This window comes from Elaeis guineensis, chromosome 1 (genome assembly GCF_000442705.2).
Source record: "Elaeis guineensis isolate ETL-2024a chromosome 1, EG11, whole genome shotgun sequence".
Taxonomy (NCBI): Eukaryota; Viridiplantae; Streptophyta; class Magnoliopsida; order Arecales; family Arecaceae; genus Elaeis; species Elaeis guineensis.
This window is the reverse complement of record NC_025993.2, coordinates 88,297,028-88,369,116: the sequence shown is the minus strand read 5'-3', so window position 1 is coordinate 88,369,116 and position 72,089 is coordinate 88,297,028. Positions and strand designations below refer to the sequence as shown.

The following is a 72,089-nucleotide window of genomic DNA, read 5'->3' as shown; positions in this document are numbered from 1 at the left end:
TATCTCATCCCTGAGCTGAATGCATTATTCGGTATCATGACTGTGATCATGATGGAACCGACAATACTTCTTCCGATCATGGTTCCTCGGCAATGCCTTCATCAGTGGGGGGTGTCGTAGATATTTCGCTCCTTCGATCTCTATAAGGATCTGCGCACGAGGAGCGGAAAGAGGAGTATAGGAGTCATACCTGCCGTAACTCGATCTTGGACTCTATTGTCAGGGTGAAGCCTGCTTATTGGATGGTAGCCGACTTGATTCGGCTGGAGCTCCTTCTTTTGTTTCTTTTTCTTCTGACTTTTACCTTCTGTCTGGCGCCGTTCAGAAGCTCCTTCATCTACATGCATATATTTGTATGCGCATTCCAAAAGTTTAGCATAAGTCTGAGGGAGAGTTTTGTCCAACGAATATGTGAATCGAGATCCTCTCAGACCTCTTTTCATGATCGAGATAGCCATATTTTCATTGAGATCTTTGACCTTAAGCGTGGTCACATTAAAGCGAGCCACGAAATCCCGAAGTATTTCAGTCTCTCTTTGTTTAATCGAGAAGAGACTATCAGAAGTTCGCGACGGCCTTCGGCTGGTACTGAAGTGAGCCACAAAAGAATGTTCTAGCTGTCTGAAAGAATATATGCTTTCCGACTAAAGCCTGAAGTACCAGGCTCAAGCAGCTTTTCGAAGAGTTGTCGGAAAGTCGATGCATAAGAGGACGTCGGTGGCCTCTTGAATCGTCATGAGAGCCTTGTAGCTTTCAAGATGATCGATCGGATCGATAGATCTGTCATATAGCTCCACCTGAGACATCTTGAATCGAGATGGGATCGGTTGGTCCAAGATATACTGAGAAAGTGGCTGGGCGGTGTGGAAGTCATAGTCATTAGAGGACTTCCGACCGACCTTCCACTTGAAGCTAAGCATGTTGGCGATTGATTTATTGAAATTTACGTTCATAATTATCAAGTCACCATTGGAAAACTCTGGGGATAGAACCTCTCGATGAGTTGGAGGGGGAAGCAGACGGTGTTCACGATTGCTTTTCCTTCCTTGCTCGATCCAACTGAGAAGGAGAGGGACACCGTGAATTATGGATGATGCATCGAGAGTGCCACGAGTGCCGCTGCTCATCCCGATGAGAGAGCTGAGATGATCGCTCTGGTGAAGGAGACTGTGATCACTGTAGATGATGGCGATTGTGCTTGGATGGCACCGACTGCACCATCGGTTGCTCCGTTGGTGGCTGTGGTTGCTGAGTCTGCTGCTACTGGAGGCTTCTGACTACCTCCATAAGAACAGTCATCTGCTGCATGAGTGCAGTGATCTAGACATCCATGGTGACCACAGGACGTGAGGAACTAGGTTCTGCTATTGGTGGAGGGGGAGGAACCTCTTCCCGACGGGAAGAGTGTCTCACCGATCCGGTTGCAGTTGAATGTTGGGCTCTAATTTTTGCCATCATGAATATTGTCTCTCTTCTCTCCTTCCTAGCATGCCAATCTGTTACGGCCAACTCTTCATCGTCTGTCGTCGGGAACGAACACCTACAAGACAACGTCCGCACTGACCAGATTTATGTCCGGTGGGGATTCTCCAATGCTTAAGTTAGAGAGAAAAGTTGGTGAACAGTAGATGTCAATATTCAGAGTAGCAGAGTTTTGACCAGAAGTGGCTTACCAGTCCTATTTTTTTATCTCCTTTTATAGATGAGGTTCTTGTAACCGTCGGATGTGGTTTCATATTTTATGGTGCTAAATCATCAGACCATAATCACGTAGTAGGTCATTAATTTTTCAATTATGGCACCATAATGTGCGGTCGGTAACCGTTCGTGACGGTTATGGCATATTGAGCAGATTAGCCGACTGTATGTCGGTAGTAGGCACGATCATCAGTTGATGATTCTACTGTATCATCGGTCACTGATCATAAGTCAGTAACATTTGTTCAATCGGTTGATGAAGAGTCAGAGTCGTCAATTCGGCCGATGCTCCGTCGAAGTTGTGCGTTCGATCAATCAGCTATATTCGGATTGGAGTCGATCAGTCGGAGTCATACGTTCGGTCGGTCGGCTATTGCCAAGTCGGAGTCATGGAGATCAAAGTCGGGGTTGGTGGGTTTACCCTAACAATATGTTACTTTAAATCATATTAAAAAAATTATAAAGTCATCCTAAATGCCACAGACCCAAACACACCCAAAATCATGGTGGAGGAGGCTGTCTTTTATCACAGTAATTCCACATGCATGCTTCTAAACGAACATGATAGATGAAAAAATGAAAAGGATATGTCGGAACCTATAGGCTAGGGTTGGTTCTCTTTGCTCAAGTGCAAAGCAAATGCCCCCCACCGCCCAAGAAATAGGTGAAAAAGATGGACATCGAAGGATGCTTCCTTTAAGAATGGATCCATGGATGTGATCCTACCATGCCCTTCTGACATTTGCCATTATAATAGAAGGGTAGGGGTTCTATGAAAGTTTTGATTTTTTCGGTTCTTTTCCATATAATGAATGATATGTATATAGAAGAAATACCTAAATATACCTACACACAATATCTGTTCTTGCATCATTGAATAAGATTTTGTCACATTTTTTTTAGATGTATAGTCAAATATCCTAAAGATTGGATGGGAAGCATGCCCAGCTTAGTGCATTCTCTGTTCTAGCACTTGGTCATGTCCAAAGGAAAGAAAAAGAATTTTTTTAATCTTTCAAATCCAACTAAGAAAAGACATGCGATAGCTAACTTTTATTCTTTTTTTTTCTTCTAATTTAATCTAGTTCCAAATGGGATCCCACCATCATCCATCACATTAACAGAAAGACATGCTTTTTTTTCTTTACCCAACAATAATCAAGATCGCAACATATGTCATTTTTTTCTTCTTTTTTTTTTTTTGATTTCCATCGAAAGACTACTTTACACCTACATGCTCTTTGAAGCATCACATTATTTGCAAACTTCTAAGAAACGGACACACATCACACTTGGGAACCCCTGAGTTGTCCTTTGAGCAACAAACATGTATAGCACTCAGGAACCCTCTAGGTTGCCCTTTAATGTATAGAGTATATTACTACTATACCATAATTCAACAGTTCATTTTGAAAAGAAAATACTTGATGTGCGACTTAAAATCACTTTTTCTTGGTGACGGCCACTTCTACTTGATTTCATATTAATTATATGAAAAAAAAACCCAAGTACGCCATATAAATAATATGAAACTAGTAGGTTAATCCTTAAAAATCAAGATTAACACTAATAAGCACTTGATCGGATGGTATTATGCCTTGCTACTTGGGCAAGAGGATGGGGTTTGATTTCACTTGCATTAGCTCTCAAAGATAGGATATATATAAGGTAGAAGATGGAATTAGCTCCTCTTAACTACTCAAAAAAAAAAAAAAGCAAAAGAAAATCAAGACCGTCGACTGTCTACATAAGTTTGTCCATAAATTTACAGTCATCTAATATGTGGGATGCACATGCCAAGATCTACTACTTATAAAGAAGTAGCAATGTATTGGCGTAATGAAATAATAAATAATATATTGGTTGTTGCCCCATATTTGGATTCATAAAATGATTTCTTATTGGCAGTGCAAAAAAAGATTGCATCCTGCAAAATTCAATCCATGAAATAGTCCAGCAGCAGTGCTCATAAATTATTTTTTGGCATCAAATCTCTTAATTGTTTTAAGTGATACGTGTTTGTATCATTTTAAGTATCACCTGCTAATCAGACACATAAGTGACTTGAATTATGAGACTCAGCCTTGACAGTGACCTTATAGCTTATATCACACCTGAAACTCGAATTCTGCATGATCTACATGTTTGTCTTTACATAAAATGTGTTCAATGTTTTTTCTCATTCAATTATCTCAGCTATAAATAAGTTTTCATCTCTCTTTCTTATTTGAGAATGTTCAGATGCTCATTTTTCTTTTCTTCTATAGTGAGAGTGGTAATGATATGGTACCAATTAGCATTAGGATGAATAAGACAACTAATGAATTTTTTTCCCTCTCTTCATTTGTATCTCTCCATTGCTTCACCCTTAGCCTTGCCCATTCACCTAACAACATAACTGAAATAGATCCAAAAGACCACTAAATTATCCCGTAACAACATGAAATCCAATTAATACTTCCAATTCAAAAAAAAAAAGAATTTTTTCTGTGAAAATTTAGGTCAACTATTATGTACGGATGGAGGGTTGTGAATTTAGTTGATATTTGGTTTTGGATGTCGCTCATTTGATATAAAAATGAATTTAGTCCAAAATCTTTGGAAATTTTTAAAAAATAAAAAGCAACATGATTTCATTTATAGGTCCCATCTTGTACATTTTTTCTTTAACTTTTGAAAATAAAAATAAATTTATTTGATACTTTAATGGTAGTATTTTAGATAGAAGTGAGTCTGATGGAGCAAGATTTATTATAATGGTGTGATAATGGTAGCAAGAGGTGGCAAATTATCGGATACTATATTTTTCATGATAGAATTCCATGCTGCATAAGAACGTAAGTCATATAAAATTAAAACTTTGAAGGCATCTCATATTATCCTAGAGCAGGACTTTTTGATAGTTGTTAGGTAACTTTTAGGTTCTATATCTTTACAGGTCGATATTTATTTATCTGAGATAGGATTGTTTGAGAATGGGAGCAACTCTTTAGTTTTATGAAGTCAAACATATTGGTTGAGAGCCTAACAATGCTATAAATTGTATCGTAAAATTTGTTGCTGATCACATGAGATCTACTTTATGAACGACGGTGGCGAATATTAATTTATTCTAAATTGTTAGATATTTTATCTTTTAATTTTCATGAATACATTTACTCTATAATGGTTTAATAAATCTAATTTGCCAAAAAAATTATAAATAGAAAATAAAAATATTATTAAATGGTCTTGGCCAAAAATGATCAAGAATGATGTGGGCACTCTTTTCCTTATCATGTTTGCATAAGAAGTCAAGCATAATATTTGATATTAGAACATTCTGTAACTTTATTAATTGAACTAGTAGACATCTAATTTGAGAAAAAAATACCTCGTGATCAAAATAGGAAGGATGTTTATTGGCTCTTTAATTAAGATAGTTGGATGGTTGAATATTTTTTGTTGGTTTTTTTCAAGAAGCTCAATTATCTGTCTTTTTATCTAAACTTCAGATTACAATCCTTTGACTACTAGTATTTAATTTTTAATGCATTCATAGTTATAGCTATGCACATATAGAGATAGATGTGTGTGTAGCTGAGGGATTGAAAATTACAAAAATTTTGAAACTTGGGCGGTGCTCATCCCATGTTGGAATTTTCTATTGGTGCTAGTGCATGTGGATTTTAAAATTTTTTAAATCTAAAATATAGCAAAAAAATTAAATTAAAATATTTTTAATCTAAGCATGCATCCATCATATGAGAGCATCTAAGAATCTAGTTCATATGCTGAAATTAACGTAAACTGATTTTAGAAATAACAAACAAATGCCTGTAATCAATTCACATATTTTAATCGCTTTCTCTTTTGCTTCCAACCTGTAACTGAGGTTGAATCCAATTTAATCCCTAGATCTGGGTCTGAATAGATTCTGAATCAGCAGTACAAGCATCCTGCCTTTACAGGTATCCACAGGACCGATCTAGATTATTTTCTCTTGGATCCTGCTTGTTTGAACTAAAGCCTAAATAGGCTTGAACCAAATTTGGATCGAAACAAAACCCTTTGATGATCCTTTTAATCTTTCTTTCTTGATTCTTGAAGAAACTAAGAACCCTTTCTTGATCCTTCAACTAATCAAGAAGAACAATAATCAAGAAGTGGTTATAATTAACTCTCAACAAACTTGAGAGTAAAGAGAACAAGAACCAAACAAGTGGCGTCAAGTAATTGACACCACCCCTATGTGCCGCCTACTCCCTTTTTGGCTCCAAGAGAGGACGCCAAGAGAGAGAAGAGGTGTGGGCTAGAGAAAGGAAGAGGAGGGAGGTAAGGGCCTAGTGAAGGTGGCAGCAAGGAGGGAGGAGAGAGATTTTGTGTCACAACTAAAGGGCTAGGGGTCTTTATATAGACAACTTAAGTATGTCCTAATCAAATTAGGATCCTTCATTCTAATCACATTAGAATTCCTAACCATAATATAATTGGACCAATTAAATGGGGCGCAACCCAAAACACACCCAAAGGCACACCCTATTCTAGATGTCCTATCATATGATATCCAATTAGATGCACAAATCAGCTCACATGGTTCCATAAATTCTCTTCAAAGATTCTTAACTAAGAAACTCTTTCTCAATTTAATCCAAGCTATAAATTAATTATCCAATAATTGAATCTTATTGAATCAAATTTAATTAAGTTCAAATCAAATGTAGGAATTGGTTAAAACTCATCATATAAGTAAATCAAGTACAAAAGAAATTGGGTTCACCCAAGTGCTAGCAAGGTTAACATGAACCCAATAAGATTTCTCTAAATCCATATTAATTGGTACTTTATAAGTCAAATTATAACCAATCCAAATCTTCTCTCTTTATGTGTGACCTTATAAGTTCAATTCTATTTGGTACTAAAAAATATCATGATCTCTATCATAGGTATCACTGAAACCTCTTTCAGTGGGTCAGAATAGTTTCACTCTAATTCGATAAGGATCATTGATTCAAAATGATCCTATTGAGCTCTCATAATCCATCAGTGATATCTAGCAATATATAGTGACAACTCAGTAAAATCGAAATAGAACCTCTAGGTGTAGTTAATGTATGATACAGTCCCTCTATCATGAGTCCCGACTAGATGACAGATTATGGATAAATCATCAAACCCCATCATCAGTCATATGATAGATCCGATCAGCTCAAATCCAATAGTGATTCTTAATAAAAAAAATTTTTCATTAATCACACTGCTATGGTCATAGACTTATGGACTCAGTTTCTCAAATCTCATAGGACTACTCCTCTCTATCAAGGTCGATAGATCTTATTTAGATGTACACATCGCTTGCACAGCTCAACCAACTGAAGTCAATATCCACTACAAAAATTCATAATCGAATTAATATTTATGTGTAGTCAAACTACAGCAGTCTTACTATGAGCAACTGTGATACTGCAGATCAAAAGATCAGTCACACAACTACAGCATCAAGATGATCACTAACGATCGAATAGAAATCCATGTAATCTCTCATATGGTCACGCTCAGTACTAGTTATTCTCTAACAACTACCCTATTTTCTATTCAGTGTCTCTATACCATAGATTAAAAACTCATCTATTTTGAAGAAAGCGAACCGTGCGTGATTTATCTGGACAAATCACCATTTCCATGATTGTCCTATAATCGAAAGTAATTTAGGAATCAATCATACATGTCTTTAATTCTCAACATTTGAGAATATGTATCGTAACATCAATTCCAAAGACAATTCAAGGACACATAACACTTGAATGAAAAAAAAAAATCTTTTATTGATTAAATTAATAGTTTAAATATAAATTTATATCATAGAATAAAAATATGTCAGTCAATAATTGATTTTTAGGACATACATCTAACATCCTAATCATCCCAAATTGCCAATGGAGAGATCGGCTACTAAATGCATATTATTTTTCAATGATGAGGGTTGAAATTTGGCTATTGGAAGCTGAACAGCTGATCTCATACTATAAATGAACAAAGAGAATTCACACCATCTACGTGCCATTTTCTTTTTGAAAGTAGTCCACCCCACGCTACTTGACTGACTTTCCAAAATTCCTTGCCTCGGCCTAATAAAACCTCTATCTTCGATCCCTGAAACCCTAATCCCTCTTCTTCTTCCCTTTATTCCCTACTCTCCTCCCTCTGATGGAGGGATGTGCTTAAGAGTTTCTTGACTCATGCTTAGAGAGTTAAGTTGATACCAGCCATGGAACCTAGAAGTGGTTGGGAGTATGATGACATCATGTCCAACAAGATTATTCATCTTCTTTATGTGGTTAAATGATCAGCAATCAACAACCAAGAGAGCTATAGGTTTCTCAGTTTTTAATTTTATTATGTGGTACATCAATTTCGCTTTCCTACTCAAAGAACAACTAGCAACAAAAGCCATGCCATGCTATGATTTTTTGATAGATTCTTTTTTATAAAAAAATGAGATATTCAGCAGTTAGATAATGTAAAGAATGCATGCATATATCCGATATATAGAAATGGAAAAAACAACATCCAAAATAGGTAGATGATAGGGCTTAGGAGCGCTCGGCATGGGACTCACATCTCAATCTCCAAAGATGCATGACCTAGGATCTCAACCTTGGCACTCTGCATCCAGGGATTTATGCTCTGATCTCTACAGATGCACAATCTGGGACCTCGGAATAGCTCTAATCTACTTGCAGCGACTCGTATCCTGATCTCTAAGGATGTGTGGCCTGAGAGCTTAGCATGGGAGCTTGGCCTTTAAGGACATACTTATATCTCAATCTCTAGGGATGCATGACCTGAGAGCTTAGAATGGCTTTGATCGGCCTCCAATGACTCGCATCTCAATCTCCAAGGATGTGCGGCCTAGGAGCTTGCCTTGTGAGCACGAGATAGGAGTTCAACCTTCAAGGCATCTCCATATGTTTTTCAATAGTGGCCATATGGCGGGAACTAGTTGCCCAATATGAGGACTTCATGACTAGTTCATGGTAGGTTCTACTTGGTTGGTTTTGCCATGCTGTTTGAAATTGGTTTTAGAGTGTATTACTTGCCCCACTTCTAAGGGAAGCTTGGCATAGCTCTAATTGGTGTTTTAATGACTCACATCTTGTGCAGATGGTACTTCCATCTCGAATGACATGAAAGGTTGGCCTCCACGAACTCGCATTCGGATCATCATTAATGTGCGACTTGGGAACTCTGTCAAGGAGCTCGAAATGGCTTTGGTCGGTTTTCATAGACTCGCATCCTGATCTCTAGTAATGCATGGTCTGGAGCTTTGCTTAAGATCTGAGAATGGCTCTAGTTAGCTTCTAGGGACTCACATCTCAATCTCTAGGATGCGGGCTTGAGAGCTCGATATGGTTTTGGTCGGTGCTCCAGGGACTCGCACTCTGAGTGGACGGTGCTCCCATCTAAGATGGATGGAAGGGTGGCCTCCACATCTTGATCTTTAATAATGCACAGCCTGAGAGCTCGACTAGGGAGTTTAGAATGGCTTTGGTCAGCCTCCAAATACTTGCATCCTGATCTCTAGGGATGCATGCCTGAGAATTTGGTATGGAAGCTCAGCTTCATCAGGGACTCATGTTCCTATCTCTAGGGATGCAAGACTTGGGAGTGCTCTACATGGGACTTATGTCCCAATCTTTGGGGATGTGAGACATGGGAGCTTGACCTAGGAGCTTGGCATCACCAGACTCGCATCCGGCTTTACAGGGATGCCTAACCCGATTGAGAACTTGGAATGGCTCTGGTTGGCCTTCAGGGACTCGTGTCTCGATTTCCAAGGATATGCTGCTTGGGAGCTCAATTTCATAGATTGGCATGGGAGCTCAGTCTTTGAGGACTTGCATCCTAATCTCTAAGTATGCACAACTTGGTAGCTCTGCGTCTTGGCCGTATGTAACCCTAAATCACATAAAAAAATTCTAATCCCACCTAAATGCTTGGCTGCATGTCGCTCTAAATCATATTTAAAAAAAAAAAAACTAAAATCACCCTAAATGTTGTGCATCCAAACACACCCAAAACAATGGTAGAGGAGGCTGTCTTTTCTCATAGTAATTCCACATGCACGGTTCTAAACAAAAAGGATAGGTGGAAAAATGAAAAGGATAGGTGGGAACCTATGGCCTAGGGTCGATGCTCCTTGCTCAAGTGTAAAGTGAGCACCCCCCATCGCTTAAGAAATAGATAAAAAGGATGGACATCGAAAGACAATTCCTTTAAGATTGGATCCATAGATCCTATCACGCCCTTCTAACATTTGCCATCATAACAAATGGATAGGGGCCTATGAAGATTTTGACTTTTTTTGTTCTTATCTAGACAACAAATGATATGTGTACAGAAAAAGTACCTAATAAACGAACACAAAATATCTAACCTTACATCATCGAATAAGATTTGCCACATTTTTTTTAGATGATATCCCAAAGATTGGATGGGAAGCACGCCAAGCTTAGTGTATTCCCTATTCTAGCACTTGGTCACATCCAAAGAAAGGAAAAAGAATTTTTTTTCAATCCTTAAGTTCAACTAAAAAAAGACGTACGATAATTAATTTTTTATTTATTTTCTTTTTTTCTTCTGATTTGATCCAGTCTCAAATGAGATCTGACCACCATCCATCACATCAACAGAAAGACTTGCTTTTTTTCTTTATCCAACAATAGTCAAGATCGCAATATGTCATTTTTTCTCCTTTTTTTTTTTTTGATTTTCATCGGAAGACTCTTTCATACCCACACGCTTCTCAAAGCATGCATGGCCTACAAACTTCTGAGGAGCAGACATGCATCACACTTGGGAACCCCCTGAGTTGCCCTTTGAGGAATGGACACATGTTGCACTCAGAAACCGTCTAGATTGTCCTTTAATGTATAGAGTATATTACTACTATACCATAGTCCGACCTTTTATTTTGAAAAGAAAAGACTTGAAGTGTGACTTAAAATCACTTTTACTTGGTGACGGCCACTACTACTTGATTTCATATTAACCGTATGAAGAAAACAAAAGCCAAGTATGCCATATAAGTAATATGAAACCAGAAGGTTAATCCTTAAAAATCAAGATTAACATGAATAAGCACTAGATCAGATGGTATTATGCCTTGCCATTTGGGCAAGAGGATGAGGTTTGATTTTGCTTACATTAGCTCTCAAAGATGGGATACTTTCTGCATGGGGTAGAAGATGGAATTAGCTCCTCTTAACCACTAGCTCAAAAAGAAAAAAAAAATCAAGATCAGCAGCTGTCTACATGGGTTTATCCATAAATTTACAGTCATCTAACATAGTAAGGCACGTGCCAAGAAATACTTCTTAAAGAAGTAGCAACACATTGTTTGTTGCCCCATATTTTGTTTCATAAAATGATTTCTTATTGGCAGCATGAAAAAGGAATGCATCCTGCCAATCTTAGTCCACGAAATAGTCCAAGTAGCAGTGTTCATAAATTATTTTTTGGCATCAAATCTCTTAATTGTTTTAAGTGATACAAGTTTGTATCATTTTAAGCCAATGATAACCTACTAATCAGACATACAAGTGACTTGAATTATAGAAATCGGCCTTGAAAGTAACCTAATAGCTTATATCACACCTAAAACTTGAACTTCACATGATCTACATGTCTGTCTTTACACAAAATGTGTTCATTGTTTTTTCTCATTCAATTATCCCAGCTAAAAATAAGTTTTCATCTCCCTTTCTTATTTGAGAATGTTCAGAGGCCCATTTTTCTTTTCTTCTACAATAAGAGTGGTGACAATGGTGCCAATTAGCATTATGATGAAGAAGACAACTAATGAATTTTTTTCTCTTTCTTCATCTGTGTCTCTCCATTGCTTCATCCTTAGCCTCACCTATTGACCTAACATCATAACTGAAATAGATCCAGAAGAGCACTAAATTATCCCACAACAACATGAAATCCAATTAACACTTCCAATTCAAAAAAAACTTGATTTTTTTATTGAAAATTTAAGTCAACTATTATGTACTGATGAAGGGTTGTGAATTTAGTTGATATTTAGTTTTGGATGTAGCTCATTTGATATGAAAATGAATTTAGTCCAAAATCTTTGGAAATTTTCGAAAAATAGAAAGCAACATGATTTCATTTATAGGTCCCATCTTGTACATTTCTCCTTCAACTTTTAAAAATAATAATGGTAGTATTTTAGGGAGGTGTCTGATGGAGCAATATCAATTATAATGGTGTTGTAGTGGCAGCAAGAGGTATCAAATTATTGGATACTATATTTTCTATGGTGGAATATGCTGCATGAGAAGGCAAGTCATATACAATTAAAACTTTGAAGGCATTTCATATTATCCTAGAGTAGGACTCTTTGATGGTTGCTAGGAAATTTTTGGGTTCTATATCTTTAGAGGTCGATATTTATCTTTCGAGACTAGATTATTTGAGAATAGAAGTAACTTTTTAATCTTAGGAAGTAAAACATATTGATCGAGAGCCTAACAATACTGTAAATTATATGATAAAATTTGTTGCTGATCACATAAGATCTACTTTATGAATGATCACGATAGATATTTATTTTAAATTGTTAGATGTTTTATCTTTTAATGTTCATGAATATATTTACTTTATAATGATTTAATAAATCTAATTTGCTTAAAAATTATAAATAAAAAATAAAAATAATATTAAATAGGTTCTTTGGCCAAAAACAATCAAGAATGATGCGATCACTCTTTTTCTTTTGTAAGAAAAAGTCAAACCTAATATTTGATATTAGCGCATCCCATAACTTTATTAATTGAATTAATAGGCATCTAATTTGAGAAAAAAACACGTCATGCTCAAAATAAGGAGGATATTTATTAGATTTTTAATTAAGGTAGTTGGATGGTTGAATATTTTTTTTTTTATTTTCTTCAAAAAACTCAATCATCTATCTTTTTATTAGCTGAATTTTAGGTTGCGATACTATTAGTATTTAATTTTTAGTATATTCATAGTTAGTTTTAGGTGTGGTAGAGGTATGTAAAGCAGCTGGGGATTGGAAATTTAAAAAAAATTTGGAAACATGGGCGGAGCTGGTCCCAGTCATCCCAGATTGCTCATGAGACCGGCTACTAAATGCATATTATTTTTCAGTGGTGCGGGTTGAAATTTAGCTGTTGAAAGCTGAACAGCTGATCCCATGCTACAAATAACAAAGATAATTCACGCTATCTGCGCGCCATTTCCTTTCTAATAGTAGTCCACTTCACGCTACTTGACCAGCTTCCCAGAATCCGTCCCCGCGACCCGATAAAACCTCTAGCCCTTCGATCCCTGAAACCCTAATCCCTCTTCTTCTTCCCCCGCTTCCCTACTCTCCTCTCTCTGATGTGGGGAGGAGGAGCTCCTGGATCGATGGAGTCGGCCGCCGTCGTCCCTATGGAGGACACCATCGATGCTCTAATGGACTACCTCGTCGCCCCTCTCCTCCCATTAAGGGTCTCCTCGCAGGAGGCCCTTACCGACGATCAGCAGGAGGCCGTGGCGAGACAGGTAGATCTATCTGGGAACTTCTTGATTGGAAGTTTGGATTCTGAACGTTTGAGGCTTGGTATGAAACTAAAAAGAGGGTGTTTTCTTTCTTAATTATGGGTATATTTTCCATTTCGGGCATGATGAAACTAAAAGAAGGGTCCATTGTGGTACTGGGAGAGCATTAGAGAAGTTGGCTTCCCAAGTTTTTTTCAGTTAATTGGTCTCTTTGGCAGGGTCAAGCAAATTAAGAGGGTTTTCAAGGAATGATAAGAGGGTTGAGGACACCATGCAAATTTTAGTGCAGCATCTGGTTAAGTTACGTGGGAGGGGTTGGATAGATACATCAAGTTTTTATGTGTTACATCAAGTTTTTATGTGTGTTTACTTATTTCAGTTGGTCATTTTGTTTGCTATATGGGATGCTGTTAGGATTTGATGCCTCGAGATTTGGTCCATATTGAGCCCACAGCGAGTTTCGCAATGAAAAATGGAGTCCAACGAGCTCAAGATCACTTCAAACGGAGCTTGGATGGAGGAGATACGTGTGTTTGAAGTCGGCACGGAACTCGAGGTGGCAGAGGATTGCCAGCGGAGTGGTGGCGGTGCGGCGGGGCGCGGCCCAGGCGCGGTCAGCGTGCGGGCTGGGCGTGCGCAGCCCAGCAGGCGAACCCGACCCAGGCCCGGGCGCGTGGGGCGCGGCCCATGCCTACGCGTGGGCCGGCCTAGGCCCACGCACGCCCTGGGAGCCCGTTTTCCCGGTCCATCGTGGACCGAGCAGTGCATCGGGAGGTCTGTGGACCGTGTGGGAGTTTCCCATGCGTTTCGCGCGGTCCACGGCACTATTCCGTGGACCGATCGCGATCGGATGGCTCTGAGAGGCTTGCGGTGTTGATCCAATGGTTCAGGAACTTGTTTGGGCTTGATTAGGAGTTCTAATGCTAATCTAACTGGGTTTAAGGCCTTTAAAAGCCTGTGTCCACGAACAAAGAACTGTGTGGTGGTCTCGTGGCTTGGTGTTGCGCTGATTGAGGAGAGCGCAGGAAAATCGAGAGCCCACGCAAAGAGGGAGAGACCCGTGGCACTGTGAGGAGGAGTAGAGGCTCCTGGACAGGGGACAGCAGTTGCTTCATGGGTTCAGGAGGGTCTTCCTAGAGAGAGCTTTTGTGAGGGAGAACTTCCTGTGAGGGAGAAATTGGGTGTACGAGGGTTGAGGGTGAGATCTCCTCTTATAATATTTTTTCTCATAGTGAAGTTTGCATGCCCCGTGGAGGCGAGTCTTTTTTTGGCTGATCTACGTATTTGATTGTTTTCTGTTTTATTTCTTCTTTCTTCCTGCTGCATCGCGCGGTATTGAAAAGGTCTTGGGAGATGGCGTCCTGGCCAGACATCCACTTAATAGGACGCGTCGTGGTTTCTGCAATTTGAGTCGCAGTAATTAATAAAGGCTTTTATTGTTTTCTATTCAGTTACTGGAGCGCTCGGTATGAGCTTGCAATTAGTTTTTTGAAACATAATATGGGAAAAAATTGTAAAAGGAACTATGAGAGATAAGACAGTGAAAAGGTCTTATATAAACTGCCTTTCACTGTATGCAATGTTAATCTGGGATTGCATTGATAATGTTCACCTTAGCATGCATTAGTCCTGCTATCTTGAAGCAAAGGCTTTTAACAACTAGTAACCTCACTTTCAACAACCAGCAGCTAGTAACCTCACTTTCAATAACCAGAAGTCTCACATATTATTCCTCTTCTCTGGTATTTTGGCTAATTCTAGACTGAAAGATACTAGTCAGTTGAGTAATTTAAATAGGAATTCTAAACAATTTTTTTTGGGTTTAATGTAGGTTGGTTATATTCTGACCAATATATTACCTGGATATTTTTACTCCAAATGTAGGTTGTTTGCCACTAGTTGGTTTTGGGATTGACTGGTAGGTCATTAGCTGCATTCACATGCATCATAAACATGCACATGTATATAAACACACATATATACACATAATACACCCAAACAACTTCTCTATAGATGTGCATATAGGTACATGAATACATCTAAAATGTTTAGAGTTTCATCTGAAAACCATCCATTTCTGCCAAAACTGATTGGTTTTGACTGATAACACATCTGAAACTAACCAACATGCTGGTTTGGTAAATTTCACCCGATTTCAGTTGGTTTGTGCAGTTTTGGCTGAAATGGATTGAAACTTTTGTTTTCTTTCTTATTTGACAGGTCAATATGTTCATTATTTTCTAAAATTCATCCATCCAATCCAGTCATATATTTATCTGCAGAAATCTTGATGTGGTCTAAGTTGTGTCATTTCTATTTAAGCTTTGTTATTATAGCGGGCAACATGCCAACTTGATACATGTCTTTATATTATAAGCAAGATTTGAAAATTTTTTTGCTATTTCAGCTCACACTGGCTTTGTGGAATTTCAATTCAGTAGTTTGGTGTTGTGGAAGTTTACTCCAAGTATGAGAGTTTTGATTAAAAAGATAAAAAATAATTCAAATAAATTGAAAAATAGAAGAAAAATAAAAGAAGTTAAATACACAGAATTTCAGATTATTTTATGTTATATAATTTTTTTTTTGTCTAGTTTTGTTAATTTTGGGCTGAATCTAATATTTTATTGGAGTGAAGTTCAAGTATATTGATATTTCATACTGTCAAATATTTGCCTTTGGAGCTTCAATTGTTCAAAAATTTATCATATTTAGCAAGTTTGAAGGTTTTTAGGGCCCAATGCATTCAAATCTTTCCTTCATTATCGAGTAGCACCTTCAAATATAATGATTTTGGGCATTTCTTTTCATATTTCTTAAATTAAGCTGTAACGTAATCAAATGCTTGTAGTTTTAGAAAGCTATACTTGTTTTACACAAAAAAAGATATTATTCTTGTGACATGTGTTGTATTTAGTTCTTCATAGTAGTCTTTGTAAACTACTGTAGTAAAGGTCCCTTTTGAGTTCTCAGCTCATCAAGGGTTATGCTTATTATCAGTTTGCTCTTTTAACTCAAAAAAGAGAAAGATAAACCGTTGAAGATTGATACTAAGTAGCTTCTATACTTAAGGAAAGAATGACCTCAATATGATAGAGAATAGAATAATAAAAACTAAAGATGGCAGAATAGGGTTACTTTTGGTCTAGATAAAACTACTAAATTGGGTTGAAATTTGATCAATTTCTGTTGAAACTAATTAAAACGGCTAAAATTGACCAAAACCTAGTAGTGGGGGTTAGTTTTGGTTTAATCTTAGCTAAAATGATTTGATTTGGATGAAACTTTGAACTTTGGTGCTGTTTGGGATATCATCAGTGATGTGATCATCGGGGTGATGTGAGCATTGAGGTGATGTGCAAATGCTGGATGATGTGTGATCACTGTGTTTGGTATATCACTAGAATATCACTGAAAATAGAACTTCATCGTGTTTGGTCTATCACCAAATAGTGATAGTGATAATGTATAAAATACCATAAATAGTCTTATACATTAATATGCCAACTTAATTAAACATTCTTCATTTACAACTCACAAAAATATGTAGCATGTGTAATAATAATAATATCTATTATTATTATAGGTATTTATTTTGATTAGGCTATTAAAATGATATTACGATAATATTATATATAATCAGGCTGTCCATTAGGAATGATTTAGCTTATCAAAACAAGATGAGGAAAAGAAAAGCATGAAGGGTTTAGCATGATTCATCTATGTCAATTAATCATACCTATTTATAGAAATAAAATAGATATCCAAGAAATAAATAAAAGACATCCATGCCATTTAACTAAATCTGCAAATAAAAATAAAATAGCTATCTAATAGATAAATAAAAGGTAACTATGCCAATTTACCATACCTGCCAATCAAGATAAAATAGGCATACATACCAATGAAAATAAATAAAAGGCATCTAGTTAGACATAGCATCATAAATTAAAGTTTAGCTAAAAGTAATCCCATGTGATAGACATACTAGTTCCTATAGCATAAAATAACTCATCAAGATATTCTATCCAAGTTTAACGGCATGTATGCCTCAAATACGAAGACATCAACTAAGCATCAGCTAAAAGTTAAATGTTGGCCTATATGACGTAACAAGATGGTCTTGAAGAATTTGCATTATGTAGCACTTTCTTAATGGAGGTGGTAGGCTGTAGAAGTAATTTAACCTACCCTTATCCTTGCAAAGAATCTCTCCTGCAGCTACCATCTCTTCATCATGCAAGCCATCAATTTTCAAGATCTCAAAAGTTAAATCAGTTCTTATATCTTCTCTTTCTCGAATAGCTCCCTTTTTTCATGAAAAGCGGCAATCTTTTTGAAGTCCTCGCTACTTTTCTCATAAGCATTGCCAATCTTTTCCAATTAAGACACCAAATCCTCAAGAGCGGGCTCACTAACTTTCTTTTTTCGACTCTCTTGATCAGCTTTTTTCTTTGCACTTATACCACTTGTGCCTCCTGTAGTAGTAGGTTGGCTAATTGAGGTTGGCAAGTCAATATTTCCTTCATGATTACCGCCCTCAACCTCCATATAATTACCTAATGATGTTGCTCCTGCCATTTCTTCTTCGTCTCTCGTTGAATTGCTACACAATCATCTCCTGCATCTACTGCTGCTTCAGCAATTGCCTGATCCTTACCATACACAATATCTAATTCCCTCAAATAAGGAAATGATCTCCCACGAAGACCTATAGCATTAGGATGGCTCTGCATTCAATATATAAAAAAATATTATGTCAGAAATCACATATAGTGGAAAAGGATTCCTAATAAATCTGATTATATGTAATAAACCATTTCTTCTTATCTTAACCCATAGGTCATACAAGTCCTTATCTACACGAATGCACATGTTTTGTGCATCCCATGCAAAGCTAGAACAATCTGGCCCAATCATTTCCTTAATTGCATGAAATTGCTTTTTAAGATGCTTGTACCGATCTCAATATGTGGATGGGCCTTCAAACCAAAATTAGGCAATCTTTCATCCATCATTTTTGCCAAATGTGAATACCACTCATTCTTAAATTGGCCATCATCGACTTTCCGTCCATCTTAGGCGGCATCAACCATACAATTTACCAAGATATCATCCTCTTTGGAACTCCACACCCCCCTTGAGCTTGCATCTTGACTCTCTTGGTTGGCCTTCTTCTTGTCCCTCCGTCTTACCATGCCTTGATCCTTCTACTTGACTTGACGTCTCCATGCTGCTGTTTATTAACAACTCATTTACAAACTTTAATACCTAAAAATATAGCAAATGAGAATGAAAAATATATTAAATGCATAAAAATAAAGCAAACTAGCTTATAACCCCGTGTGATGCACAGGGTGTGATTTTTTCATATGAAATTAGTCTAAACTTTTAGAAACTTTTATTGTTGATATTTAATAAACATAAGAATAAAATTGGTGGTGCAAAATGATATTCACTATATTAGTGCATTAATCTTAATTATCATTGTTCTAAAATACTCATACCCCCACCAAATTTGATATGTTCAAAATCTTTTCTAGTCCAATATTAACATTTTTTTTTATTCTAATTCCTAAGCTATTGATGTTGGTTTTAAAAGGAAAAAAATCATGATATTTGATGCTAATAACTAGCAGTAAATAATAATGCTTTGCTAAAGGCATATATACATACTCCCTTAACTTTTTTCCATCCAAGAAAATTTCTTTATGCAATTAAATGTTATGTACATGCATTTTAGATATCTATGCATATATGTGGTAGATGGAAAGATTTGGCCCATTTTCCTTGGGAGTGCTAACAATGCCAATATTTGGTTATAGCAAAAGTATTTGTGCTATTTATGATTTTGACATTAATGGAATAGTATTTAAGCTGGCATTACTTTCCTTCCTATTCTATCATATAGAGCTAATAAATGAGGGATGAATCTAGTCACACTACATTAGAAAACCAAAAGAAAAATTACCATGATAATTGTATGAAAAACTACCATGAGAATAAGCACTTATTTTTTTTGAAAACCATAGTCTATACATATGGCAAAAGGATTACATTAATGGAATAGTATTTAAGCTAGCATTACTTTCCTTTCTATTTTATAATCTCATATATAGAGCTAATAAATGAGAGGCTGCAAAGCATCTAGTCATGCTACCTTGGGAAACCAAAAGAAAAACGACCATGATAATTCTATGAAAAACTACCAAGAGAATAAGTGCTTACTTTTTTTGAAAATAATTACATGGTGAAAGTATAGCCTGCATAGATGGCAAAAGGAGAGCTTACCAACACAAGCCTCCATTTTAATATAGATATATTAGATAAGAATGAATAATAACATCTCATAATCATAATTTAATAATAACAATATATTTTTCAAATAATATCCAAGTTGCTGACTCAATACAAGCTAATAAAATATAATAAAACCTAAATAACATTAAGTTCAAAACGTAACCTCTATACATATAGAGCGCTAAGCATTTCTATTATTCCTCCAATTATTAAACATCTCATTTGCTAAATTCTCTTTGAACTAAGACCATGCATTAGTCGTCTCCACATATGTAATGGTTTCACCAAGGTCAGGTTATGCTTCTTGAGTGCCACCCACATCCTCACCTACCTCTGCCTCTATTGGGTCAGTAGACATCTCTTATCAAATGAAGTTATGGAGGAGGGCACAAGCATTGATAATTCTATAGTGGGTTTTCACAGGATAATGAGGTTCAGACCTCAATATTGCCCACCTCAATTTCAACAACTCGAAGCATCTTTCAATGACATTTCTAGCTCGTGAATGTTTCATGTTAAAAAATTTATGAGGAGTATTCAGCTGGCTTTTTTGTCTTCACTCGTTCAAATGATACTTCTCACCTCTATGTGGGGTCAAAAAGCCTTCTACATTTTTGTAACTAGCATTACACAAGTAGTAGTAACCTATAGTTCCATGTATATGTATTAATAATCATGTTAGGCTAAAACAATCTTATTTTGTTATCACAAAAAAATGATATATAGAGACTGTATTTACCTTGAGGACCCACTAATCCATTTGGTTTGGAAATTGCATGTCTTAAGACCTTGGAATCAGTTGCAGAGCCCTCCCACCCGGGTAAGACATACACAAACTTCATATTTCTTGTACATACACCTAGGACATTAGTGGCAATGTCACCCTTGCGAATCTATACCTAATCATGCCAGCAACATCTCCTTTGACCTGGATGTAAGTTCTATCAAGTGTCCAAGGCAATTCTACATAGATAAAATAAAGTCATTTATAATCCTATGATCTTACTATATGAAGTAGAAAATTACATATTGGACAATTGTAATACCTTGAAGCATTTCCATCTGTTATCTGGACAATTTTCAGGCACACGCTTGGGTTTTGCAAATAAGATTGAATGGAGATGCAAAGCAGTATGTAGCATTGCTTGAAATTGTCTACTAATTGTCTCATTTGAATGTGCAAGTTGTCTTTTGACTATCCCGACCCTCTCATCATGTGCAATAACATGTAAGAACATGGCCACTAGCTCTTCAACTTCCATATTTTTTGCGGGTTTGAGTCCACCATGTGTTGTTACTAACATACACAGCTTATGGAAGGACCTCAAATCCATTCGACAATTATCAACACATACCATATCACTCTCAAAAAGCATCTTATGCATGTTCAAGGACCTAATTTGCAATCTAGAGTACATATCCCATGTCAATCTCCTTCTAAATCTTTGATTTAGCACAAAAAATGAAAATCAAAAGCAAGAAAATATACACCTCGTACATAATTTCTAATTGTAAAAGCAAAACCCCAAGTTCTTGTAAATGTTTTAATCGAGGAAATCTTGCCATCACTGCAAGTATTGATTTCATGATATAAAATTTAGAACCAAAAAATAAAATCTAATACATCAAATTTCATAAACTAATGAGAGAGAGAGAGAGAGAGTTTACCTCAATTGATGCCGTTAGAGAAGTTGCTAGTCATGGAAATCATCGGTAAAGATTTTGAAGATGAGGGTGCTATTAAAGATGAAAGGTGAGAGGAAGGAAAATCAGCCTAGTCTTCTTTTATAGGGGTTGTTATTGAAGATGAAGGTCAAAAAAAAAAGAGATGAGGAGGTTTTTTTTTCTCCTCAATTTACTAATCAGGGATATTTTTGTCTCAAAATAACTTCAGCACATCACCAATATCTGATGATGTGCTATCACCTGGGGTATGTGTGTTGATAGCATCACCGCACAATGCAATGATGCTATCACTAAATTTATCACTGGATCCTTTATCACTGGATGGGATTTTGTAATACTGTTGAGAAAAAGAAGGAAAAATGGAGAAAATAATTTCAATTACAGAAGTTGTGTTTCTTTCAATGTATGGGTCAAACTTTAAATACAATAAGCTGCAAAAAAATGATAAGTATGACTATACAAAAGTGGTAAGTGTGGCTATACAAAAATAATAAACAACTATACAATAAAAGGAGAGAAATCAGAGGAAGATATTCAAAGATAGTACTGCTAGTTGTGAGAATTTTCTTGATAGAATTTTTTATTTGCTGAGATCATAGTTGATCCTTGATTGTCGAGATCTTGGTTTGATTCTAGATTGATTCAATTCTTCTTGGCTTGATTCTATGAGATCATTATGATTTTTGGCTTATTCTGATGGATTTGCTTGAGATTCGTGGGATTTTAATAATTTCTGTCAACACTCTCCCTCAAGATGGTATATGTATATCCTTCATACCCATCTTGCATACAAAGGAACGAAATAATCTACTACCAAGTCCTTTTGTAAAAACATCAGCTAACTGATTTTCGAAACTCGCATACACATATCTAAAATCCTAACATTCAACTTTCTTTTGGTGAAATATCGATCAATCTCGATATGTTTTGTACGATCATGTTGAACTGGATTGTGAGCAATGCTAATGGCTGTCTTGTTATCACAATATAATAACAGTGGCTTTTCTTCAAGTAGTCGTAACTCTTGCATTAGCTTTTGGAGCTATAAAAGCTTACAAACATCTTGTGCCATAGCTCTGTACTTTGCTTCTTCAGTTGACCTTGCTACTGCACTCTGTTTCTTGCTCCAAGTAACTGAATTGCCACCAACAAACGAACAATATCTTGTTGTGGACCTTCTATCATAAGAAAATCCCGCCTAATCAGCATCAGTAAAAGCTTCTATTTTTAAGTGGCCATGATTGAAAAAAAGTAAATCTTTTCCGGGATCAGATTTTAAGTATCTCAGAATATGAAAAATCGCATCTAAATGAGTAGTCTGAGGATCATGCATGAATTAAGTCGCCAGGCTTATAGCACAGTTTTGATTAGCTTATGATTAGCCAACAAACTGCTTCTCCAATGCCTCCCAACGTGCAGAATATGGAAATTCCACCAATAAACTATGTCAGGACGTGTATGTGAAAGTTAGATCAGCCTCCCAACCAATCTCTGATACTATCCCACATCTACTGCTTCTCCAATGCCGTTTTTTAGCTTATGATTAGCTTCTATAGGTGAATTAGCAGGTTTGCACCCTAACATGTCAGTTTCTTCAAGTAAATCTAGGACATATTTCCTTTGAGATATAAAGATATCTTTCTTGGACCTTACAATTTCTATTCCAAGAAAATACCGCAAACCACCCAAGTCTTTGATCTCAAATTCCTTAGCCAAATAATGTTTTAAACCGGTCATCTCTCCTTGGTTGTTTCCTATCACAACTATTTCATCAACATACACAATGAGAAATTATAATCTTATCGATATAATGTTTTGTGAACATAGTATGATCTGCATTGCTTTGTTGATAATCAAAAGCTATCATGGCTCTACTGAATTTGTCAATCCATGCTCTAGGTGACTGTTTTAGGCCATATAAAGCTTTCTTCAACCGACAAACTTTTTTTTCAATTTTCTGATCTTCAAAGCCAGGCGGAATCTCCATATAAATCTCTTCTTTCATATCACTATGTAAAAAGGCATTCCTTACATCAAATTGCTGCAACTCCCAATCAAGATTAGCCGCACATAATAAAAGAATACGAATGGAATTCATCTTAGCAACAGGTGCAAAGGTTTCTTGATAATCTATTCCATAGGTCTGAGTGAACCCCTTGGCTACCAATCGAGCTTTGAATCTCTTGATGGATCCATTGGCCTTATGCTTAACAGTGTAAACCTATTTGCATCCTACTGGTTTCTTACCCAAAGGAAGAGTGGTAAGCTCTCAGGTTCCATTTTTGGCTAATACTCTCATTTCCTTTATCATGGCTTCTTTCCACTTAGGGTTATTAAGGACTTCCTTTCAATTCTATGGAACAGAAACTGAAGACAGAGAACACACAAAAGCTCTATAGGAAGAAGACAAGGAATTATAAGAAACAAAGTTAGAGATAGGTTGTTTAGTGCAAGATCTAATTCCTTTTCTAACAGCAATTGGAAGATCAAGACTTGAATCATCAGAGTCGGAAGTAGGAATTAAGATGGAAACGGGAGACTTACCATAAGATTTCATGGAATCTGAGTCCAAAATCAAAGTTTGACTAGGTAGAATGTGTTCAATGGCCATGTCTGCTTTGTTCCCTTGAGCATATCGCAACAAGTCTGGCTTATTCAATTTCATATTACCGTGAGTTGCATTACTTGTTCCTCCATTACCTCCACTTAGGTGCTGTTCATTTTGCTTCACACTGTTTTCATCCTGGCTTATTTGATCCTTATCCTCCCCCTGTCTAATAGGGTAGACTGGAGACATATGTACTGGTAAATCTGGTAACACATAATTTGGAACTACCTCTTCCTTTCCATTCTCCCCCTGAAGAAGTGACACATAATATGGTTCTATTTCTCGAAAAGTGACATCCATACTGGCAAAGACTTTTCTAATGGGAGGATGATAACATTTATAGCCTTTTTTAGTAGCAGAATACCCAATAAATACACATTTAAGTGCCCGACGATCTAATCTGCCAGCATGGTGCTGATGAACAAAACACACACACCCAAAGATCTTTGGAGGAATAAGATATGAAGTGGTGTCTTGAATAATTTCTAGGGGGCTTTTAAAGTTGAGCGTCTTCAGAGGCATTCTATTGATTAGATAAGCCGTTGAAAGAACGGCATCACCCCAATAAGACTTAGGAATATTCATAGTAAACATAAGACAACGGGCAACTTTTAACATATACGTATTCTTTCGTTCAGACACCCTATTCTGAGCAGCTGTATTAATACAATTGGTTTGATGCACAATCCCATGTCCCTCCAAGTAGTTAAAAAAGGCATGTTCCATATATTCTGTGCCATTATTTGTTTGCAAAATCTGTTTGCAAAATTAAGTCGAGCCATAAGGTGTCAGAGAGTTTGGAACTCTTTAGTGGAAAGACCACCAGTGTTAGAGCTTTCATTGGGCCCAATTGTCTCCATTATACCTGACATACGAGTCTGTGATCGAAGATTTCCCATTTTTCGACCACCTCGTCCCCTGATTGGCTGACCATGGAGTTTCCAACAGCTTTCCTTGGTATGTCTAGGTTTTCCGCAATAATCATAGATGAGGTTATCTTTTGTAGTGGATTTCTGATCACTAATCCTCACTGGTTCCACATTGGCAGGTTTAGAGAACGAGTTAGCCACCATGCTCGAACGGTCTATAGGAGCACCATTCAATGTAGCAATCCTCTGGCTCTCCTGCTGCTGCATATAATCATAAGTCTGCCTCAATGAAGGGAAGGGGCCTTACCCAGAACCTAGATCTGAATCTGATCATATTCAGCATTTAGTCCAGCCAGAAAATCATACACATGGTGTTTCTCCATGACTTTCTGATACTTAGCAGCATCCTCAGAGTTAGAGGGTAAGTACTCCTCATAGTAATCAAGTTTCTGCCATAAAGCACTAAGCTCAGAAAAATATTGTGCAATTGACATCTCCCCCTACTTCATTTCATGAACATTTTTTTGCAGTTCATATACCAATGCATCATTCCCTTGATGGGAATATGTTTGAGCAGCAGCATCCCACATTTGTTTAGCTGTGGTGAGAAATACATAGCCACGAGAAATTTGTGGTTGCATAGAATTAATAAGCCAAGACATGATAAGGGAATTTTCATATTCCCATTGGCTTAGGGTTGGATCAGTGGCTGGAGGTTTCTATCTCTTGCCTATGATATAGCCTTGCAACGGTAAGCAAGATTTTGACTAGGCCAGATAATTTGATCCATCTAACTTAATAGGACTAATACTCAGAGAGGGATTATCGCTAAGGATTCCATTGCTCCTATTGGTACTATTGTCAGTAGATTGCTTTCCTTCTGCCATTTTTTTTTTAAAATTGCTTCAAGCCCTAAAAACAAATATCAGCCGGGTCATACACAGTACCCAAATCCCTGCTAAAAAATTTTCAAAGCCAAACGCGAAGCAAGAGTAGCTGATGAGAACAGTGGATCTGACAATAGAATGGCGTCGACAACAAAAATCTCTCAATGACGGCACGCAAGCACGAGATGAAGAGATTGTCGATGCGGTAAACAGATATGTAGATCCGAAATGCAACTTGATGCGATATGGGAGATGAGACTAGACTGGAGTGTTTTTAGAGGTAAGTAGGAGGAACAACTCAAATCCCTAAGGGATCGTGCTTTGATATCATGTTGAGAAAAAGAAGAGAAAATGGAGAAAATAATTTCAATTACAGAAGTTGTGTTTCTTTCAATGTGTGAGTCAAAATTTATATACCATGAGTCATAAAAAATGATAAGTATGATTATACAAAAGTGGTAAGTGTGGCTATACAAAAATAGTAAACAACTACAAAATAAAAGGAGAGAAATCAGAGAAAAATATTCAAAGATAGTACTATTAGTTGTGACAATTTTCTTGATAGATTTTCTTATTTGCCGAGATCATAGTTGACCCTTGATTGTCGAAATCTTGGCTTGATTCTATCATTCTTGGCTTGATTCTATCCTTCTTGGCTTGATTCTATAAGATCATTATGATTTTTGGCTTATTTTGCTTGATATTCGTGGGATTCTAATAATTTCTGTCAACAAATATCATACAAGATGATCACGTTATCTAACTCACATCATTGAGGTGATGTGAAATATTATCTCCTACCAAACCGCATCTTTGGTTATCAACAATTGTAACATGTAGAACTAAGTATGGATGTACATATTCGGGAGCTTTTACTACTTTGGAGAGAATCTCTAGTGCATAAGGGCTATTGCTGTTGCCTCAATATGCACCACTTGTCTTCATCTGTTTATTGAAAATGGGTGATTCATCCCTCTCCTACCTCAAGAATTCTAGCAGCTATGATGCATAAATATAAACATACATATAGATACATGCATGAATACATACCCAGACACATACATACAATACAAGGACAAACATATATATATTATAATGTGTGCATATATTTATGTGCACATATGCGAATGTATATAAGTATATATGTATATAAATGCATTTGAAAAAGGATACTGTCATTAATGGTTCTCATATATTGTTAGCACAAAATTAGTGATTGCCCTTTCATAATGAAAATGCACTACATTGTCTAGAAAAAAAAAAAAAAAGAAATGTTTTAGAGTCTAGATTAAGTGGATAAAAGGGACAATTTCAATGGTTAATGAGGTAAGCTACATCACAAGCCTTATAAATTGAGAACCCAAACTATTGATCTTGATCTACATGAATTAGAACATGTAACCAAAAATTTATTTGATTTAGATTCTTTGAAACAATAAATCAAATCAAAATATGGTATCACATTGTTTAAATTATGCATTTTTTTATTCACTTGATGCATAGATATGAGGCCTCCAAAGCACTTCATTTCTTGTTTCTAGGAAATTTATATTAAATCATCATCAATGGGGTGGATTTTGTGAACAAAAAACATATGCAGCTACATGCAAGAATCGCTGTGCCACCCTGAACTTCTCGATGCCTCGGTACCTAGGGCGGACCGGCATGGTTTCACCTCTCTGTTCAAGATATCGGTGAGGGTTGGGGGAGGGAGAATGGGAGAGAGGAAAAGAGAGAAAGAGAGGAGGGAGGGAGAGGGAGAGAAAGGAAGAAGAGAGAGGAAGAGGAAGGCGGATGGTCAGAGGACGGCTAGGGAGCGTGCAGAGGTGTGAAGGAGCCCTTCCTCCACAAACAGGGGAACTGGAGGATGCAGCCCTTCCTTTGCCCCTCGTGGCCCTACTCAGCCCTCTGCAGCCCTCTTTTAGGCTCCCCTAACCATCTACCTCCATCCCTTCCTTTCCTTCCCTTCCCTCCCTGCGTTTTTCTCTCTCCCATTCTCTTTCTCCCCTATCCTCTCTGCTGTGTAGGTGCAGGCCTGGCACAAAATGGCATGAGGGTGTACCAAACAATGCCATCAGGCAACTGATATGGGCTTGGGTATTGGCACAACAATCCTTAGCTACTTGTATAAGTACCCATGCAATTGTGCTTAAACATTAGTAGTTAATAGTCCTTTTAATTCATAAAATTGTTTAAATATTGAAAAATTGAAAATAATCAATTCACTGTTTTGGCTACCATACATGACTAGGCTAAGCACTACATTAACAACTTGCAGGTATGTGCTTAATATATGATGTGAAAATTTATTTTACTATGATCTATTGGTTCAAGCGCTTATTAATGATCAAAGCGGTTCAAAAATATTTTTGAAGGCCTTTGAAATTTGATGTTTGATCTATTTAAGACACACTAGGTTCAGCTAACTCATAGTTGGAAAGATACAAATTTGGCCTTGACTCAGACTCATTATTACTACCATATTAGAAACTCAACAAAAGCAACATTCTCATTTGAATACAAAAAAAGGATGTAGAAGAAAGGCTTCTTGTTGCTAACAATGCAAATATCACAATTGTTTTCTCTGCTTGAAATTCGTTGGAAGCACACCAACCATGGTTTGCTGTGTTGGGTGTACCATACCATATAAGTACCGAACCGAGATTCAATATGAGAGGTGCACCTGGTCTTAGTATGCTCCAGTTCATACTGGGCATACTGGCACTGTACAGCATGGTACCAGTAGGGGGTGTGATACCAATATTGCAAACCTTGACACCAACAAGTTTACTCCTAATTTATTATGTCTTTGCACAAATCATCTTTTGTATGCCACTTTCGCAACACAGAGCATGTTTGATGGGTAAGGATTCTGGGAATGGAAACACTTTTCCCAATGACTTATCTAGTTCCCACTATTTGGTAGTTTCAATGTAGTGAAAATTAAGCTTTTTGAGTGACATCAGATTCCTGTAAAAAAGTGAAAAATTATGTCCACATGAGGGTTGGTTATCATCATGCAGCCAAACATAGGGAATACAAAAACAGATATTTTTTTTTACTTTTTTTTCAAAACTCAAGCCTGATACCACCCATGTCCATTCATGTTGTTCGTGCCCCTTCTCACATCTCCCCCTTCTACTCTCTCTTCTTCTTTCTACCCTTGATGTCAAATGATGCTAATGACAAAGCTGCTATCAATGAAATCTAAGCATCTCTCTCTTGCCCTCCCCCCCCTCCTCCCCTTCCTACACACACTAGACAGAAAAAAAAACAGCGATGCTAGGGGGGTTTGTGCTTCTTGTCTTGGAATCTCTATAAGATGTCCTGGACTCTACTCCCATCATTATCATGTTATGCAATCTTTGTTTTGTCAGGTTTTGCTCCATGGAGGAGGCCTGCTTCGTTTTCTTCTATCATCCAATTGGGGAAAAGCCTAAATGGGGTTTCATTGTCCTCTTTCTCAAAAATATCAAATTTTCTTTTTCTTAGGATTGACATATGTAAATATTACATTATGTAGAGTTTTCTCTTATGAGCGTCGGATCTGGATTTTTGTTTCAATTATGCTTCTTATACTTTTACTTTTGGCTTTGCTTTCTTTTTCCTTTGTTTTTGTTCTGTTTCTACGCCTTACTTACATAAAAGTATTCTGTTTCAATTCGACTTCTAATATCAGAATATGGGAGCAAATGGCAAGGTACTATTCTATCTCAAAGATTTCCAGGGGAAGTGGAAATTGGCTATGAGGTCAATGCAGCTATATGCTTGGCATGTTTAACATTCCACCACAGAGCAAAAAATGATTATAAGATTCTTGGATGAAATGTAACCTTATATCTTGATTTGATCAACACAAACAATGATAAACAACTAGATATTTAAATGTCTTTAAGTCCTTTATTTTTTCAAAATTCCTCTAGGTTCTACCATCTTCAAGGTCATGGAACATCATTTTTCAATCCAAAATTGGTAAAATGGCAAAACTCTATTCCTGAAATATCATCCTAATGCCTTTGATAAAGATGTTGTAAAAAGCTTCAGTGTTCATTTAAATTCTTATCATGTTTCCAGTATATATTCATTTGGCATGTTCCAAAGCTTGTTTATATGACAAATGGTCATTGCAATAAAAAGAGCAGCAAAATATCTAAAGTTTGATGATAAGTAATGCCATCAGCCAAAAGTTTAATGGGAGGTGCAAAACTTCAAAGACAGGCGAATTGAGGGGTACATATGCGAATATTGAGGACTGATATACACGAATTGAGGGGTACATATGCAAATATTGACTGATATACAATAAGGCATATCTGCAAGGGTATATATGTAATAGAGTAACCAGATTTTGTAGATTTGTTATACTCAATAGATCATGGTGACTAGGCCAAATCTTCAAAGATTGTGGTGCAAGACAGCTACCTCTTAGAGAACCACGTAATGGGAAGAAAAAGTATGAAATGACATAACTTGTAGGAAGCCCACAAATGAAACATATTTTCCCATTCACCTCGCCCCCATTCCCCACCTTCCCTCTTTGTCCTTTCCCAACATATCACGACTCATGATGTGCTTATGTAGGGAAACCTAAAAGTGAAATAAACCAATCCTCTCCTTATATAAGTTCATGTATTCATAATATCTATTTTTTAAGAAAAGCTTAATCAGGAATAAGTGCCAGTAGAACATAGGAAAAGTTAGGTTTTTGGCTTTGTCCCACAGGACACAACATGCCATGGTTTGTGTATCTAGTGATATGGACTAGTTTGCTTGGTAGGTTGCACATCTTGCCCCCATATGGGGACGAAAAAAACCTTTTGTCCTGTGTCTCACCCAAAAAGGAAAGAAATAAAAAAGAAAATGGGAAAAATCATGAACCTTTAACGAATGAAGAAGGAAAGAGGGGGGTGGGGGACCTAATGCAAAGAAATAAGAGAAAAGAGGAAAGAAGAACGAGTGATGGCTTAGAGGTGTACCTTCCTAGTCATATGGTATTGATCTTGCATGTTGCTACTATGGCTGGTTTCTCCTATTTTGCTCAAATATCAAGTTTGCTCCCTCCCCACATACCATTTAAATGTGTAGCTTATATATAGAATAAAGCTAATATGTGGGTACACGCACAATAGGCCAAAAAAGGTTGGTCCTGATTGGATTACCAAGGGCCTAGCATGGATGATCCATGTTGTTGGAAGTTATCTATTATCTTGAAATTGTTTACTGTTAAAAGATTACGTGATTTGGAAATCCTCTCATATACATCCTTCATGCATCTACTAGTCAAAAGTGGACGATTTAAGTAACGCGATTAATGATATTTTCTGACCATTGGATGCATAGGCTAGAGTCTTCAGATCACATGATTTTTGGATAGTAAGTAGTTTAGAGATAGTAGGTCACATTCAATGGCTTGGATCAGTGCTCGGTCATCTGGTCTGGATTGCACTTGTTAGAGCTGTTGTGTAGGCATCCACATCTTATCTCTACTCTCTCTCTCTCTCTCTCTATGTATGTATATATGGTATTATAGCTGTGTGCTTGTATCCAATAGCTGACACCTAGACACTTCACACCCACGTCCCTTGCCCAAGAAAAACTGCACCAAATGTATTATATTGGGGATAAAGATTTTTCTATTTAATAAAGATCAGAGATCTATGTGCTGCTGCATGCTTGTGGCAGGTGAGCAAGTTTGACTATGTAAAGTCTTTACATGGTTGAAACCTATGGGTCAATATTATATATCAGATTTTGTTTAATTTATATTACAACTTCTTAGAATTATGTGTTATCAATTATTTGCAAGGTTAATTATGAATGATAAATCACAGAATGCAAAGAACACAATGTTTAGTGTTGCACTTTTGGTTTTGTAATCTCATCATGGGCCTAAACATTCCTAGAGCTTTGTACATGACATGCTAGATTTTTGATATGCTACATTTTATGGACACAACGATGTCTTGGACATCTGGAATTAATCTTATTATAATGATAGGAGCTGCACTTTTTTGGTTTTGATATCTGGATTCCTCTTATTTTTGAATAACTCCTGAACATGTTTACTTATTCCTCCATATCTTGGAATTTTGTGATGGTTGTTTAATTTGTTATTCTGTGTTGGGGTCGTGCAGATTCATGCAGTTGTGCTGCTCTATAATTATTACCACCGGAAGCAGTTCCCGCAACTTGAGTTTCTTGCTTTTGAAACTTTCTGCAAAGCTGCTTCTGTAGCTAAACCTAGTTTGTTGACATACTTGAAATATATGCATAAATATGATGATGGATCAGGAAATCTGAACAAACAGCTCTCAATCACGGAAAAAAAGATCATGGATGCCTGTAACATTTCTAAGGCATTAGATGCATCAAACAATGCTCCAAACATAGAGGGTTGGCCAACTTTTAAAGTTGCTGTGTTTTTAATCGATCACACCAAAGAAAAATGTTTGCTTCAGTTTGGATGCATAACACAGGGGGTCTGGTCATTGTTGGAACAAGAACTTGAAGAGCCTATGGACAATCAGGTAGCTGGCACCCAAATAAACAATAATGTATCAAAAAACAAAGAGATTGCAATTAGGTGTTCACATGGGTCTTATGAAAATGATAATGTGCTTCAGCAACTTGCATTTTCTATCGTGGAGAAAAAAGCAGGTGACCTTAGTTTCTGCCGCCGCCTCTGCCTCCTTTGTCCCTTGTGTTGTGTTTACTTGTGCCTAAGCATTAAAATTCCTATCTAGCAACTATATTTGTATAAAATCTGTTTTCCTCTTATTTTGTACTCTTACTGCTTAGCTTGAGAAGTTCATGACTCATTAACTTAATAACCACTAGAATATGGATATCAGAAAAGAGTGGGTTTTCTTCCTATCAGCTAAAGAAAAGGGAAGGAAAAAAGGCCTGAGTGCTCTTGTAGATCATGCTTCCAATGAAGTTGTTTTCGCCATGGTTTCAATGACTGTATAATTTGGAGGGATTTATTGTCAGATTCCAATTTATGTGAAGTTTTCTTGCTCCTCCTAGTTTTCTTCTTTCCCTTTTCAGGCTCCTTAACAATAATTTTTGTTTATGGATTATACAGATGGAATATCATGCCCTCCTGCATTAAATAGTTTTGGGTTTTAACTATTCCATAAAAATGCAGCTGAGTGAGATAAATGTTACTATAGTTGAATAACTGCAGCCAGGTCTCTTATGGTAGTGTGAGTAATAAACTTGGCTTTATTTTCTTTAAATGTTGTGGTAGATCTGTTAAGTAATGGGATTGTTGTGTTATATGCCATAATGGGATCATCATACCTTTTAAGTCCAGGAATGTATGAGAATAGAAGGAAAAACTGCCTTAACTATAATAGATGAGATTAAGTGATAAAGTCAACAAACTGCATCTGTTTTCATTGACTTCTGAAACATCCTTTTTAAGGATTGACCCTCATTCCTTTCTTCTCTTTTATATTACTGACATACCTTAATTAAGTTAATAACACTATAAGGATTTGCTTATTCGAAGCACCTCTTTCGTATATGCTACATTATTTACCAGATTACACCACCACGTTTCACCCTTGCTTGGTCATGCTTAAGATGGCTTTACAGTCTCGTAATATTATTTTTATTTTTAGGTCCTTTCAGAATTTATGAATTAAATTGTATGGAATTTGCTTTTACTGTCATTATGCTCCATGCTTAACAGCTTTGCCAGAACCTGTTAGATCATGTTAAAGAACATACATTTACATGCTATAAGTTTCTATAGAGATGTCTTTTCAAGTCAATGGCAAACTGTCCTGATAATGGGAATCATGATACACTTAAGATTATTGCCCATGTGACTCTTTTTGATATGTAAGCTATTTTCAGGGCCAGTATATTTTACTTTGCTTATTATGGATTTGCTGCATTAGAGATTCAGCCCCTCACATATAGCAATAAGCTTTAGTTTTGTTCTATTCTTGTTTCTTCATTGTAATCTGAAAGAAAGAGTATTGATCCATTATGGAACAGGTATTAATCGTGCAAATATTTGTATTCTGGAACACCATTTGGTGTATTCATTAAGTCAGGAGAAGACGACTACTAGGTTATATATAATGAAGTATACAGAAACAGTAAGTGAAGGACTCAGGGAACTTTATATCAAAGATGTTATTAGCAGGTTTGTCATCCTGGTGACTAAAGACTATTTTGGCTGTTTATTGTTTCACCAACTGGAGGACTTTTGTGTTTGACATATGTTACCATAAAATTGAGTCTCTTGAGACAAGCATTTTGCATGTACGCAATGAGTGCAATAGACCTGGAATTCATATATGTTATTAGAGTAATTGTTACTGTGCACAATCATCTGAGTTTGACTTGCTAGTAAGCTCCTTTTTTTTTTCCTCAATTTTCAGCTTGAAAGGCCCTTTGGTCAGGAGGGCTTTAACTCCTGAAGTAAGACCTGTTGTTGAGCATTATAATCTATTGCCATATGTTGACATTTTATCTGATTGGCTAAACAGGTAACTAATTATTTCTAATTTCAATGCTAACATTTGGAATCTAGGCCATTAACAAACATGGAAGTCCCATCTTGCATCCACTTTTGTCCGACATGATCTCTTGCAATTCTCAGGGCAACACTTCATGATGGTTCGGAGCATTTGCCAAGGCTGCAGGCAGATGTGAATGAGAAATTCTCATTGTTGTCAGACAGAGTACCCACTGCTGAAGATCCTAAAACCAATAATAAATCTGATTGGGGTGAGAAAACAGTGGACAAGATAAGCAACACTGAAAATGGAACTATAATGAAGAATGAAAGTAGAACATCTTCTGAGTTTGGGTCATCAAAATCTGCTTGTAGACCTAAAGCCAATGCTTGCATTTTGTCTGTGGAAGCAGATAAATTGTCCACCATAGAAGATCAGGTGGCAAGTGATAAATCTTCTCCGAATGGACAAACTGTGGATATGTTGAGTAACAAGAACAGGATAAAAGAGGCAGTTACAAACAACATAGCAATTGATGGATCAAATATGAGTGGGTCAGCCACAGTTGTGTATAGACCTCATAACAAGGCGGGTAATTCACCTTTGAATCAGTATCAGCAACCATCGGTTAACGAGGATACCAAGAGGGAAAACAACATTTCATGTACTTCTACCAATAAGTGGAAAAAGAATAATATTCAGGGTACTGCAGATGTCACTCTGCAGGGCTGTAATGACAAGGTAAGCTATATAGTCTATCCTGTCAACCTTTCTTCATTTTATAAAACTGCACATTTTCGTAGTCATGTCTTTTTAGGTGTTGCACTATTATGACAACCCATATGTACATCCAACTTCCCGTTTATTAAGTGCTTGTCCTGGATTTGTGGGTAGGATTTCTGTGATTTCTCAATTTCAGCCAGTGCATTTATTAGAACCCATGATCCAAACTGATGGGTTAAAGCTTATCATACTAGGCAAACATATTATACCAAGTGTGCGACCAGATACTTCCATGGCATAGTATTGCTTTCAACAACCCATGGATAATATTCATGAGTTGACTAATCTTTGTCGTTCCTTCTAGAACTGGAACTTATGCCTATGGACTGCTTTTTATTTTATTTGCCTCCTTCTACATCAAAATAATTTTTTTTAAAAAAAAAAACTTTCTTAATGTTTTTAACTCTGACAGGTGAGTATTGCAGATTCAGTTAAGCCATGCACAACAAAAGGCATGGATGGAGAACAGCAAGGCAAAACAGAGATGGGTGATGCCGTTGAAGGTAGAATACCTACATTTGATCTTCCACTTGTTCCTTTGCAATTGAATATGGAAGATCAAGATGCATTTCAACTTGTAATGGCATCAAAGAAAGGTGATCTGCTACGGGCTTCCTTACAAGCTCTTCAGAAAAGACGTGATGATTTAGTATGGACCTTTTGTTTGATATCTAATCAGAATTTTTTCCTCCATTCTGTTGGAACTTGATTGACAGAATGCATTTAAAGGTCAGTTGCAATGATCATTTTTCTATTTTGTAGTGTCAGCAACAACGCATTCTTGAAGATGAAATTGCTCGATGCGAAATGAACATCCAAACAATTTTAAGCGGTATAGTCTGTTTCTATGTCAACCATTTATGTAGTTGTGTTCACCATTTTTATCTGGAAAGGTGCATGTGAACATCCTTTTTTCAGCCATCACACATTGAAATGCTTGGTTGCTTTTATGTCTAAGTACAAAGATGTTCTTCCTTTCATCAGATAACAGTCTTCTTACTGTATTCAGTGAGTCCTTAATAAACTATAATAACTTGATTTATTTCATATCAATGCAGCGACTTGTTTTAGTATATTTGAATAATCTTCAATTATCATATTGTTAAAAACATTAAAGTGGCAAAATTAAACTAGTAAAAAGCAGCAGTTAGCTGTAGCATAACACTAATGTGGTTGTGTTGCAGAAGGGGAAGAGAACTCAGAGCCAAAAGTTGAATCCATAATAGAAGCATGCAATGTTTTATGCTCAAGCCAAACGCATGTGGATAGATCTCTGTGTTCTGGAGAAGGGGGCCGAACTCAGAAAATCAAAAGGAAGAGATTGGCGGAGGCAGTTCTCAAGTTAAGGAGTTCGTGCCAGGCAAGACATATGATGCTTGGATGGTGTCCAATATCCTTTTTAATTTGTGTTCAAGGAACTTTATCTACCTTTTCTGCCTTCAATTTTTAATTCAAACTAGATATTCTAATTTTTGCTTTTCCAGCTCAAGATATGCCAAGGAAGTAATTTTGAAAATCTGGAGAACCGTTTAATATGCAGCAAACAGGAATTCTTTTGTTTATCCACTTTCCATTTTTTTCAAGTGTTTGTCAATACTGAGTTGTCTATGTTAAAAAGAGAACAGAATTAGGAATTCCACATCACATGCCAAGATCTTAGGTTAGTTCTTATTTTTATGTTTATTTCCAAATAGAACCAGATACAAGTTTTTGTGCAGTCAAGAGAACTAGATAACTGTGAATAACTAAATGCCATGGATTTAACGAGCAGTCCATGCTGGCTGTTATGTACAATGCTGGGCCAGTATGAGCATCTGGCACATCTTTACCGCTTGATGCAAAGCCAAAAGGGGTTCAGTCAATCTGAACTATACTGGCTGGAGGCACTTAACTGCTTTCTAATGCTTGCTCAAATTCCTTTCCAGTATCATAAATCTTTTTTAAGCTAATGTAATCTCTTCTATTTTGCAGGAATTGGATGATATATGCTGCGCGAACAGCTGGATATTACCAAGATATAGTGTGCTTCCATCCATTTCAGATGGTAGGATCAATTTTCTTATTATTATTTTTTAAGATTATCTGCATCTAAGAGTTAATGTCCCTTTTAGGGTATCAGCACCTGTCTCTTAAAGGAGTCAAAGTGCTACCATATTAAATTATCTCAAGAGATTCATTTGATGGATTAGCATGTCTATTTTGGACAAGTTGTTATCGAATAATTATCTTACTATTTTTTATCTTCTAGAATTGGTTATGATTTTCTGAGGACAATGGAAAAACAAGTGCTGCTTGCAGTTCTCTCATTTGTATTGGGCAGAGGATATCATTGCAAAACTCCCAAGGTTTCAATACACTGATATGTGCAAGTTATGGACACCCTCCACAACCATTATCTATTATTATAATGAAATAACATCCATTATTTTTTCTGTTTAGCTCTGGACATTTTTCTTGAGATAAAATAATGGTTGCTATACTGGTCTCTTTAGTTGTCATAACAGGAAATATTGGACAAATGGGTAAAAGAATACCATTATTTGATGTCATAAAATATTATTGTCTGAACTAAGATGGATATTCCAACTGAAAAATATTATTTGAATCGGATGAACACCTCCAATAATGTTATAGTGGCAATTATGGGATTGTGATGTCCCTTTTTTCAAGAGGGGGAGGGAGACCCACCTGTTCTACAGATTCCCTGGCCCAAATACCTGAGAATGCACCACCAAAGATTTGAAATCAGAACCTTTCGTTGCCAAGCAAACAGGTTACCATTGAGAGATGCCCCAATTCGCATGATGGCCCTTATTTAGTCTATGGATTAGTGTCTTGCTATTTGGAACTTATTAAATGATTTCTTTGTCAACTCACTTTCTCCTTAAGTTTATTTAACCTCAATGAACTTATTGGTAATCCCTTTTGCAGGAAGGTTCCAGGCAAGTGTTACAGTTAAAGGGATGGACTTTGAGTGCACAGTCGGTGGTGATTTGAAGAGCAGTCCTCGTGAAGCACGGGAGTCTGCAGCAACTCACATGTTGAGCAAACTTTGCAGCATGGCCGGCCAAACACAGTAATTAGTCGGCCAAATAGTTCCCATACTGGCTCAATCTCTAGTCATAAACCTCCACTATCTCAAAGGAGCTACACAAAGTGTTTTATTTTCTTTTTGAGTATTCTGGGTATAATTCATGCCGATTGTGAGTGCTAAATGCTGAATCATACCAACAGAGCATGATGCCAAACTCAAGAACATCTTGTGTCTTGTACCACAGAAACCAATAAGGATGCTAAATTTTGATTATAGATCAGCCAGAAAGCTTAACATAACCATCCAACATCAGTAAACATCTAGCATGTGACATTTCATGTTCAATCTGTTGTAAGCCTGACAGATCCATGCGATGGTGTATGCCATGGCCTTGGTTGAACATACTCAACATGATTGACACTATAGTGGAGGAACAAAATCCACCATCTTGGGTAGTTTTATGTTTGAGTTGTGAATTGAGCATGTGGTCTCAAGTGGAATAAGTTGGCTGACAAAGCAATTGCAGTACAAAATCGTGGTGGTTTTGCTGAGTAAAAGAATTGTCAATTTTGAGCCATGATTGGTATTTGTGAGCACTGATAGAATTTTTGTTCCACATAATCAGTACCCATTCAGAGTTAGCATGATTAAACTAGAAATTTATGAGCATACTTTTAATGTTTGCATTAATTGTGATGATCCTGATTCCCAAAAATATTGATTTATGGCAAGCAGAGGTTTGATAGTACTGCCACTACCAAACACTATGAGATACATGTGCCTTTTTTTAGAGTATGTGCGCTTGAAAAAAAAAGAGCTCCCTGCTACTACCCATCTCTTATCTTTCAGCATAAATCCATGAACAAATCATCAATCTTTTCTGAGGTCATTTGGGTACCAGTAAGTGAGCCCTATTATGAAATTAGGGGGTAATAAAATTTATCTGGATGACAAGTTACCAAACTAGCAATGCATGATGTTCAAGTGGCCCTCAATCGATATAGAGAAATTACTCTGCTTTTTGCTTTTTGACAGAACCAGACATGCGCTATGTCCACCAGATTACCCAGAGTTCTTTAAGCTAATGCATAGTCCCTGGGCATCATAACTATTATGTATTGATTATTGTCGAAATTACTGCCCGTACTTTTGTTGGCAAATCTGCTGAGAGAACTTGCTGAAAGAATTTATCAAACTTTTCCGCTCTGCGCTTCCTATTCTTGCACCCATGCTTATAAGAACATAAGGCCACAATTAGATCGGGTTGACCTATGATCTGACCCAATCTGGCCCACTTAGATCCAATCCGATCAGTTTTAAAGGATACAGAGAGAGAGAGAAAGAGGTCAAGTTCTAAAATTAGATCTATTTCATTTTTTGAGTCAGATCTAGATTTATTGAATTTGATCCAACTTAATCTGGTTGATTTCTGGATCAATTTTAAATCTTCTATTCTATTATCCAATTTGATCCGACCCATTCTGAACTCAATACACTGTTAGGACAAGAACACATTTGGGCCTCTAAGTTGTAATTTAAGACGTATGGACAAAGTCTTTAACATCAAGATAAACTGAAAATTATTTTTATATCTTAATTTATTTTGAGAATAATATTATTTATTATCTATTTTATATAATTAACAGTAATTGACTATGCAGTTATTAAAATGTAGTTGGCTACATTTGATTTGGACCCAACTTGGACCGATTTAGACTTGGATTTTTTGGGTTGGGGCCGGCATATACATGGATCCGATCCAACTTGATTGATCCATTGGATTGAAAATTTTGACCCTGGACATCCGGTCTTTTATTGGACAAGGACATTAGGATTCGATTAAAGAACTAGATTGGGTTGGAATCACTTATGACCCAATTCAACTCGACTTGGTCCAACTCGACCCATCTACACCCTTATAAAGTCCTATAGAAGTTGAAGAATGGTCAAACTATAACTGGTTGAAAAGCGGCTTGCAAACTTTACCTAGTATTTAATAAAAAAATCACTAGAGTCGAACAAAGATTCGAGGAAGGTTTTAGAAGGTACTAGCTCATCAAATTTAAAAATTTTTGGCAATTGGACTAAGTGGTCTAGAATGAAATCCTATGTTTACTAAAATTTGAGGATTAGGGGTATTTGAGAAAAGAGCTGCCCCAACTCGATAGCTCATTATCTAGGGGTCTTCTATCGGAAAAAAAAAAGAAGGATGGTGGAGGTATTGGTACCTTCAAATACAATAATGCAATAATCACTATATAGAAATTCATAAGTCAATGTCAAAATTGAATATTAAAAATGATGCTTTTTTCTATGACAAATTACCAAACTGAAAAAAGGAACTTATTTTTGAAAATGTTAAAATTTTCATCATCATCACCAAATTTCATCAGAGGCCTCAAGATTGATAGCTTATGATTCTCTCTACCTTCTTTACTTTTCATTGATCACACTTTTTGTTGCATGGTGTAAACCTTCTCAAGCTGTGGCACACCATGGCATTCAGTATGTTTTATAAAAATATGGCTTGATGGTGTCAATTTGTTCAGAAATTTCTACATCAGTCATCACTGCATCATTGCATCGTTAGAGTTTTTGTTGCATAAGGGGCTGGAAGCCATTACACATGCATCTGGAAGTTCACTATTAATAGGGTTTTCTGGTCTTGATGATGGTTCATTTATTTCTGATTCTTAAAATGATCTTGATTGAGGAGAACCTAGGGTCATTTTGATTGAGGGGAGTTTAACTTTGGAATAGAAACAAATGACTTCCTTTCTAGCCGTTCGGTTGGGGGGTTTCATTTTGATTCTGATTCTAAATGACAATATAAATGTTCTAATCTCTCAAAATCTAATCCTTACTTTCTCCTAAAATTTAAATTCCACTCCAATTTCAGCCATGAACTAAACACATCGGAAGATATGGCTATTCCAATTCCTATTTCAATCTATTTCGATTCTAATTTTGGTCGTGAACCAAATACATCCTTAATTTTAGTAAATTAGGTTCAGTAGTAGCTATGCCTTCCATGTCTACACCTACAATCATGTGATGAATACTTTTATAATCTATATAAACTCACATTATAACAATTTTGAATTATAAATGCTGCATTTAATTTTTTATTTAGGGTTCATTTGGTTTGTTAATAAATCAGAATCAGAATTGAAATTGAATGGAATGGGAATCAGAATGGTTATATTTTTTGACATATTTGGTATGTGACTAAAATTAGAATTGAAATGAGATTTGAATGTTAGGCCAAGTCAGAATTAGATTTTGGAGAATAAGGATATTCCCATTCCTCTCTGGAATTGGAATAAGAATATGACTCTTTTTAACTGGATGGCCAAAATCGAAGTCATTCGTTCATATTTCCATTCTAGAGCCCAACTTCCCCCAATCATATGTGCTCTTATATCTTATTTGTTGCAGCAGTCTAAGATGCAAAATAGTAACTGCTACAGCTAAGTAGAACCCTTAAATTGTTAACGACACAAACTTATGCATGATAAATAAATATGACTAGCACGAGCAAAGCAAGCAGCAAAGTATACTGTACATAACTTGTAGGTGATACAAAATAAAAAGGAATCACAAGCATTCAAGTTCTTTTAGTAATCATAGAGAGCAAATACAGAAGTAAAATCTTCATACAGTTCGCTTAAGGACATTGAAGATGTTCCCAGTAATAAATTGGAAAAATTGGATGGCAACTCCTCCAAAAGAGTCATCAATACGACCTTAAAACAAATTGAAAGAAGATGAGCTGGTCTGCAAAATTGAAATTAGTGCAAGCTCGATACATGGTCACTTGATAAGGGCAATAGCTTTTTCAAGGTATGATTGGTGGTTCATTTCATCTTCTTTTTAGCTTTTTTCTCAATATTTTAAAATTTAGATTTTGGAGAACAAGTATTTACTGGATAAATTTGAATGTGGAACTTCAGATTTTTTTCTTGATTTTGTTTGGAGACTTCTTTTGGTTTTTGTCTTGGAGATGGGTGTTTGCTCATTTTTGTTTCCAAGATTTGATTTTTCCCCCCTCCCTAATCTTACTCAAAACGATAATCTTTTTTGTCTGAGATTGCTTGTTTTGCTTATATTTATTTTTGTTTTATTTTTGTTTTCTTGTACAAAAAGGGAATACAATCATTTTGGTTTTGGGGTGTGGGTGATGGTTGGGTATCTGCAGTCGAACAAGCATTACACGACGGTAAGCATGGGCATATCACTTACACCTCATCTACTTCTCTCCTCATCCACCGCTCCCTCTTCTAAGTCCAGCTAGAATAGTATTTATTGTTACATATAATACAACTATCTATGTGCATAATCTATTTGATAAGAAATATTATCTCTTATTCAATAGAACATCTAAAAAATTTAAAATCTATCTCTTTATATTTTATTTTCTTTATTTATTTATTTATTTTTTGTATATATTTTGTTGTATCACCCCCATCGGGCATTTTGCTTGTATCAACTAAACAAAATTTGCTCTTGGGATGATGGCAAAGACAAAGAGAGAAAAAAAGGAATGGAAATAAAAAAACAACAATGGATGCGAAGGGGCAGCTGCTTGAGATCTCCTCAACGCTTCTATTTCTTTTATTGACATTTATTATTTTATATGTAATATAAATAAAAATAGAGAAGAATAATCAAAGCAACGGTTACAAACTAAATTATATAGTGTATATTATCATTGAGTAAATGAATTATGAATTGGGATTCAAATTCCCAATTTTCTCAGCCAAATGAGTCAAGCTCCCGGACACCCATAAGTTGAAGGAAATGGTCCAGGAGATGAGGGAGCGGGATCACACAAATTGAAATACCTTCGGCGTTCCGGTCCGCAGCGACGGCAATCTTATACTGCCATAAGGCCTATGAGGCGTTGGTAGCGCCTCTGCTCGATTTCTTAAAATATTATGTTCAAAAGAATGAGTAATCTAATCTGAAAAATATGCGACTGCAAAGAAATAAATATATCGTTTCACCTCGAACGCTCCTATGGTTAGAGTTGGTCTTTGCGGAATTCGATAGATATAGAATGGAAACATCAGGATTTTTAACCTCTTCTAACATAAAATAAAATAAAAAAATAGTTAATTTTGACATAAAATAATAGAAAAAGATGATCTACATCACTTTGCTGAAATAAAATAAAATAATTTTGTCAAGCTACATGTTTGTTGGATCATTTCTTGGGTTTCCTGTACAAGCCTCATCTGTAAATCGGTTAAAGGAGCAGTGGGTACTTGGTAGGCGTGTAGCTATAGGCCTTTAAAAGATGAGAACCTGTTAATCTCTATCCACCAAAAGATTCCAACCACTCCTTTCCATTCTCCAGTTGTTGGATGCCATTTTATCTTTTAAGAAAAATTTAGACCAAAAAAAAAAAAAAATCATGCCGCCAGATACTCCTTCCCTACCGCCTGCCTCCTCCCGAAAAAAATATTTCATATATTTTATAATATTTTATATTTTAATTATTACTTTTTACAAAAATAATTTTTTGATAAAAATGCGAAATTACCTATAGATATTTTTAAAACTTTATTGCTAAAAGTATTTAAAATATTAGCAACTTTTTTATGCGCTACTACATTTACATATAGTTTTTCTTACACAATATTTGACACAAAATTATTATTATTTTATATTATTTTTTGAGTTTAAATAATTTTAACTTTTAATATCTTAATACAAATCAAATCGAACCAGTAACTTGAACTCTTAACTAGATCAATCTTCGTACAAGTTTAATAACCATATCTAAGATCTTTAATTATCTCACGTAGACTCTCAACCAAACCAATATTCATGCAATTTAATAACCATGTCGTGGATCTTTGATTATCTCAATGCAGCCTACATAGTGAATTATATTACCATCTTTTAAGATTATATGATTGACATTAGTTCTTATCATCAAATTCCACTAAAATTCTGATTTATATCTAAATAATATCCGACATATATCCAATTTTTATATAGAAAAATATAGATATAGCCAATATCCTACTTTATGAATATAATTAATATCTAATCTGCATACATATCCATTTAGAACAAATTTGTATCCATATTTATTGAAAAATATAAAGACAATATATGTATAGATTCTATCCCTATCTAATCCATTTTCAACCCTAACGTGAACCCTTCTCAGCTTCACAAAAATTGGAGTTTCACAAAATGTACCTAGCAATAATCAACTTCTCCTGCATGGCATGCCTTCCTCGGTAGCTGACACTGCTGGCATCCAACAGTCACTTATGAAGACGCATCATGTGGAAAAAAAAAAGATGAAAAAATGAAAGAAAATTTGGTAGATTAATATTCTCTTTATTTGTATAATCACAACTCAGACATCACAAAACAAGAACTTGAACTGCAATAGTTCACAGGTCCAGAATATGATCTCTGTGCCAATCCAGGTATACAACTGCGGCATATTCTGTGCCAGACAACTGATGGCGAATCCAAAGCTCATGGACCCTTGGTTACGTTTTACAGGCTTTATCAGATAGGATTTTTGCCACAAATAAATTTCCCTATCAAGATTAAATTCGAATTTACAAGAAACAAACTTTCCAAAATGCGGCATGGTTCTTGTGAAGCAGTAAAGAATAGTGACAGAAGTTTTCACTGATCACATCTGAGTGCTACTAGTGGTGTCAATCCTCAACATCTTCATTTTGACCATCTGGCTGTCCAGTTCTATCATTTCCATAATCTATCCATGGAAGTAGCGACTCTAAGAAAACAATTGCAGCATTGCGACCGGCAAGCTCGCGTGGGGCACGAGCCCTCTCAGGAGGGCCTTCTCTATCACCATCTTGCATCTCATGCACCATCTGTGGACCAACCATAAAGTGCCGTAGTTCTTCAGGAGGAATTGATGGTACTGTATCAGAGAAATCTGAAACCATCAGATGTGAATACCTGCCACAAAAGAATAAGATATAAATAATATGCTAAAAATTAAAGATAAAATTCAGGCATTTATACTTTTGCAATGTGTTTTGATGACCAAATTGGTTCAGCTTGATTTATCCCACTACTATAACGATAACCAAGCAACAACTGCCTATCCAAAAGAACATCGTCTGCTACTCTCACACAGACAGAAAAGGGGTGCTAATCAAACTGAACATATACGTAACTCTGCCTACAAAAGAGCATCATTTGTATTTTTGTGCTTTGTGGATAAGGTATATTACTAGAAAAAAGCTTGTATTCTCAAAACTGTTCTAATTATACAGACAGTATCTGTCTGAAGAGACTTGAATCCTTCAAATTAGCTGGGGTTTCACAAAAATACTAGACATCAGATAATAATAATTCAAGGGTAGAAAGGAAAAGGGGGCATAGAAGGACTTACTCATTCTTCTCCGATGAAAATGCCTCTTTCCTAACACATGACCAATCCCTAGCTTCACTGCTATTTTGTTTAAGTGACTCGACCACTAGCAGAGCAGCCTCCTTCAATAAATTCTGCAGTTCTGGAAACCTCCATATAAGATAACTCCGTTCTACGTATATATTGATCAGATGCTCTAAGGACGGGCTTCCTGCTTTTGCTGAGCCAAAAAATGAATTTTTGAGTATTTGTGCCCATACTGATTCCTTCAGAGGTGCCTTGGCAACTAATTTCTGAAGCACCAATGGGTGAAGCATCAAAGCTTGCTTCATAAGATCACTTGACGTGGCCTTTTCAGTCTGTGCAGTATCCTCTTTAGATGCACCATCCTGCTCAAGATAAAATCGAGCAACAGCAAGAGAATATGAGAAATTAGGGAACAGCCACAAAGAGTTATCACTTCTATACTCCTCAGCAAATTGTTCCAACCACAGATACTCCTGTGCCCTCAGCGAGAAGTAATCAATGCAAAATAATGCTCCCATTGGATCATCAGAATCTAGTGATAACATAAGCTTGCAGACCTCTAGAGCCGATCGATGACAGCCACGTTTGTCCATGTTCTTCATGTGGTTGAAAAGGGCTGAGAATAGTGGTTTATTTGTATCATGATGGTATTTTAACTGACAATTACCTTGTAGAGGGTTAAACAATGGATGCCATGCACACTCCAATGCAAATAAACACTTCCCAATCGCATCAGCAGATGACTGATGCTCTCCAGAATATTTGAAAATCTCGGCAAATGTCAATAAAGATTCAATATGATAAGGATGGTGCTCTACGATACTTGCAATAGCATTGAGGTCATTGGCTGCTTTGGCAGCTTCAAATGCTTCTTGGGCATGACCATAAGATGGGGAATGCACATACCTACGAGATACATTTAAGACTTTATTGATAAAAGATATCTTGAGGAGAAATTTAACAGCTAGCATACTCGCAACCAAGGTACCATCAGTTTGCATATAATATAGAAGATTAAGTCCAAAAATCTCTTTCCCTAGAGAGTAGAACATTTAAAACACACCGATAAATCCAGATGGATGGGTAAAACTTAATGCAAATATGACAGTCACTTTGTCCTTGCACTATCTGAGTACAGTTCATGGATGATAGAATCTGGTAGGGGAATATGATGTTGTATACACTTCAGCATTTCACAAAACTAGTCAACATGATAGCAATATGTAAGTTACATTTCCCAGATACACCAATTTCTTAGTCCTTGCCATGCATGACATTAGCAATATGCTATATAACCCATGTTGAGAGATTCATAAAAACTTTGTACAAGGAATAATAATGAGGCAAAAACTCATGTAAGAGAAGCAGGATTTTATTAGCCAATGTCAAATAATCAAATGATGTTATAGTTAAGGAAACTAAGAAAGAAACATGAAATACACCAACAAAATAATAAGCGAAGAAGCCCGTTACTCTTAGAAAAAGGTGGAACAGTCCCAGCAACGGTAAAACTTGATAAATCAAATATGCAAAAGTTTGCCCAGAATACATTGCCCCACACAACACAGTGCTTGCTCCTCATCCGTAAAATCCTGTGCATGATTCATGAAGAGGGGTAGATGCATGTATATGATTTACTATGTGTTTTCCACAATCCTGTTCATGCCTTGTATATGGTATGATTAGAATATGGTCTCTAGCTGGTGATTTTTTTTTTTTTTTGTCTTTCTGTATGGGCAATACCAAGGATTTGAAAATGGGACCTCCTCCAAGGGCAAGTCCTTGAGGGAGAGGTGCCATCCAACTGAGCCAAGAGTTATTGGCCTCTAGTTGGTGGTAGTTGCTACATGCTTACAAAATAAAGATCAAAATTAGTGGGGATATTACATCATTTTTTTTTAAAATGTGAAAAATGAAGCATATATTATGGATCATAGAAAAGGATTACACAAAGGTTTGCATCCATTATGGTTAAAATTTGATAATTAATTAATGGGGGAAATGCTGTTGTACATGGTCCTAATTATACAAGGTACCTAATATATCATATTGTTAGAAAGAACATGTGGAGAAAGAATTTCATTAGGGCATTATCACCATGATACAGTTCATGTAGTTACTGCTAACATAATTACTTTTTAAGATCCTAACTTTTCAAAGCAATAAATGAGTTCATGGACAAGCAAGGAGTTTAAGGCCTTGCTAAGTTGTAATCATCCTACAATTTAAGATTAAGAGGTCACCTAAAATAATTCTGGTGGTCCTTCATTTCTAGAAGTTCCATAGACATAGATCCATCCCAACGAGGCCAATAGCTTGATGGAGAAATAAGAATTGTCTTCCTCGGATTGTGGGCTGCACGCCGGCCACCGCGCATCTGTCTTGAGCTGCCACTAGAGTGATGATTTTCAAATGAGTTGACAACCTTAGAACCAAATATTTTTCTAAGTTCATTTTCAGCTTTCAGATATCTTGGATCCACGAGTAGAACAGAAGATGTGACATGCTTCTTAGTATTAGTCTGAGCCTCATCGCTCACTGCTTTGATATTCTCAGGTCCGATCTGATGAGAAGCCTTTCTGCAGATTGACAAATCCTCTAAAATCAAATCAAGTGATTTTTCTGCATTAGGTTTTCGAGATGCTGACTTCTCTTTGTTTTTTTTCTTCTTTTTCTTGGATTTACAGTTAGAAGCTGGATCTGCATTTGAAGAGTTTGTAACCACAGGGTATTTTTGTTCACTGGCATCTTCTGGTTGGTCTCCACCAGCAACTTCCTGTTCATCATCCTGCAACAGATAAATTTGAGCATTGAACATTATCAAGTGAACAGACACCAGATATTTATTAAGTATTTATATTGAGCCAAGTGTAGCAAAACTAATATATAGCTTCTCTCTGCCAGGACACACACAGACACATGTACAAATAAGTTATGGTTTAAGTTCAAGAAGCTAATTAAATCTATGCTGTTAATTAATTCAATTCACATGCCAGGCAGTCTTTGACCATTTCACTGTGTTTTTAATTTCTCCTTTTACTTTGCGATATATGCATCCTACATGCCAAATTGATGGAAATCAGATGATTATCTTAAAAGTTGAAAGTTGGAATCTTTTAGATGTCAAACACCATTATCAGTAATTTTGTTCATGTTTCTCTGTCACAGGATTTTTGGCTATTTGCTTCCTATTTTTTTTAAAAAAAAAATCCTTGCCTTTAGTTCCCGCAGAATTTCATCAGACAAAATTAAGAAGCTGCATTATCAAATAAATATGAAATTAAATCACTTGAATTATAAATAATAGAGTTTTCTCTTCATCAAGGACCAAATCTCTGCATGAATATGGTATCTGAAGTCTCAATTACCTATATGAAGCATTACCTTTACAGCCTGTTCTTTGGAGGATAAATAACTTACATGAGAATCTCTATTTTCTTAGGTAAGTATTTCCCAGACAACATTTATACAGAAAAATAATTTATTTATATTCTTTTATGCATTAGAAAATGTCTCCGAAATCTATTATCTATCTTCTTTTGTATTACTACTTTTCCAGAGAAGTTGCTAAATCTATCCATATTTCTCATAATACCCTTTGTTATATAAATACATCTATTATATATATTACAATTTATAATATATATAGTTTAACATATCATAATATATAATATAATATAAATAATACATCTTATTTTAATATAATATTATATATTATAATATACTATATTATATTATATATCATATAATAAATTATAATGTATTATATAATATTATTATATATTATATAATAATGATAAATTATCTTATAATAATAGATTAGTTATAATAAGATAATAATATATTATATTAGTATAATAACATATTATTATATGATAACAAATATTATCTTACATTTTATTATATCATATACATAAATGTATTAGATTATATTTTATATAATATAATATAGATAATATATATTATACTATAACATGTTATATTATAATATGTATTAATATATATATATATATATAATATCATTATTATATTATTATAATTATATGGTTAGAGGTATTTTATGAACAATAAAAAGCTTATTTTCCCGACTGATAGGAAAATGATTTACCCACCTCATAGGTGGGTAAGACTTTCTCCTATTTCACGGGTAAATGCTATCTATGAGAAAATAACTTATCCATCTAGAGAAGAATAAGAATATGGATAAGTTGATCGATGGAAAAATTGGTCTTATGGATAAGTTGATTGATGAAAAAGTTGACTAACTTTTTCCTAGTATTTACCCACCAAAGGACAGTTGAAATGGCCAAAACATATCTGTGGCAAGGTAAGAGTGTTTTGTAAGCATGCTGGTCAGACATCTACACTCGTCTGATAGCAGTTTTTTCTTACATATGTAATCCAAAAGCAAGCTTTCAAACTGAATCATGGAATCACCTTTGGATTTAGGTAGTGCTACTCAATGTATAGAATTTTACAAGACTGAAAACTTGTGGAAGTACCAGCAAAGTACGTAATGTGATATATTGTAACAGCTAGTGGTAGTTAGTATGATTAACAGATTGTAACAGCCAATGTGATTAGGACAACATTGCAAGATTTGCCCTTTTTTTTTTTTAACAGTACAATAGTCTGATGATACCTTTTGTCTTAATGTTGTTAATATGGTGCAGCATATTCATCTGCACTTACAAGTACCATCATGTGCATCTTAGAGGAAATGTATTGTATAGTCAATTTAAATGAACCTAGACAATTATAAATGTTTCAAATATAACAATGTTTATTGTAAAACCATTCATAACAGATGGATTAGGAAAAAAGCTTAAAGTTCAGCTTAGGTTATGTCATACCTAGCATAGTTAACTATTTATCAGAAGTTGACTCATTTTTCTTTGGTGCACCCCAAAGGGCATTATAAATAAGCACAACAAGAAATGCTGTCAGCGACCCAGGTGCAAATTGGTTCACCTCCATGTAGCAGTCAGTTAGCATAATGATATTTGATGGACAAGATGAGACATATGCCGGCAGTACTCTCCAAGTTTACAGCATCAGGTGCACAACCAAAGCAATATCATAGGCACACTTTTAGTTCATTTTAGGGATCCCATAATGAACTTAACTACTTCAGAATGGGAAAAAAATAATATAGTTAGCTCACAGAGAGTGACAACCGACTGGATTGGTAAAGTCACCGGGTGTTGGGCACCAATGAACTGGTTCCAATCCCTCCCTCACCCAATTTCTGTCAGGCTCCATTCTGTCCTAGTTCTCAAAAGAAATGATGATTTTGCTTTCCTTATATTAAGCTTAGGTGATAACAGAACTTAGAAGAGGTGATGTAGTAGTACCCAAATTTCAATAGCTCTGACCTAATATTCTTGCAAGCTAGTCATTTTTTCCAAGAACAAACAACATACAAAAGAGTAAATGGCTAAGCATTTTAAAAGGTTGTGCCATTACATTATGTATTAGTTTGATGATTAATAGCTTAAAAATACTTTCTCAGTACTATTAGTGTCCACAAGTGGCATATAAGCAAGAAGCATTTCTTATACCTCGGCTATCCAAAGCATATGACATTTATCAAACGTGGAAGCTTCTTTTAATAGGCATTCATTCACAAAGTCAGTCATATACCAGAGCACAAAAAGGCACTCACGTGAATTCCACATGCACAAGTCAGCATTTTCCAAAGGATTTGCCCCTAGGCAGTAGAGAAACCAGGTACTCCACTAACAACTTAAACCCACAACTGTGGTAGATTTTTCTCATGTGGGTAGCAACCAGCAAGCTTCATCTCAAGCTCCATCATCACTGAATTTTCTTGGGTACACCAAATGTCTAGGATAAATTATATTAGGTGGTAAATTTCTAGAAAGTATAAACTATGCTATTTTACAGCAACTGACCAAATATAGCTATAATTCCACATAAAATTTTGTCAGCTTATTGTAGGGACCAAAAGTTTCAGAGATTAAAATGATATCAACTTATCTGAGGAAGAAGCCCTAGAAAATACCAGAAGATGACTAGAATCAGAATAAAAATTTTCAATTATACATTTCAAGTGATAATAACTTGTAGAATTCATCCATTACAACTCTCATCCACCTACTCATATCTGAATCATTTCTTCCTATGATATAATGCTTATCATGCTTATTAATGGACCCAACATTGCTTCTATCAATGCAAGTACCATTTATGCTTGCTACCATCTAGCTAATATACTATTTGATGGATGAATATTCTCTTTGTTGATTTCAGAGTTATTTCGTACTAAACAGTGAAAATATCATTGGTGCAATTTGTACAATTGTAGACCACATTCAGATCTTATCCAACATCACATAAAAAAAAAAGCTACAGGGAAAAATTTGATAAAAATAAGGCTGAGTTAGTACCTTAAAAATTCTCGATCTTCATCCCTATCTGGCTGCTGCTTCAATTCCTCAAACAAAGCAACACGTTACAGATTGCTTTCCAATCTCAGTCACATTTTTCTAATCTACTTTAAGACATTAGCTGGAATAAACCATGTAACATTTCATTGGCAAAACCATATTTAGTTTATCATAAGAATCCTTAAAATGATTGGAAGTCCTTCAAACTAAAAGTTACAAGCCAAGACCTACATATATTACCTCACCCAAAAGCCAAGCTTATGACCCTAGTTCCTGTCCTTCAATTTAAAAATATCCTAAAGAATCTTTTCACTCAATGATTCCAGCTGAAAACTAGACAAGGTTGTATTTAGATAGCATCATAAGTCATTATCATACTTCAAGCCAGATCGTTGAAACTAAATTGTGTGCAAAATGATGATCCTGTTTCTCAATCAGAAAAGTGGGGAATCTATAAGAGAAGAGGCATGCCTGTTTGCAATATTTTCACTTGTAACCTCATAAGTTAGTACGCAGTCTTTGTTTGCCAACCAAAAGAGCCTTTCAAGAGCCAACCATTTCTATATTGCTCCTTGCCACTAAGCACGTAGCTTCATCTATAAAGGGAAAGAATAGACAGACCTAATATATAGCTACTTTTCCCTTTTCAAATGCCCATACCATGTTCTAGATTCTTTTCCATATTTTCCTAAATAAGGGTAATCCTCCGATTAGATAAAATAATAGTTCAATAAATTCCACTTCGTTGAGACCTCCTCCAACAACTCTAGCAAGTCTATTTCCAAAAATAAATACACAACCTAAAATAAATCTAAGCGGAATTTGGATACAACAATTATGAAAAGGAAAAGGTGCTTAGACCACTACCGTAGAATTGTAGAACCTTCGAAAAACTTTGATTAGACTTTGAAACATATCTTAATACCCCTATTATGATCTCAAATCAATTTTTCTCCCAAAATACAACCCACTGTGCCCGTGCCCTTTTAACAATGAGCAAGCATCATAAATGATTTCAGTTCATACTCCAATACAATATTGATAACACTAAATAAGAACCACAAAAGGAGAGAGAAAAAGGAGTGAAGAGAGAGGAGGTACGCAACAAAGACTCTCACCAAGCATTTAGAACAATTTCTCCAACAAAATCATAAATAAACTCAAAATATTGAGTTTGTACCTTTTACACAATTTCCCACCCTCCACAAACTTCAGGGAAAACCTGATCACAAGCCACCCTCCCTCCGTTGTTTCCTTTGTACCAAATGCATGGAAAAGTTCCATTACAACCTTAGTGTTAGGGCACAACAATGAAAGTTGCCATTTTAAGCACTTCTTGAGAAGTAGTGCCTCTTCTTTCAGAGCTCTAAAAATAAAACTACAGGTTCGATACCCTCAGTTTAAAGCACATCAATTTCCTCGTCACCAATTATCTTTTCTAAATTTTAGTTACCACCCTTTTTATATCAGGCAAAATTTAACAGAGAACAAAATAATCATTTGCAAATGAATTCTTTTCAGGCATATTCACATAACATGGATCCAGAAGATGCCCTTCAAGGAATTGAAAAGTTCAATCCTATCCCTATTGAAGGAAGTCTAACTTTTGTAAATAAATCCCTTTCAGATATGGTTGCATAATGTGGCCTAAATTACATTTCTAGAGATCAAATTTGACAATGATTACTGGAGATAGGGGGAGCAGAAAGAGAACTTTTTTATTTTTGCTATCAAAATGACATCCACAGTTCAGATTACTCCATTGAAACCCTCATGCCAATTCGATTCCAAGCCCATTCAAAACTCTCGACCGAGTGATGGTTGAGCCTCACCAGACACCTTCTTCACATTTCTCAGGGTTATAAAAAGTCTTATTGCCGGTAAGGGAACTTCAACTATGTCTACCATAAATCATGAAGAAAAGATTTGGTAACAGATGTCACAAGAGTGAAATGCTGTTATATTGCTAAAATCCAAAGATAAATTCAGATCTGACATAGCAAACTCCACAAGGCATTGAATCCCAAAACCAGAGCCAAATCCTCAAGCCAAGGTAGAAGGAAAAGGAAGAACATGATAGTGAAAAAGAAGAAAACAAAGAAAAAATCCATTCTTTTTCCATATATTGGCAGTGTTCTCACCCCCACCATTATAGGCCATAGTAATCCTAAGAAAACTCATATAGTCTTAACCATTCATTTGACCAAGTTAATTATGATCCTATTCCTAATATGCCTGTATTCCTATTTTAGCACTTCTGGCTACCACAGTTCAGGTAAAACTTGAAATATACTCATTTGATGAATCAAACGCATCCAAAAGACATGTCTTATTGTGCACCCTAAAATCATGCAGACATTAGCTACGATAGATGCCTGTCACATTACAACCTTTAAAAGCTACAATTATAATTAAAATCAGACACATAAAAAGATGCTATAATTAAATTTTACTCATAACTTCTAATCTGACCTAGACCCCTGTCCGGTACTAAGATAGACCACTTGAGTCTGAAAAGGTAAAACTATATCAAAAAAACAAACTTCCAGGCACAGAGTGCATTGTAAAAGTCCTAATAGTTTCCAGTTGTTACACAGTATAGGTGGAGAAATAGACATTATACAGAACATTGAATACCTCAACCACCTAACTAGTTGTCTCCTATGACCTACATTTGACGGCCTTACCTTTTCCTCAAATAGAATGTTGCATATGACGGACCTTGCTAAAGCAGAAGATTTACTCCCATTTTTTGTGCATTAACTTGCATTTGGGCATTCAATGAAATGAACAAGCCATCTTGAATGAACTTGAATTAACCTGAAAACTTGAATTCCTGCAAGACTAGTCACAACTCTCACTTTCAAAGGGGTAAAGGAATTCCCAGACGTTCATAATAATATAGTTCCCTTTTCTTGAAAAGATCAGGCTTTGCCTAATCTATCTCTCCAAAAAATGGTTCTCTTTTTTCTGTCAGTTCATATATCTCCATAGTTCACTCAAACCATACAAACTCCCAAAATCCATGCATAATAGATCATCCAGAAAACGACAAAAAAACCCACGAAATAAAGCTATTCCTATCGCATTTCTACCAAATATAGATCAAGAAACCTAGTTTCTGAGGAAAGCTGAGCACCGACCTGGTCGTCGAGGAGATCAAAGGGGTTCTTGGAAGGGGCGGCGGCGACCGGAGAATCGGAATCTTCGTCGCCGCCACCGCCGGCGTCAAGCTCCGGATTTAGGCCGGACGGCCCCAAGCTCTTCTCCTCCTCCTGCTCTTTGAGCACCCTCCTCAGCAATCGGGCGGACATGGCTCCCCCACCTCGATTGATGCGTACTTCCTCTCGGCACCGCAGAAGCTCTCTTGGCGGTTAGGGTTGCGGTTTTTTCTTCGTTTTTTATCTTTTCCACCCCTCCCGAAGGCAAGAGAGGAAGGGAGAATGAGCTGCTGTCCGTCGGGTTCATTTACGCGGCTTTAGAATTGATATTTTTATCGGCCGATATCTCGGTCAGCCGGTTTCCACTTGGAGTGGGGTCATGTTTGTCACTTAATCATCTTTACAGTTTATAAAATTCAAAGCATGCTTACCGGCCCCTATAGCTCAGTGGTAGAGCGTCAGTCTTGTAAACTGAAGGTCCGTAGTTCGATCCTGCGTGGGGGCAGTAAACCACCTATTTGAGGGTAAAGCCCCACCTATATACTAATTCATGTTTTTATCTTTTTTTCCGCTTCTACCATCTGATAACTCTTAATCTTTAGAACTATAACTTTCAAATTGAAAATTTAATTTAAAATAATTCATTTAACATATAGTTTATTTTTCTCTTCAGATTCACTTTGTATATTTCTTTTATTTATGTTAGCTTATTATTTTAATTAATTTTGTCTGCAAAATTATAATTTTACCATTGAAATTGCAAACATACAATATATTTTGAAGGGCCATTACTTTTTTATTTTCAAAACTATTACTTTCTAATTAAAAATAAAAATACAAATAAAATTGACTTTTTAAATTTATAACCTTATAACTTTATTTTCTTCAATAAAATATTTTCATTTGAATTAAAAATATAATTTTAATTATTCTTATTTTTTATTTAACCAAAAGGAGGGGAAAAGGCCCACCTCTACATTGATTCATACTTTTATTTTTTTTTCCCTTTTTCAATTACCACATTTTCTTTAATTTAAAAAAAATGTAACTTTCTAATTAAAAATTCAATTCAAAATGATTCTTTTAATACATACTCTACTTTTCTTTTAAATAAAATATTTTACATTTTCTTTGTTTACAAATTTTATACATTTTTATTATTTAATTAGTTTTATTTTGAGAATATAATTTTACAAATGAAATTTATTATTATTTCAAGCAAACATTTTTTTATAAATATTTGGTTTATATTTTTTCATTTTTATTTCCAATTACAAATTTTAATTGAAATATATTATAAATTATTTTAGACTTTCTTTAAATGAGAAGGAGGGAAATTTGAAGGGAAATTAATTTTTATTTTCAAAAATACATTTTTAATTGAAAATATAAAAATGTAATTTAAAATGACATCTTTGATTTATATTTTATTTTTCTTTTCAAATTGTTTTACATTTTCTAATTTTCATTTTAACATTTTACTATTTTAGTTATAGTTATGAACAAAAAATGCAACATGAATCATTTTTTATTTTTCTTTTGATGGAAATGAGGCAAAAGCCCCACCTATACTTTGATTTATATTTTTACTTTTCCTTGCTCTTTTGCTGGCAAACTATTTTTTTATTTTAAATACTATAAATTTTAAATAGAAAATGCAATGTAAAATGATTTCTTTGATTTATATTTTTATTTTTAGGCAAACCTTTTATATTTCTTCATTTTATTATTTTTTATTATTCTATATCATAATTTCCAACTAGAAATAAAATCTAAATTATTTTTGATTTCTCTTTTGATAAAAAGAAGGGGAAAGCCCCACATAACGATGCATAATTTGAATTTCACTTTCTCTTTTACCAAAGCAAGCATGGGTTTGTAATTGCTTATCCTGAGATTAAAGATTCTTAAGGTTAGCTTGTTTAAATTCACATCTACTCCCTACACTATTTTTTTCATTTGTTATACATTTTTTAGCCAACAAAAAAGATCATGATGAGATGCTATAAGAAAAAATAGTGTGATAGTGATGGCTATTAGCGATGGCAAACAAACTGTCGCTAATAGTAATATTTACTGACTACTTATTATAACAAAAATTTAATCCATCGTTAAAAGGGTGAAGACTTATTAGCGATGGCTTTTTGGTTATTAGCAATAGCAATATCATCGCTATAAATTTAATATTAAATAATTAATATTAGTGATAGCTTTAGCAATACAAATTAGCCGTCGCTAATATTTTTCTCCTAAAAACCACCTTCGTCTCTGATCACTTGGTTTCATTCTCCATAGCCTCCCCTTTCTTCCCCATCTCCAGTCCCCTCTTGTTCCATCGTTGCGCTGTCAGAGCCCTCATCCCCGTGCCCCTGTCTCCTCCTCAGATCTGACATCCTCGAGCCAGATCGGCCATCCTCGAGCTCGCACCCTCCCCCTTCTTCCTTGCCTACCCCTTCTTCCCCCGGTGCTGTCGGAAAGTTGTCGGAGCCCCCATCCAAGCACCCCAACATCCCACCTTCTTCTCCCACCACCATCTCCGCATCGGATCGGCTATCCCCTAGCCGGATTTGCTGTCCTTCGCCTCGCTCTTCTTCCCCCGTCGCACCACTGGACCCACGCATTGGTGCTTGTGCCGCCTTCTCTTCTTTCCTGCAACATTTAGTGAGTATTAGTGATGGCAACAAAGCCGTCGCCACACACCATTCTCTCCTCTTTAAATTTTTAATATTTAAATTTAAATTTATCAAATTTATAATATTTAAATTTAATTTGTGTTTGGAATGTGAGGAAAATTCAGTGTAGGGGTAAAATGGTAATTTTAAAACTTTTTCAAAATAACTATTTTACAGTAGAAATTATTAATTAATTTAATTAATTAATAAAAATTTATCTTACACTAGGATCTAAATATGATATATAGCATGCATGCATTTAAATTTGAAATTCGAATTTGAACAGTAAACACTTTACTGTAATGTGTTCAGAACACAATACCTTTGTGCGGGTAGTAGATCACCGCAATCTGATCACCGTCGGGAGAGTCTGATCATCGTGATACAGCCACACAGTGTGTCTGGCCTCTGTGGATCGTCCACACGAAGCTTCCGATCTGATTGACTCCTCACGAGTGCTAGCTCGTTGTAGAGCCCTTTCGACGGCCGATGTTGATCGAACTCCTTCGATCGATGTCTTCAATTCTTTGGATACTCCGGATCGATAGCAGATGTCCTTAAGAGGATGTTGAAGATCTTTCTAAAATTTGGAGGGCTCACGATACTCGTAGCTCACCTTCTCACTTCCCGAACTCCAGGCTGAAACCCTGAAGAACTCACTGAAACCCTGCGCATATTTTTTCTTTCTTTTCTTTCTTTTTCTCTCGAAAGGATATAGACCTTCACCTTGCACACAAGAATTTCTCATGCCCAGATTTTCTCTCCAAAATTTTTCTTACACATGCCCCACTCTTCTCCTCCTTTTAAAACAACAACCAAGGTCTTATCCACGTGAGAGGATAAAGATGAGTAATTGCATATTTGAATTCAAATCAAATTTTGAATTCAAATGGAAATCAATTCATCCCTATCCACTAAGGGCATGAGAAGAGGAGGGTGTGGCTTAATTTGTGCATGAGTGATTTCATGAGAAATATTTTCTCGTGTAATAAATGGGGCGTTAAAAGAGGATAAGGTCAAGGCGCTAAGATTGGTTGCTTATTCAAATTCAACCTTTGTTTTGAATTTGAATGGCCAACCAATCATCCTTATCCACTCATTTGATGCATTAAAGTAGGGCATGAGGAGGGCTTTGCATGAGAAAAAATTCATGAGAACTTTTTTCTCATGAATTCAAATGGGCACAGTGGAAGTGAGGTGGCGCAGGGAGAATGGGTCAAGGTGGTTTCATTATTTAAACCAACCTAATTGAACCAAATAAGTTAGGCCCAATTAGACTAATTTAAACTCAACTAAATTAGGCTTAATTAGGCTCAATAAAATTCTAATCAAATCAAAAATTGATTAAGCCCAACCCCTGATCAAATCAGGGATCAAACCATCTCGACGATTAGGTCAACTCTTAACCTAATCGGGTCAAACCCAACTGAATCCAATTCAATTTGACTTGATCCAAAAATAATTACTCAATCAAATTGAGTTAATTAGCGATCAAATTACTAGTTAAATCTCTCATAAATATTGAATCTAAATCCGATGGATAATCGGGCATCAGAATTCATCAATATGTAACCTTGATCGAAGAGTCCTAAACCAGTGGGACTCTTGACCCCGGTATCCAAAATGTGTGAAATTCATGATCAGAGAATCCTGATTCTCGATCATAGAATCTTAGACATGAAAGACTCTTCACCAGCTATCAGATCAGATAGGAACCTCTAATGTGTGTGATCCCGCAGGTTCGAACCTAAGCCGGTAGCACAGGAACCAATTCCTGTACTAATCGAAGTGACCATCTAGCAATGGTACCTGACGATCGGATAGGTCGAAAAGTCACAATCGCAACACTCAGAACCTACGTGAATATGGTCACTGTATAATTTATCTTTTTGACCTTTGTGTTTAGGACGACTTAGGATTAAACTGTCAACCCTGATTAGATCATTCGAATCGTGCTCAACTCAAATAGTCCTGTGACTCCTCACAAGAACTACCCTGGCCAAGGTTTTGCTAAATTGAAACACGACTGTACACAGCTCCTAAACTGGAGTGGTCAATCCCATCTTGACACATGCACCGATAAGTCAAGTACTTGACTACACCCAGCAGCCTTCCGTCACTGAATTAGAAATTCAGGTAGTCCAGTGCCTAAGTGCAGTAAGTTGCTTGCAAGTCATTGTGACGGTCTCAGGTCGGAGGGACATTTATACCCATATTCCATCGGAGCAAATCTTAACAGCAGAAATAGCTCAGGAGTCGGTCACATTCAGTGCAGATGTACCCTTACATCTCACCTGTATGTCATACCAGTGTCTCCACACTCATTGGTTAAGAGGACAACCAACCTATATGGCACGCAACGATCTATGCTTGATAAACGTTGTTATCCTTGGTAACCACATATCATTTGGTCGTGAATAGATTTAAGGACTAAACGATAAATCCTCCTTTGTCGAGTCTAAATAGTCCTAAGGACTTCACCACAACATAGGAGTTCATTAGAAGATGAAATATTTTGTGATGAAAAATACCAAAATAATTTTTATTAATTCATAATTCATGTACATATACAAAAATGAGCATAACCATCAACAGACTGACGATTGACTTTGGGACACTATTCCTAACAATCTCCCACTTGGCCTAAAGCCAATCGGTGCAGTATCTAATACCCATCTTCGACTTGTAGTCATCGAACTCCTTCACCGTAATAGCTTTAGTGAATGGGTCGGCCAGGTTCTCCTTTCCGTCGATCTTCTGAAGGTCGATGTCACCTCGATCCATAATTTCTCGGATGAGATGGTAGCGGAGCAGAATATGCTTTGTCCGCTGGTGTGCCTTGGGTTCTTTCGCCTGAGCAATGGCTCCAGAGCTGTCACAGAAGAGCAGAATTAGACCAACAAGGGAGGGTGCTACTTCGAGCCCGGTGATGAATTTTCTCAGCCACATCGCTTCTTTGGCAGCATCTGATGCAGCGACATACTCCACCTCGCAAACTGAATCAGCCACTGTGTGTTGCTTGAAACTCTTCCAGCAGATAGCCCCACCATTAAGGATAAAAATAAATTCTGACATACTTTTGCTGTCATCATGATCAGACTGAAAACTAGAGTCTGTAAACTCTATAAGTCTCAAGTCCGATTCACCATAAACAAGCCACTGGTCCTTAGTATTTCTTAAATACTTCAGGATGGTTTTAACAACCTTCCAGTGATTCTTTCCTGGATCAGATTGATATCTACTCACTACCCCTAGTGAGTATGCCACATCTGATCGTGTAGATGTCATGGCGTACATGATAGATCCCATTGTCGAAACATATGAAATCCTACTCATACGCTCTCTCTCTTGAGGTATTGTCGGACAATCCCTCTTCGAGAGAAAAATTCTATGGCCTATCGGTAGATAGTATCTATGTATGTAGACTGGGATAAACCAAGCAACCTTTTAGATCTATCCCTATAGATCCTCATCCCTAGGATGCAGGAAGCTTCTCCCAAATCTTTCATGGAGAACTGTGACGACAACCAAATCTTTATTCCCTGTAATGCAGGGACATCATTCCCGATTAAGAGAATGTCATCCACATACAATACAAGAAATACTACTACTGGACCATTAGCCCACTTATAAATGCAGGGCTCTTCTTCGTTCTTAATGAAGCCATACGTCTTGATCGTCCTATCAAAACGTATGTTCTAACTCCGGGATGCCTGCTTAAGTCCATAAATGGACCTCTGTAGTCTGCACACCTTAGACACATTAGTGGATGTGAATCCTTCAGGTTGTATCATATACACCTCTTCATCCAGCTCTCTGTTTAGGAAAGCTGTCTTCACATCCATCTATCAGATTTCATAGTCCAGATGGGCAGCTATCGCAAGCATAATTCGAATGGATTTGAGCATTGCCATAGGAGAAAATATCTCATCATAGTCTATACCATAACATTGACGATATCCCTTGACAACCAAACGGACTTTATAGATTTTCACCTTTCCATCTGCGCCCCTCTTCCTCTTGAAGACCCACTTACACCCTATGGTTTTTACTTTTTCGGGTGGGTCAACCAATGTCCACACATCGTTGACCTTCATGGACTCCATTTCGAATTTCATGGCCTCTAGCCATTTCTCAGAGTCGGATCTCTGCATTGCATCCATGTAGGTGATCGGATCCTCATCGTTTTCATCAAGTTCGATAGGATCGTCATCCCGGATCAAGAAACTATAGTATCTATCCGGTTGACGTGGTACTCTACCAGATCGCCTTATGGGTGCTTGAATAATGAGCTCCGAATCTGATCTAATCAAATCTGGTTCAGGTTCAACAACTTGTGTCGATTTTTTCACCTGTCGAACTTCGTCAAGTTCGACCTTAGAGGCAACAGTCCCTTCATCAAGGAACTCTTTTTCCAAAAAGATTGCCTTAAGTCTGACAAACATCTTTTGCTCATCAACCAGGTAGAAATAATATCCTTTGATCTCTTTTGGGTATCCTATAAAATTATACCTGTCAGACCTAGATCCTAGCTTGTCCGTAATTAAACATTTAACATAAGCCGGACACCCCCAAACTCTAAGGTACGAGAGTACTGGCTTACGTCCTATCCATATCTCATATGGCGTTTTGGTTACAGACTTACTCGAAACTCTATTTAGAAGGTAACAAGCCGATTCGAGCGCATATCCCCAGAAGGAGATCGACAGACTAGCAAACCCCATCATGGATCGAACCATATCCAACAAAGTCCGATTCCTCCTTTCAGATACACCATTATGCTGTGGTGTTCCAGGAGGAGTCCATTGAAAGAGAATCCCATTCTCCCCAAGACATGTCAAAAATTCATTGAAAAGGTATTCACCTCCTCGATCAGATCGAAGAGTTTTAATACACTTCCCAGTTTATTTTTCTATCTCATTTCGAAATAGTTTGAACATTTCAAATGACTCTGATTTATGCTTTATTAAATAGACATACCCATACCTCGATAGGTCGTCTGTGAAAGTTATGAAGTAGAAATATCCACCTCTTGCACTTGAGCTTATGGGTCCACATACATCAGAATGTACTAGACCCAAGAGTTCACTGACTCGCTCACCTTTTTCAATAAAAGGTGACTTGGTCATTTTACCAAGAAGACAGGACTCACAGATTGGAAGTGATTCACAATCACCTAATTCAAGAATTCCTTCTTGAGCCAACCTGTTTATCCTGTTCTTATTGATATGACCTAGCCTACAGTGCCAAAGGTAGACATCTGATACATTATCTATTCTAGGATGTTTACCAAAGGTTTGAACCACATTAACAGGTTGTGATAGAAAGTAAATTTCATTATTAAGTTGTCCAACAAACATTGTAACACCATTCAAAATGATATTGCAAACATTTCTTTTTATTAAAAGTTGATAACCGTACATGGCCAAAAAGCCTACAGAAATAATATTTAATAAAAAGCTTGGACAATAGTGACATTCACTCAGAATTATATTTCGAAAATTGATTACAAAGTTCATGATTTCTAATGCTAGAACTGAAACTTTGCTTCCATCTCCAACGTTCAGGAACCTCTCGCCTTCATCAAATCTCTTACTGACCTGCAGACCCTGCATTGAATTACAAATATGATAAGGGCTTCCGATATCCAATACCCAGGCAGTAGTATCACAAATGAAAAAGTTGCAAGGTATTATCATATAAGTACCTTGCTTCTTCTTTGGCCTGTTCGGGTCCAGTGAGGCAATGTATAGAGGACAGTTCCTCTTTCAGTGCCCCTGCTTCTTGCAAAAGAAGCACTCCGCCTGGCTCTGGTCGGGCTTGTGCTTCTTGGTCTAACCCTGTGCAGACGTCCCAGTATGCAGCTACACCTTCTTATTCTTCTTCTTCTTGTTCTTCTTCCCTTTTTTAAAGGGTCGACGACCAGAAGAAGACCCTCCCACAACATTCATCGACTCCTTATGGAGCTGGTGGTCCTTCTCAAAGTTCTGCAGCAACCCCAACAAGCCGTGGTAGTTCACTGCAGGCTTTGTCATTCGAAAATAAGTAAGGAAAGAAAGGAAGGACTTGGGCAGAGAATTAAGGATCGCATCCTTACCGAGCTGCTCGTGCAGGAAAAAATCCAGTTTACTTAGGCGCTCAATAATTTTGATCATGTACAGTACATGATCAGTGACTGAGGCTCCATCCCTCATCCGAGCATTGAAAATGGTACGAGTTTTGTGCCTTTCAACATCGTCAGGCGTGCCAAAAGAGTCGTTCAATATTTGAAGCATCTCCTGTGGTTGGACGTTCTTGAACCTGCAGCTGAACTCATCATTCATTACCGCCAGCATTATGCACCGGACGGTGGTGCGATCGTTGAGCCACTTCTAGTAAGTATCTCGGACCATCCCTCTAGCGTTCAAGGCTAGCTCCTCAGGTGCCGGATCCGTTACTACATAAAGGATTCGCTCATGCTCAAGGATGATTTTTAATTTTTGATACCAGCTATCGAAATTAGGTCCCATGAGCTTGTCATTATCTAATAATGACCGGAGCGACAGGATAGTGGCCATAGCTGCATAAAGAAAAACCAGACCTATATTAGTACATAAATTATTAATACTAAAGACTTGGACTTTAGTCTAAAGTTTTTTTCAGTATTTTTACGAATTGGTAGCCTCAATCTCCAATTCGAAGAATTACTTTAATTCCTTAGTGGGTACTAGAATCCACCAGACTACACACGAGCCCAACTTTGGTTGGTCAACCCATGTGCATCTATGGGTAGGTTCATAACCAGTTATTTCTCTAAACAACTTCTTGTAATTAATTTTGCCCCAGAACCTAATCAGTAGGCTTTGGCCTCCACTGAAAAAATCTGGTTAGGTCCAACCATTAACATGATTTGATTTGGTGAATCGGACCATAAATGATCAAGCCCGACTTTGGTTGGCCAACCTAACCACCATCAGAAAGACTCAAACCAAATTATCATATTATGAATGATAATTCCATTAGTCAATAAGCACCAGGCCTTTGGGCCTCCAATGATTATTAAACTAATGGACTCATTATCACTCACTTAATGGGAGGCTATGACTTAGTTGTCAATATAACTTAATCATTTTTAGGACCTAATAATTTTTGAGGATTTTATTAAAGAATAGATGAGAAGATAAATTACCAGCCAATTTCAATCCTCCCACTGACTTCACCAAGTCAGATTAAAAAGGATTTAATTAAGCCAGCATTAGGAGCACCTAAATCAGTCAAACTGATTTACCTAATGACATGGGTGAGCCCTAATCACCAAGTGATCTAATCAAAACCTAATTCACCAGGTTGGCCAGGTAAGTGAGATCAGTGGTGGGGATAAGCCATTAACTCATTAGAGATCGAATCACTGCGAGTAGCTCCCGCTTAAAAATCATTGGTCAAACTGTCAAACTTATCTTAGACACCAACCGGTTCATTAGTTTTAATTTGATCAACTTAGTAAATAGGGTTCCACCGCGTAGCCATGAATTAAGTCCATCTTGGTCTAGTTAAAGACATGGACCCATTCAACTACAACTATTGGAGTTGAGTCTAGAGTATCCTTGACCTAATCTAATTCAACTTTTGATTAGATTTGATCAATTACTTTAATTTAGTCTATTTCTTTAAGCTAACCTTAGGTCTAACCCAATTATGGACCTAATCCATCTAACCCATTGACCCACAAGTTTATTCAATTGTCTTAGGTCTTAATTCATAATTCTAGACCTACTAGACAATACTTAATTCTTTTAATTAAGTATTTTGGCTGATGGGTCAGGGTTTGGTATTTCAAAAATAATTTTTAAATTTGAAAGGTTTTATTTTCTGTTCACCAAATATGTTGACTCATTTCACAAATATATCAGCACATTTCATAAATAGCAATCCTATTGCTAATTACATAACAGAAAATAACTCAATCAAAATAAATCATGAATATTCCTTTCGCTACTTCATCTGCATGGGATATAATCGCATCGGCACCCCTACCGCCATAGGAGACCCCATCGAATGGGAAGAGAGGGCCTTTAAACCCTACTTTTCTCCTATGACCGGACGGCCATGGCAACCAACCCAATTCGATTACTTGCTACTTGGATCAAGTATATCTAAATATATCAATTTCAAAATTTAAATTTTAAATTTCAAATTTCAAATTTTAAATTTTAAATTTTTTGAATTTCAAATTTTGAATTTTAAATTTTGAATTTCAAATTTAAAATTTTAATCAAATTTTAAATTTTAAATTTTAAATTTAAATATTTAGATTACAACTTAATCTACGCATGCAAATATATATATATATCATATCTAAGAATAAGCTCTGATACCATTTGTGGAGAAAATTCAGTGCAGGGTTAAATTGGTAATTTTAAAATTTTTTTAAAATTACTATTTTACAGTAAAAATTATTAATTAATCTAATTAATTAATAAAAATTTATTCTACACTAGGATCTAAATATGATATATAGCATGCATGCATTTAAATTTAAAATTCAAATTTGAACAGTAAATACTTTACTGTAATGTGTTTAGAACACAATACCTTTGTGCGGATAGTAGATCACCGTAATTTGATCACCGTTGGAAGAGTCTGATCATCATGATGTAGCCACACAGCATGTCTAGCCTCTGTGGATCGTCCACACGAAGCTCTCGGTCTGATTGACTCCTCACGAGTGCTAGCTCGTTGTAGAGCCCTTTCGATGGTCGATGCTGATCGAACTCCTTCGATCGATGTCTGTCGATTCTTTGGATATTCTGGATCGATAGCAGATGTACTTGAGAGGATATTGAAGATCTTTCTAAAATTTGATGGGCTCACGACACTTGTAGCTCACCTTCTCACTTCTCGAACTCCAGACTGAAACCCTGAAGAACTCATTGAAACCCTGCACATATTTTTTCTTTCTTTTCTTTCTTTTTCTCTCGGAAGGATATAGAGCTTCACCTTGCACACAAGGATTCCTCACGCCTAGATTTTCTCTCCAAAATTTTTCTTGTACACGCCCCACTCTTCTCCTCCTTTTAAAACAACAACCAAGGTCTTATCCATGTGAGAGGATAAAGATGAGTAATTGGACATTTGAATTCAAATCAAATTTTGAATTCAAATGGAAACCAATTCATCCCTATCCACTAAGGGCATGAGAAGAGGAGGGCGTGGCTTAATTTGTACATGAGTGATTTCATGAGAAACATTTTCTCATGTAATAAATGGGGTGTTAAAAGAGGATAAGGTCAAGGTGCTAAGATTGGTTGCTCATTCAAATTCAAACTTTGTTTTGAATTTGAATGGCCAACCAATCATTCTTATCCACTCATTTGGCGCATTAAAGTAGGGCGTGAGGAGGGCTTTGCGTGAGAAAAAATTCATGAGAACTTCTTTCTCATGAATTCAAATGGGCGCAGTTGAAGTGAGGTGGCACAGGGAGAATGGGTCAAGGTGGTTTCATTATTTAAACCAACCTAATTGAACCAAATAAGTTAGGCCCAATTAGACTAATTTAAATCCAACTAAATTAGACTTAATTAAGCTCAATAAAATCTTAATCAAATCAAGAATTGATTAAGCCCAACCCCTGATCAAATCAGGGACCAAACCATCTCGACGATTAGGTCAACTCTTAACCTAATCGGGTCAAATCCAACTGAATTCAATTCAATTTGACTTGATCCAAAAATAATTACTCAATCAAATTGAGTTAATTAGTGATCAAATCACTAATTAAATCTCTCATAAATATTGAGTCCAAATCCGATGGGTAATCGGGCATCAGAATTCATCGATATGTAACCCTGATCAAAGAGTCCTAAACCAGTGGGACTCTTGATCCCGGTACCCAAAATGTGTGAAATTCATGATCAGAGAATCCTGATTCTCGATTACAGAATCCTAGACATGAAGGACTCTTCACCAGCTATTAGATCAAATAGGAACCTCTAATGTGTGTGACCCCGCAGGTTCGAACCTAAGCCGGTAGCACAGGAACCAATTCCTGTACTAATCGAAGTGACCATCTAGCAATGGTATCCGATGACCGGATAGGTCGAAAAGTCACAATCGCAACACTCAGAACCTTCGTGAATATGGTTACTGTATAATTCATCCTTTTGACCTCTGTGTTTAGGACGACTCAGGGTTAAACTGTCAATCCTGATTAGATCATCCGAATCGTGCTCAACTCAAACAGTCCTGTGACTCCTCACAAGGACTACCCTGGCCAAGGTTTTACTAAATTGAAACATGACTGTACACAGCTCCTAAATTAGAGTGATCAATCCCATCTTGACACACGCACCGACAAGTCAAGTACTTGACTACACCCAGCAGCCTTCCGTCACTGAATTAGAAATTCAGGTAGTCCAGTGCCTAAGTGCAGTGAGTTGCTTGCAAGTCACCGTGACGGTCTCAGGTCAGAGGGTCATTTATACCCATATTTTATTAGAGCAAATCTTGACAGCAGAAATAGCTCCGGAGTCAGTCACATTCAGTACAGATATACCCTTACATCTCGTCTGTATGCCATACCAGTGTCTCCACACTCATTGGTTAAGAGGACAACCAACCTATGTGGCACACAACGACCTATGCTTGATAAACATTATCGTCTTTGGTAACAACGTATCATTTGGTCGTGAACAGATTTAAGGACTAAATGACAAATCCTCTTTTGTCGAGTCTAAATAGTCCTAAGGACTTCACCACAACATAGGAGTTCATTAGAAGATGAAATATTTTGTGATGAAAAATATCAAAATAATTTTTATTAATTTATAATTCATGTACATATATAAAAATGAGTACAACCATCAACAGGCTGACGATTGGCTTTGGGATACTATTCCCAACATAGAAAGCATATTCTTGGTGATCGGTAAGATCTGGATGAGTGTTGCTACCATATGAAACCTTGCATCCGGTGGTGCACGGGAGTTGGAACCACTTTGGGGAGCTCTCCGACGAGAGTAGCCCCTTGCCTTCGATAGTAGGGGTTCGAGTCAGACCACCATCGGACCGGCTCTGACCCGCTCATCTACTCCGACAGTGGCAAGAGTAGCTTGGTGAGTTCTCCACTGACCAATATATTTCCAATGGAAAATATCTGTCCCTCGAGGGTAATCAATAAGATCCGGACAGCGATGCTGATGAGCTTGCTTACGATCCATCACCAATAATATGGGCCGGTCCTATTGGGCTCAAGCTAGGCTCGGGCCTTATATTTTAAAAGATTCTAGGGCTTAGGCCTGGCTTGAAGCTCGAAAAATATTTTCGGGCTGGGCTCAGGCAAGGGTGTGGCCTAACCCAGTCCGATTCATTTTCAGCCCTATTTGTAATGTTGTTTGGTACTTTGGAGCCTTCAAAATGAGATTTATCTGGATGCCATGCTGGTGTGCTATCACAGTCTAGTTGTCTAATGCACCCCAAGTCTGTATGTGTGGGACGTACATCTTGGCTGTCTTCATTTGCAATGCTGCTCAGTACTTTGAAACTTCTTAATTTAAAAATTTTAAAAATATTATATTGCATAGAACCATAGATCCATCTTTTGATTAATATACATATTCTATAGCATCATACATTTATATATTTTTGTACGGATGAAAAATGTATATTGATCAATTGATTATCCAGTATGGACAGTTTGAAAAATATAATTAATTCTATAGGTCATTACAGTAATTAAATGGTATGATGAGGATTCGAGAGAAATTTTGAATAGTATTTTTTTTAGTTCTCTTCACACATCTTATGCCATGTGGTGGAGAACTAAAGGGAGATGCTGCTGAAATATTTTTCAATCTCTATTGTATATCATTTGATTACTGTACTTGACTTATAGAATTAATGCAATTTTTGAACGGGATAGGACCTTCTATACCTATTAATTGATAGTAGAATGTAATTATTATATAAGCCATTTGAAATAATAAAATAATCATTTAGCAATTGCCTTGTATCTGTATATGTAGAATCCTTAGGTAGTGTACCATGGACTGTAGTTGGATGGACCATCGAGTAGTTGACGGAATGATTTCTACTGAATATAAGGAGGGTGTAGAGTACTTCTGTGATTATATTTTTAGAAATGCGGCACTCTTACATCAAGGACGGGCTCACTGCTCTTGTAAGAGATGTGGCAATACAGAAATACTTGATAGAGATACAATAACTGTCTATTTATATAAAAATAGATTTATGTCCAACTATAAGTATTGGTACTGACATGAGGAGACGTGGGAGATAGTTGCAAGGGCTAGAAATATGTAGGACAGGAACATATAGAATGATAGACATTGTTATGGATGCTGCTGGTCTTGAATTTAATTGAGATATGGAGGACGATTTAGAAATGAGTCGGGACAACCCAAGGATAAGCGAGGAATCAATTTTCACTCAGCACTTACAAAACTTTACAAATTAATTCCATCAGTTGGTAAGCAACCATTGTCACTTCATTTGTTTTAATTTCTTTCAATTTATTTCTTTTATAATGTGTAAGTCATGCAAGGAGTCGAATCCATACCTAAGAAGCTAGGATCATTAAGTTACAGGCCAACAAAATATGTGACATATTATAATGGCTGTAACACAAATGATTTTAAATTTCATACCCAGCAATATAGATATCATAAGAATACAATGAACATCGATGTGTGTATAAAGAGCAGATAATGGGAAGAGACGAAGAGTGACTACTATGAAATCCTCAAAAAAGTGATCAAGTTGATCTATCTTGGAGGAAATAGTGTTATTTTATTTAAGTGCTGATGGTTTGATAATGACAATTGTATGAAAGTGGATCCATGGCATGGGTTTATTGAAATCAAACATGGATTAAAAGTATATGTCAATGATCCTTTTATGCTAGCTCAACAAGCTGTTCAAATATATTATGCTCCTTTTCAATCAAGGGAGAGAGGAAGGAAAGATTGATGGACTGTATGTATGTTGGAAAATGTATCCCAAAAAGTCAATCATCAAGCTGTTGACAGTTGAGCAACCAAGTATTGTAATTGATTTGTTAATAAATAAAATATATTTGGCATTTTCATCATAAGCTTTCATCTTCAAATGAACTCCGTTGTTGTGATGAAGTTCTTAGGACTATTTAGATTCGATAAAGAGAGAATTTATCGATTAATCCTTAAAATAGTTCACGACCAAATGATAGGTTGTTAATAAGGATGACAGCTTCTATCGAGCATAGGTCACTGTAGGCCATATGGGTTGGTTGTCCTCTTAACCAAAAAGTATGGAGACACTGGCATGGCATACAGATGAGATGTACTGGTACATCATCATTGAACGTGACCAACTTCAGAGTATTCTGCTGTCGAGAATGTCTCTGATGGGATATAGGTATAAGTATCCCTTAGACCTGAGATCGTCTCAGTGACTTGCAAGCAACTCACTGTGCTTTGGTACTGGACTAACTGAATTTTTAATTCAGAGACGGAAGGCTTCTGGGCACAATCAAGTACTTGCAAAGTCAGAGTGTGATCGAGATGGGATTGACCACTCCAAGAGTTGGAGAAGAATGAGTCGCTGTATTTCAATTTAGCAAAATCTTGGCCAGGATAATCCATCAGATGGATTTGATATTTTGAAATATAATGTGGACAACCTGATCAGAGTTGACAGTAGAACTCTGGGGTGTCCTATGATCATTTTGATCAAGGGGATGAATTATATGAAAATTATATCCGCATGGGTTCTAAGGATGTTGTTCTACACATTCGACCTATCCGATCGTCGGGTACCATTGCTAGATGGTCACTTCGGTTGGTACAAGAATTTATTCCTGTGCTATCGGCTTAGGTTCAGACCTATGAGGTCACACACATTAGAGTTCATGATCCGATCGGATGGTTGATCAACGATTAAGAATCGTTCAAGGGTTAAATGATCAATACGATTGACATTTAACCCAGTGCAAGTGTTGCAGGAGGATCGATTAGCAAGTCGATTGCTAATTGGCTTAATTTAATTAAGTCAATGGGCTGAGATTAAGTCTAATTAAATATGATTTAATTAGATTTGATTTGGGCTTGATTGGATCAAGTCCAATTGGTTTATTGGATAAGTCAAGTGTAAGGAAAAACTAGTCCTAGTTCAACTAGGACTTGGGTCAATCTAATTTTTAATTTGATTAGAAAATTAAATCAGATTTAAATCTAATTTAATATAATTAAATTAGATTTTTAATTGAGTTAAGATCTATTTTAATTGAGTTGATCTAATTTTGGTTTGATTTGGTTTGAGAAACCAAATTAAAACAAGTCATAAGATAGAATTCTAGTAAGACTAGGATTCCACCTTGCGCCACATAAGCCTTCCCCACGCCCTCTCTCTCATTCAATGCCAATCTCCTCTTATTTTATATGACAAAAGCCCTCTCCCAGGTCTCTCCCATGTTCACAAAAGGTTTCCTCTCTTCTTTCTTACATGGAAGGTGGTTTGGATTAAATCAAAGAGGAATAAGTTTGGATTTCGAATTCTATGAGATAGAGTTTTAGAAA

General features: G+C 36.3%; 2 protein-coding genes and 1 non-coding gene across 5 annotated transcripts; 2 read left to right on the top strand and 1 right to left on the bottom strand.

Annotated features, from left to right (window-relative positions):
* The first annotated feature begins 12,955 nt into the window (after window positions 1-12,955).
* LOC105038115 (uncharacterized) lies at window positions 12,956-38,194 on the top strand. 3 transcript variants are annotated; one of them, XM_073255787.1, is made up of 11 exons: window positions 13,119-13,257; window positions 13,669-14,670; window positions 31,739-32,261; window positions 33,612-33,762; window positions 34,001-34,108; window positions 34,222-34,819; window positions 35,274-35,510; window positions 35,624-35,693; window positions 36,046-36,221; window positions 36,833-36,905; window positions 37,793-38,194. In XM_073255787.1, exons 3-11 carry the CDS (start codon window positions 31,871-31,873, stop codon window positions 37,939-37,941), a joined length of 1,953 nt encoding a protein of 650 aa, XP_073111888.1. In that variant the 5' UTR covers window positions 13,119-13,257; window positions 13,669-14,670; window positions 31,739-31,870; the 3' UTR covers window positions 37,942-38,194. The 3 variants fall into 3 exon arrangements, with proteins under 3 accessions (XP_029118326.1, XP_010912110.1, XP_073111888.1); XM_029262493.2 differs by lacking the exon at window positions 13,669-14,670 and having other exon boundaries at window positions 12,956-13,257; window positions 35,287-35,364; XM_010913808.4 differs by lacking the exon at window positions 13,669-14,670 and having other exon boundaries at window positions 12,959-13,257.
* Window positions 38,195-44,221: 6,027 nt separating this feature from the next.
* LOC105038114 (uncharacterized) lies at window positions 44,222-55,155 on the bottom strand. The gene is made up of 4 exons (XM_010913806.2): window positions 54,851-55,155; window positions 47,541-48,085; window positions 45,292-46,203; window positions 44,222-44,852 (listed from the first exon to the last, which is right to left on the bottom strand). Exons 1-4 carry the CDS (start codon window positions 55,019-55,021, stop codon window positions 44,585-44,587), a joined length of 1,896 nt encoding a protein of 631 aa, XP_010912108.1. The 5' UTR covers window positions 55,022-55,155; the 3' UTR covers window positions 44,222-44,584.
* A 146-nt stretch (window positions 55,156-55,301) lies between these two features.
* Window positions 55,302-55,373, top strand: TRNAT-UGU (transfer RNA threonine (anticodon UGU)). The gene has a single exon. It is a non-coding gene; the product is annotated as a tRNA-Thr (tRNA).
* The last annotated feature ends 16,716 nt before the right edge of the window (window positions 55,374-72,089 follow it).

What these genes read in the sequence shown, in the direction of transcription:
- LOC105038114 (XM_010913806.2), bottom strand. Translation starts at nt 55,021, where the DNA reads ATGTCCGCCCGATTGCTGAGGAGGGTGCTCAAAGAGCAGGAGGAGGAG. An exon ending in TTGATCTCCTCGACGACCAG is followed by an intron (nt 48,086 to 54,850) that starts GTCGGTGCTCAG and finishes TATCTGTTGCAG; the next exon opens with GATGATGAACAGGAAGTTGC. An exon ending in GACCACCAGAATTATTTTAG is followed by an intron (nt 46,204 to 47,540) that starts GTGACCTCTTAA and finishes TGTATCTCGTAG; the next exon opens with GTATGTGCATTCCCCATCTT.
- LOC105038115 (XM_010913808.4), top strand. Translation starts at nt 13,093, where the DNA reads ATGTGGGGAGGAGGAGCTCCTGGATCGATGGAGTCGGCCGCCGTCGTC. An exon ending in AGGAGGCCGTGGCGAGACAG is followed by an intron (nt 13,258 to 31,738) that starts GTAGATCTATCT and finishes GGGGTCGTGCAG; the next exon opens with ATTCATGCAGTTGTGCTGCT. An exon ending in TGCAGGGCTGTAATGACAAG is followed by an intron (nt 34,820 to 35,273) that starts GTAAGCTATATA and finishes TAACTCTGACAG; the next exon opens with GTGAGTATTGCAGATTCAGT.